A 72,089-nucleotide genomic window follows, 5' to 3' on the forward strand; every position below is an offset into this window, starting at 1 on the left:
GAACCAACCTAACACTCATTCGTAATCTCCACCCTACATTTGTACAAAAGAATACACGTGTCTGAAAGATCAATACTCTCTTATGCCTATAAATACCACCTATATGAACTACGTGAGACCTAATTCTTCTCTCCCCCCAGAATCAATAGAAGATACGTAGGCAGCTCGCTCCTTAGCGAACTCGGTCTTTCCCAAATCCAAACCCCTTCTTCTTCCTCCTGTATATACAACGAAAAAACACTCCTTTACATTGGCGCCGTCTGTGGTCTCGATTATTTGAGAAACCACTTTCACACAAATCAAAAACCAAAAAACCAAAATTCTCAAGCCCACGAAGCATGGCAAACCTCGAAGCTCAAGTTCAAAGCCTCGCAAACCAGCTAGATTTAACCAATGAGAGCATTTCCTTGCTCCGGCAGGAAAATACTGCTCTTTGTGCATAAGTAGACACACAACAACAACCAGCTGGGAACGTCGCTGAGAACGACATCAATGAAGTTAATCAGCAGATTAACGAACTATCGCAAAGAATCGATCAAAGTGCAGTGAGAAAAGACGCAATCCAGATCGTCTAGAAAATGCTCAAGACGTACCACGCATCGCCATTCACTACGGATGTACTAAATAAACCTTCTCCTCAGGATTTCGTTCAGCCACGTTTTTCGATGTATGACGGAAGCACATGCCCTGGGCAACATGTGGCTCGTTATATTCAAAGCTTGGCATTATATAGTGCACCAGAGTTCGATCATCTCCACTGTCGCTTGTTCCTTGCCAGTCTCAAAGATGGCGCACTCGATTGGTTTTTCTCACTCGAGCCAGACTCGATAAAGACTTTCGAGCAACTTACCAATTCATTTCCTAGCCAGTATGTGCATAATAGACGTAAGAAAGCTGATCTGGATTCGCTGTTCCAGCTCTCACTTGGCGAAGATGAAACAATTCGTGAATTTCTAGGTCGGTTCAAAGCTGAACTATTGTGTATGGAAGTAGGGCTGAAAGAGTCTTTCGCCACCTTGGCATTCTATAATGCTTGCCGTGTGCGCAACACGGCACTCGTCAGATCGCTGATGAAAGAACGCCCTGAGACTTTATCCGAGCGAGTCAACAAGTATATAAAGATACAGGAAGGCCTAAAACGTCAAGACCTACCAGAAGAAGAAGAGGTCGTAGCAATATTAGATGACCCCCCAGCCTCCAAAAAGCGCCCCCGACAGCAAGAGCGGAAGCTGGGAAATAGAATGAACAATGACCGAGAGTTAAGCCTCTTGACACGCTTCTCCCAGTTACATTTTAGAAAAGATCAAGCGAGCTTCATATTTCCGACCTGATGTGCGGCAACCAGTGGACCGACCTGACAAACCGTACTGCGCATTTCACCGAGCCAAGTGTCATGAGACCGATGCATGCTGGGGGATAAAGCACTACCTCCAAGATCTCATCGAAGCAGGGCATATCAAACAGTATACCAACATTGCCGACGGCGACTTACTCCATAAGCTTATGGCTCGCTGAGTGCGCAGTAGATCCCCACCTCGCCATGACCATCACAAGATTCAAGCTCACTCCCGTAGCAGAGGACGCCCCAGAGACCGTGACCGTTCTCGCCATGAACGTCGACAACACTCATCAGATCGTGACAACGCCAGAACTATTCATATGATCATTTTTCCAGACGATTCCGTGACATCTTCCAGAGAGAAACGAAGGCGTGTCGGCGCCCTTCAAGAAGTTTATCATTTTTCTTCACAAGCGGCACACGCTCCGCGAAGTTCAGGACGCAACGCAGGGGATATTACTTTCACAGAGGCCGACCTCAACAAGGTTTGCCTCCCTCACAATGATGCACTTGTTGTCCATGTCAAGATCAACGACTGGACAGTCAAACGCGTCTTGATAGACCCTGACAGTTTGTGCGACATCCTGTTCTATCATACAATTCAAGAAATGAACTTACCTAAGTTAGTCTTTACAGATCCGACTGCTCCTCTTTACGGGTTTAATGGCTCCAGGGCCGACCCAATCGGCGATATCATACTCCCAGTTTCAGTGGGATCTAGAGAAGACAAAGTCAGCTTCAACACACGCTTCAGCGTTCTAGACATCAAGTCATCCTATAATGCTATTCTAGGATGGCATTGGATTCATCAAATGCAAGCTATACCATCCACATTGCATCAAGTTCTTCACTTCCCAGGCCCAAGAGGAATGATGGAACTTCGAAGCAATCAACTCGAGGCTTATCATTGTAATCAAATCCTCTCAGCAAACAAGACCATTGACCTGCATACCCATCCAAGAAACGAGCCCACCAGTTATACAATGGCCAAAGACCTAGTCGCCGAAGTTAGTGCCAAAGTATCAAAACAACACGCTGGGGGATCCAGCAAGAAAGTCCAGTCGTCTGTTTCAACCCCATAAGTCAATTTAGCTATTGTTGCTCCACCAAGCAAGACCCCAAAGGTCGCACCAGTTGTTGTCAGTCCAGCAATTAGGACCCCAGCGGTCGTTTCCGTTGTTATTCCACCAATTAGCGCCCTAGAAGTCGCACCATCATGTTTTGCGCAACCAGTACCAATTCCAAAGGTCACTCTAAACTCTGTTGTCATGACCACAGAGGCTACTCCAGCCCCTGTTGTTGTCGCCACAGATATCGCTCCAGCTCATGCTGCCAGTTCCACTCTCCCTCAGAACGACAAAGTATCACCAACTGAGGAAACAGTAGCGTCAAAGACAACATCTCAACATGCAGACAGAGAGCGAGTGAACCTAGGAACTGAAGACGATCCCAAGTTCATATATGTAGGGGCTAATCTTGTCCCTACACTCAAGGCCTAACTTGTAAATTTTTTGGCCATGAATAAAGATGTTTTCGTTTGGTCGTATGTCGATGTGCCCGGAATAGATCCTAATGTTGCGTGTCATAGACTGAATGTGAACCCTAATGCTAGACTAGTTCGTCAATGACCTCGCCGACTATCCCTGCGATTCCAGAAAGCCATCAACGATGAAGTCGACAAACTTAAGCAGATCAGTTTCATTAGAAAAGTAGATTATCTAGACTGGATCGCTAACATCGTCGTAGTTCCAAAAAAGAACGACACAGTTTGTCTTTGCGTCGACTTCACGAACGTTAATCAGGAAACGCCAAAGGATAGTTTCCCTCTACCCCGCATAGACCGACTCGTAGATTAGACATGTGGTCATGAGCTCCTCTCTTTCATGGATCCGTATAGCAGATACAACCAAATTCCACTCGCTGAAGAAGATCAAGAGAAAACATCATTCATCACAGAACAAGGAATCTATTGTTACAACGTTCTCCCCTTCGGACTTAAGAACGCGGGCGCAACGTATCAGCGTCTCGTCACTGACATGTTAGGTGACACCATGGAGGTCTACATTGACGACATGGTTGTTAAAAGCAAAAAAGCGGAAGACCACCTCACTCATCTCGAGAAAGCGTTCTCCAGGTTGCGCCGAACTCGAATGAAGCTTAATCCTGAGAAGTGTCTCTTCGGAGCGTCCTCCGAGAAGTTCCTTGGGTATCAAGTATCACAAAGAGGGATCGAAGCCAATCCAGACCAAATCCGAGCGTTCTTGGACATGCCCGATCTCCAGACAAAAAAGCAAATTCAGAAGTTGTCAGGAATGGTCGCGGCACTCAACCGATTCATATCGAGGGCATCAGACAAATGCCGACCTTTCTTGCAACTTCTCAAAAAGGGTGAGCAATTTTTGTGGAACGATCAATGCCACCAAGCGTTCTTCACCCTCAAAGAGTATCTGACTACACCACCCGTCTTGGCAAAGCCTAAGGATGGCGAAACGCTGGGGCTATATTTAGCGATATCAGACTTTGCCATTAGCTCGGTTATTTTCAAAGAGGAAAACAACTTAGAGAAACCGATATATTTTACAAGTAAGACGCTCACTCCAGCCGAAAAGAATTATTCATACATTGAAAAAGCAGTACTCGCATTGTTATACTCGACAAGAAAATTTAGGCCCTACTTTCAAGCGCATCCAATCAAGATTCTCACCGACCTTCCTTTGAAGAAAATTCTTCACAAAGAAAACAAGACAACTCGCATAGTAGTGTGGGCTGAAGAGCTCGGGGAGCACCACATGGAGTTCGTCCCTCGCACTTTACAGAAAGGGCAGGTCGTGGTAGATTTCCTAGCAGATTTTCCTGTCGATGACCCAAATTGGGAACCACAAAGGAAGCTACCAAGTCAATATGGTCTCTCTTTGTTGATGATTCTAGTAACCCTGGAGAAAGTGGGGTCGGAGTTGTCTTAGCTTCCCCAGATGGAGCCATAGTCGAGAAATCAGTTCGCATCGACTTCGCGACTTCTAACAATGAAGCGGGGGTATGAAGCGTTAATTATGGGGCTTCGCATGGCGCTGCGCTGCAACTCGGTGTAAATGAGCTTCAGGTCTTTAGTGACTCGCAACTGGTTGTTCGCCAGATTGCAAAAGAGTACACTACCCACGAAGGTAACCTCTCTAAGTACCTTTGGGTCGTTAATCAGTTACTTCCTTCTTTAAAAAAAGTCACAATACACCACTTCTTGCGTGATGAAAACCGTCACGCAGATAGTTTAACTTATTTGGCCACTCAAACACCGAACTGCGCCTATAGACAATTACTTATTGAAATAGTTGACCGACCTGCTTATCAAGTAGACAATTTATTAGAAATCAGCGACCTATACCCGCTCTCTGCCAATCAGATGAGCCAAACATGGATGCAGCCCATCATTGAATACATCCAACACGCGACGCGACTCCCGCATCGAACGATTAAAGCCGAGCAAAATCCCATATCGGTAGCGCCGACATCGCATACTCAATAACAAGTTGTTCAGGAAGTCCACTGGCGGCCCTCACTTGAGGTGCATAAGCCTAGAACAAGGCCACCTGATTTTTGCTGAGATTCATGAAGGAGAGTGTGGAAACCATGCGGGAAATCGCTCCTCGGCTCATAAAGCGATCTCCCAGGGATACTTTTGGCCTCGCATGCAGATCGACGCCAAAGCATATGTATTCAAGTGTGTCAAATACCAGACCTTTGGCCATAACATCATACAACCAGCTCGTGAGTTGATTAGCATTGCGAGCCCTTGGCCATTTCACATGTGGGGCATGGACATCATGGGACCATTCATCCCACAAAAAAGCACCGGCTTCCGCTTCGTCTTAGTTGCAACCGATTATTTCACTAAATGGGTCGAAGCTATTCCACTAGCAAATGTCAAAGAGTCACATGTCAGAAACTTCATCTAGACTCATATCATCACCAGATTTGGATTGCCGCACACACTAGTGATGGACAATGGCTCCCAGTTCAAAGGCAAAACGGTCAAAGAATTTCTGGCAAAGTGGAAGATCGTTCATGCATTTTCCACCCCCAGTACACCCAGAGTAATGGTCAAGCTGAAGCCAGCAACAAAGCAATCTTAGAAAATTTAAAGAAAAAGATTGAGAAGAACAAAAGCCAATGGCCAAATCAGTTAGAGAACATTTTGTGGGCTCATCGCACCACAGCTCGCTCAAGTACAAGCGAATCTCCATTCTCCTTGTGTTATGGCACAGAAGCCGTTATCCCTACCGAACTGACTGTCACTACTACTCGGTCAGAACTTGTAGAGTCAGGAGGCAACGACTCCATCTTAGCACGAGAGGTTGATCTGCTGGAAGAACGGCGCGACCTAGCTGCCATCAGAATAGCGTCCTATTAGCAAATTCTGAAGAAGTCCTACAACAAGCGAGTGCATCCTCGAGCCTTTCAACACGGTGATCTAGTTCTGAAAAAGACTCAAGATGACTCCAAACTGGCACCAACATGGGAAGGCCCATACATAGTGGAACGAGTTGTAGGCAATGGAGCGTACTGGATAAAGACCCAAGAAGGGAAATTATTACCACGACCTTGGAACACTTACTTGTTGAAGAAGTGCTATCAATAAAATTACATTGTTGTATATCCCATGTTTTCTTTTGCTGTCAATGCAAAGTTACTTTACTTATGTTTGTTATTACAATTTACTCCATTTACTCGCAATGGCAAGTCATGCAATTCGCACCACAAGCACAACCAGTCCACTTGCACTATCGATGCTCTCCGTGAGCAGAACGCTCTCTTGAGCTTATTGGCTCTACAGTCTCTCCGAGTCTCGCTAATCGAGGACCTATACTTCTAGGATCGACTTAGTGAGAACGCTCTCAGTGAGCAATACGCTTTCATAAGCTAACACGCTCTCCGTGAGCAGAACGCTCTCTTGAGTTTACAGGCTCTACAGCCTCTCCGAGTCTCGCTAATCGAGGACCTATACTTCTAGGATCGACTTAGTGAGAACTCTCTCAGTGAGCAATACGCTTTCATAAGCTAACACGCTCTCTGTGAGCAGAACGCTCTCTTGAGCTTATAGGCTCTACAGCCTCTCCGAGTCTCGCTAATCAAGGACCTATACTTCTAGGATCGACTTAGTGAGAACGCTCTCAGTAAGCAATACGCTTTCATAAGCTAACACGCTCTCTTTGAGCAAAACGTTCTCTTGAGCTTACAGGCTCTACAGCCTCTCCGAGTCTCGCTAATCGAGGACCTATACTTCTAAGATCGACTTAGCGAGATTGCTCTCAGTGAGCAATATACTTTCATAAGCTAACACGCTCTCCGTGAGCAGAATGCTCTCTTGAGCTTACATGCTCTACAGCCTCTCCGAGTCTCGCTAGTCGAAGACCTACACTTCTAGGATCGACTCAGCGAGAACGCTCTCAGTAAGCAATACGCCTTCATAAGCCAACACGCTCTCCGTGAGCAGAATGCTCTCTTGAGCTTACAGGCTCCAGCGCCTTCCCAACCAACCTAATGGCAAACTATTAATGATAAGCTCAGATTGACGAGAATGCTCTCAACGAGCCTTACATCCTAACGTAATAACCACAAAGGAAAGCAATAACTATGAGCGCAACACTTCTTTATGCTAAACCTCAGGCTCTTTCGCCATCTCATACCATAAGCATTATAAACAGGGTACTAACTATAAACATTCAAGTAGAAACAGGCATTCCATACACGTCCAAATAGAAATACTCGGCCAACGCCAAGAAGTCACTTCCACCGATCTGCTGGGTCTACCCAGGAAATCCAGATCGGTATGTCTTACAATTTAACAAAACATCAAACTGCCACTTTCGTGGAAACCAGTTCTCAGTTTCAAAATGGCAAACTGCTCAGGCAAGCCTGAAGACACAACTCTATTGTTAACTCTCATATAAGAGAGGAGAACTTACAAAATATTCATAAATTTTCAACAACTGACAATGACAAGAGGAGACTTCACAATCAAGAATCAGTCACAACATGCTTATCTTTCGGCAAATATAGTTAGAAGGGTGTGCTGGCGGATCTCAAAGACCACACGATACACGACCCTCAGACCCGGCTGTCACTCACCTTTTTCAGCTGGTGATATTTCTCGTCCAGCTCAGCATATTGGACACAAGCCATGGTATACGCATCTTGCGCCTTGCGCGCCACCCTCTGGCATTGTTTGGCATACTCAGTCACTTTAGCCAGCTCCCCTTGCAGGTCAGTCATAGCGGTAACTAACACAGCGTTCTCATCAGCAGCATCACAACATTTCTTGGTCATCACCTCCAGTTTCTTCTTGTCAACTCCCCACGCAGCTCGCATATATCCCAACTCGACGTGCGGGTTAGCGTCAGTATCGGAGTGCTGCACAACGTTCTTCAATTTGTCATACCCTGCAAAAAACTACAGGTCCAATACTAAAGTTACAATTGCCCAAGTAACAAAAACAAAAACATAGCGCATGAAGAGCTCACCAAACAAGCAGCCATGTCCATGGTCCCCAACAGCATCTCCATATCTTCATCCTCCACCTCAGCCTTATCACCATCCAACACGATCTCCTTCAGAAGACTGGTCGCTATGGGTGCCGAGTGGAAGCTGCAGTCAGAGCTTTTCACCGCACGTTTCTTCCCCGTCTTCCCCATGTAGTAGAATTCGCTCCCCACGTCTCCGAGACGCGGAGACGAACTCTCACCAGTGACGTGATGACCTTGCCCCAGGTCGCTACGTTCCTCAACATGCTGATCGGTATCATCCACTCATCGGGCCGACCTGAATACGACACCACCAGTCGAACGACTTGATTTCCTAGGTCGCTTGTTGCCTTTGGTCTCTACAGCAACAACCTTTCTTTTACCACGGTCACCATGCACATGGGGATGAAATTCCATTTCTTCCATTATCAGAGGAGAGGTCTCCCTCAAACTTCCTTCTCCCCTCGTATATTTGCGGCACCTGGCCATAGCGTAATCTACGAATGAGAATGACATTACGCGAGTTAACAACCAAAACACCAATTTTTGTTCAAAAGGTGTAGCTAAAAAAGGAAGACATACGTACCTGAATATGTAGCGAAGAAGATGAAGCAGCACAATTTGAAGAAGAGGAAATGCAGCAACATGAAGAGCAAATGGGAACAAATGCCTTTGCTTTTCTACGAATGGTGTTACTTATTGTGTAATAGCGTATCTTCCCTAGGTACATCATAATTACATTGAGACGCCAAACGTCAGGCCACCTGGTAGCCATCATTGCACATATCTAACCGCTCACTTGCCTACACGTATCACGCACGTGCAAAACTGTTTCAACTCTCCAGAATGAAGAACTCGACCTACGACCTACTATCTTCGCAACTCCTCTTGAGTCGCCAACACGCGTTACATGCGACTTACAACGCTAAAAGACCTATTACGGACAGGACACTCATTCAAAGATCGCAGGTTAATTCAAGGCAACTACTATCACAAGAAGTTGTCTACGCAGCTACACAGATATAGGACTATCTACATTCATACATTCAACCATACAAGAGTCATACAAAGCAAAGAAATAAGTACTAAGCATAGCATATAAACAAAAAGCGAGCTACTAAGGCCGGCCCAAACACAGTTCACATTTCAGCCGAGCTGCTGAGTCTACTCAAGAAATCCAGCTCGGCTAACCAACATTCATCATCATATGTTCATCCAGTTTTAACAAATAGAAAAAAGAAAAGCGAACTGTGACACCAGTTCTATTGTATCACAGTTGACAACCATTCAAATCAACAGCCCTATATCACAACTTGCTAGTTCCAGGCATGGCAACCAAACTTTCGGCCACCAGCGAGTCTTCAACTTTAGCTTCTTTCCCCTCGACCACTATTGATACACCATCCAAATCTAAGCTCATAAGTACATCAGCCACAGCAGTTTTAGTGCGAGGCACAGCGACCTCCGGAGCAACGATGGAAAAAATAGGTACACCACTAGTATCTCCCTGAACCTGTACCACTGAGGTGCGAGGAGTCCCGCATTCATGCGCCTCTTTCAAAGCTTTATAATCAGCCTCTAGCTCAACAAAGTCAGCGTCCAGCTCGTCATAAGCTTTAGTAGCGTCTTGAGCAACTCCCTTTGCGGTCGCGTACTCATTCAAACCTACCAATTTCCCATACCACAAGATTAACATTTTCTTCAAAGACCTTGTTTTTCATTTCCGGATCTTCCGCCAAGATCCTTGACATCTTCGCCAAGCTAAGAGCTTGGTGTGTTTTATTCAGGTCCTCAAGCTCCTCACGTTCCATCTTAGCAGCGTCCTGAACATTCTTTAGCTCCTCGGTCAGCTTCACCACCGTTTTCCTATCGGTCTCAGCGAACTGAGCAATCTCCTTCAGCTTCTGAAATCCACTCACAAGCTGCAGTCGCACACATATACTGATAATCACTTCACAACAAGTTTCATAAACGAACAAATAAGTTCAAGCAAGACAATCCCACGTACCAGAGCGATTTCCATCCGCTTTAGGTTATCCGCCAACCCCCTCTCATCCAGCTCCTTACGGTTGCCATCCAGAGCTATATGTTCAAGCAAACAAGCCGATACCTTACTCGACCTGAAGCTGCAATCAGTCCGCTTCACAGTGCGCTGCACCCCATTGTCGTCCTGGTACACAAGTTAGGCCTCCACGTCATCAGGAGGCATAGTTGACTTCCCACTCGCCTTGTGGGAACCCTTCGCCAGCGGACTAGGCTCTAGCACCACAGGAGACGAGCTCGGCCTAGCTCCAAAAGTAGCCAGATCCAAAACTTGCTCGGGTCTCGCCCGAGTCTTGCGAGTGGCAGTACCACCAATTCGACCACCACCCGAACCACCCCCCATGCTGGAACTCTCCCCCAGAGCATGCCTCACAGCTTTGGCAACCCTTATAGTGTCTTGCTCCGACGTGTCGGCCTTCCTCTTCGACGACCTACTCCTTACATGAGGGTTGAAGACCACCGTCTCCAACTCTATAGGAGCATCAATCGACCCACCCTCAGGTCGCCAGCTTGACCCACCCTTTGCCCACGAGGCACCAAAGACCTCCTCGTAGGGTCGCCCGGAACTACCACGACCCCGGTTTCTATCCTCCCTGGTTACCAAGTCACTTGCGCGCTTCTCCATCACTTCCTTCCTCGCTTGACCTCGAGCTCGATCCTTCTGAACCCTTCTTTTCTCCCGGATCGCCGGACTGCCCTTTTCTACAAAGAAGTTAGCTACTTCTGGCAGCTTCGCTTGTTTCTGCGCTCGAGTCAACCGCGCGAACCTCTCTATCTCCCCCCGATCAGTTCGTGTTTTGACAGAAAAATCTACAAACAGAGCAAAGACACAAGTAAGTTAAGGTAATAGTAACTCACCTATTAAAACGACATGCACAAGACATTCCTACCCACAGGAGATATTGCAAATTCTAGTTTGCAACCTACATCCGCTAGCACAGTAGTTGCCAACTAGCAGCAACGACCTCTTTGTCCAAGCCTCGTTGCTTACACCGTCAATCACACCAGAACGCGTCGTCATAGTTTGCAAGCTAAAGTTGAAATTACCGGATAAGCCTTTAACAAGTGTTCAAGAATATCAGATACCCCTATGTGGTATTCGCCACTTGCATTTAGCAGGTCGAACACCTTGAACAGCCGCCAGGTGTTACCAACAAATTGACAAGGGAACTTCCAACAATGAGCTAGAAAGTCGCAAACCAGCTTCGAGAACGGTATTTGCATATGCGCTCTTAGCTGGCCCTCACAGATTATTACCCCAACGTCCGGCGGGTTGTATTCTTCACTACGCACATTTTCACTCGACCTTGGTTCGTATATCTCTAGGTCTGGTATGTTTATCCCATAAGCTGCCCCCAGTTCGGGGAATGCACTCGCTGCAAGTCGATCCACCGTCCTAGGGGGCAACCCACTTGAAGATGACCCCTCACTACGACCTGACGTGCTAGCCACAACACCAACAGAGCCAGATCATACACTACCCTCATTTCCCCTAACTTCCTCACCATGATCAGATTGCATTGATTCCCAAGACTCATGGACTCTTCCTTATCGTCCTCATACTCACCACAACTTAAAGAGACCTCTCGAACCTCTTCAGAACTAGTATCGTCAGAGTCAGACATTTTTATGTTTTCTCCTTACCAAATACCCAGTGCTTAAACAATAAAACCTAACAGCGACCTATATACTAAACACACAACACTTGACTAAGATGAAAGAAAATGGAAAACGGAAAGGCAGCAGTAACAGAAACACTCACTTGAGAAACCCTAGTTTGCGATTTTGCTGAAGAAGAAAACAGAAAATAGTTTTTCAGTTGTCCCAAATTTGATTTTGTCCAATCGCTTGTTCAGTTACCAAGGAGTTATGATTACAACCTACGCCTTAGCCCACACACGTGGCTCGAGGACCTGTCTTTTCTCGATTCCGAAAAATGAGGCGACACGTTTCTCTACCAATCAAGATGATTCATCGCGTGCTAACCACGTGACAACTTTTGTTTTTCACCAAATCGTCATACAACACATTTCGCGACTTTATGATGGGCGGCCGCTCCACGCATTACCCGGCCACTCTTCCACTCATGCTCAACACGCGTGTTGTCGTTTTCTCGCCAGATCGCTTAATGGACGACCGACAATCCACCGAGAGGGGTAATAAGGGAGTAATATTCTCATTAAAGAATATTAAGCACACGTTAAACATGAGTAAAGATTGCAGCGTACTCAAGACATCGTCCTCCAAGATCGACTCGCGAGCAGCTCGCTTCATGTAGGTGGTACACTTTAGCTCGCTCAAGAACGTTCCAAAGAAGACCGAACGACCTAGAGCAGAACGATTCGAATAAAGATGTTTCCTTTAATCCAAGGGTAATCATTACCAAAGCCTTACCTGTAACTCCAATCACTGGGAATTATGAACTATTGCACCCACTCTCAATGATCACCGCTTTCCTATCAGAACCAATCTAACACTCATTCGTAATCTCCACCCTACATTTGTACAAGAGAATACACGTGTCTGAAAAATCAATACTCTCTTATGCCTATAAATACCACCTATATGAACTATGTGGACCTGATTCTTCTCTCCCCCCAGAATCAAGAGAAGATACGTAGGTAGCTCGCTCCTTGGCAAACTCGGTCTTTCCCAAATCCAAACCTCTTCTTCTTCCTCCTGTATATGTAAGGAAAAAACGCTCCTTTACCCATTGCTAATCTTAATCGGATTGCTCTTTACAGGTAGCAGTGTAGCGCACTAACTAGACTAAAAATTCACGCTACTCTGCGCCCAACTAATTGTAACTTGTGAGGTAACACATTTTCTACCGTCTAGCTAACTTCAAGTCCACGCCTACCAGTCAAGTCATTTTACAAGGGACCATTGAGTAATTACGAAAAAGTAGGTTACTAAAAACGCGGGATAATCTGAACCGTCCGTAGATATTTATCTTGAGCGTAGGATCTAGGGCACAAAAGTAGACACACTACAAAAGCTAACACATCTCTATCATAAAACCCTCTTTCCACAAAGCCAAAAAAAAAGAGTAGAAACCTCAAAGTGAAGAGGAGGAGGAAGAAGAAATGGTGCAACGTCTCACTTACCGAAAGCGGCATAGCTATGCCACGAAATCGAACCAGAACCGGGTCGTCAAAACCCCCGGTATTTATATTATCTGCTTAAAACTAGATCTACATATTTGGGTATTAATGATTGAAATGTTTTGATTTGTATAGGTGGAAAGTTGGTTTATCAGACAACAAAGAAGAGAGCTAGTGGTCCAAAATGCCCTGTTACTGGAAAGAGAATCCAAGGGGTATGTATGTTTGTTGCATTTCTCTTGAATGATTTCTAGTTTATAAATTTAGGAATCGCTTTTGATAGGCGTTGCGTTCTTCTGGAATTTCAATCATGATGGACGTGTCAACGAAAGCGTAAATAAACAAAGTTTTTACTTTGAGCATTAGCATACTATGAAATACGAAACAACTACACTCAATCTATGATTCTGTAGTTGTTAAGCGGTCCGCTATGCGACATTTTCAGTTGTTTATTTTAGTTTTGAGTGGAATTGTTGCTTCATAATGGTGATCTCCTAATAATTTACAATGAAGGATGATTCAAGTTTCCGGGGCATAGATTGATATACTTATTACCAGTACTAAACAGCATTGTGTATATATGTTGCACCTTGTTACCTGTCTTCTGGTATATTCTCTTTTTTCCCCTTTGTGCACAATTGCGGCTTCAAAATTTGACACCACACCTAGGGAGAGATGTGAGAGTTTTTCTCTTGTGGAGTTAGTCTCTAGGTGTTTCTAATGAAGTCCTGGATTGCTTGGTTAGTAGTTTCCTTAAACTGATAAAAACCTTTCTGTTTATAAAACTAAATCTTTTCTGCTCAAATATTTTTTTGACTCAATGTTGTCAATTACATTGAACAGCTTGTCTTATCAAATATCTTGTATGAAAATGTAGCAACTTTAGATTGTGTATAGGTTATAAATAGGCTACTGAAGCATCTAGTCCGATTTTCGTTTGGATTCTTTACAAATTGATCACTGAGATATTTTATTGTTTAAATCATTAGAGTACAGGAGTATTTGGGGCCAAATATTTGATTATTTATTTCCCCGGCTTCAGTAAGGATTTCTGTACACTAGTTTAGACAGTCAACAGTTGTCCAAGTCAGGTTACTTTTTGAGACAAAGGTCTATTCATACATACTTTTAAATGTGAAGTTTATCTCTTTGGATTTAATAACTTTAAGAGATACTGAATGGGTGATTAGCGGTCAAGGCAAAGAAATGTGTATTTTGCTTCTGTGGACTTAAACTATTACTCGAGTAAAAAAGGAAGGTCTATTAGATGTTGATGTTCATATAAAACTAATTGATTAGACACGCATTAGAGATTCATCATCACTGATTTCATTGTATTTTGCATTCTTTCGGGTTTTCAATAGTAGCCTCAGACTGACTAGAAATCTTTAATTTTTAGTTTGATGAGAAAGCGGGAGAAAGAAATGGTTGAATACGTAAAAATATAATAGTAGCCCTCATTCTATCTTCTAATTTGTTTCCGTTTTCATGAGTTATATCCACTTTCCTTAGATTAAGATTCCTGAATATAAACACAGCATTCAAAGTTCAAATTGGATCTTAAAGATTTATGCAGGTAAATAGTGTGGTCTTATATAAAGCCAAAAAGATACTAGTGTTTTATGCGCAAATGATATTTTCTTTTTTGACCGAAACAGTGCTGTTTCTATTGTCAATGAATTTCTATTGTCAATATGTTCAAGGTCAAAAGTAGCAACACTGGATTGCTTGGTTTTCTCTTCTTTTAGAAACAAAGAAGCTCAAAAGATGTTCTTGTGCACACAATTAGATACTTAGATGTATGGTAATGACTTTTGTCAATCTTATGTGATTACTAATTAGTAATGGACAGAGTTCCTTTTGTCCATCTCATAGTATCCCTTTCTAATCCATTTCAAAGCTTTGGCAAGGTGCCACAGGTCTGTTACTGCCTCGTAATACTGTTGTTACAAGTGCCACTTTTATTTTATTTTATTTTATTTTTTTTCTGGGGAGTATGCAAATTATTAAATAGGTTCCAATGTCTTGTAATCACTGTGTTAATTATTAGGTAACTTCTTTTTTAAAAGATGCACTAACCAGTTTACTGCTCTTATTAATTGGTTCCTTTGTGTTTGCAGTGTTAATTCTGATTCAAATCTTTATTTTTATGTCAGATTCCTCACTTGAGACCTGCTGAATATAAGAGGTCTAGATTATCTAGGAATCGGAGGACTGTGAACCGTGCTTATGGCGGGGTATTGTCTGGGAGTGCAGTCCGGGAGAGGTGGGTGCATCTTATACCATAGTTCATTTAGCTTTCTTATTTCCTGTTGTATGTTGTGGGTGATAGCTAATAGTGAATTCACTTTGTAAAATGGTGTTGTAGAATCATTAGAGCTTTCTTGGTGGAAGAGCAAAAGATTGTGAAGAAGGTTTTGAAGATCCAGAAAGCCAAAGAAAAGACAGCATCAAAGAGCTAGAAGGAGAAAGAAGCTTGAGTTTTGTTCTGCCCAGAAGTTTTGACGTCAGGAGGATAGTGATTTATGGAAAAACTTGTGGCAGTATTGTCAAGTGTGTTTTAGTATTAAAATGTTGTCTTTAATTTGTTTTTTAAGACTTGCAAGATTACTTTGGTTTCTTAGATCTTCACTTCGACGACAATGCATTGCTGGTGTTCTGTTAGTAGTATCTTATTTTAATGAGTTAAATTGTTATGAATTTAGGATTGTGGGTATATGGACTGACCGAGTTCTCCAAATATGGCTTGTTACTATACTGTGGATGTGGGCTCAGTTGAGTGTTACACAATGTGCACTTCACTTTTGATATTGCACACGAATGCTAATAAGGTTCTTTTTTTTCGGTACTTGCTACGGGCACCTTTCATTTTGATTTTTTTTTTTTCCATTTTGGGTTAGGCGGACTTAGGGGTGCACCTTCCAGTTTGATTTTTTTTATCCATTTTGTGTTAGGCGGACTTAGGGGTGCAAACGGGTAGGTCTGAATCTAATGGATATAAAAAAATTTATCCAGATCCGAATCAAACGGATATTAAAAAATTTATCTGAATCTGATTTCGGATATTCGAAACAGATATTGGATAATATTCGATCCGAAAATTAAAATTAAATAAAATTTTATTTGTTTTGAATAATTCATTTTACTACTATAAAAACTAATATAAATATATATATTTGTCATTTATTATTATTATTTTGTTATTATAGTTTTATATTATTAGTTTATGATTTTATATAATATTTTATATAATAAAAAATGAATAAATTAATTATATATAATAACTATTAATTTTTTAAATCAGATCGGATATTATCAGATATAGATATAGTATCTGAATCCGTATCCGAAATTAGTTCAGACATAAAAAAAATATCCGAATTCGAAATTTTCAGATAATATCCGATTTTTCGAATACGAATTCGAATTCGAATCGGATTCGAATATTTGGATATCCACTTGCACTCCTAGGCAGACTCCAAAAAAAAAAAAATTTATCACAAAATTACTATTAACCTAAAAAACATATTTTCCAGTTATCACTGTACTCGTTGAAGGAGAAGAAGATGGGTGGTTTTCCAGTTTAACTACCTTTTCCAGTTTAACTTTCCCAACACAATTGCAGACTCCAAATTGAACTGGGTCTGCCCAACACAAAATAGGGTCCGTCAATAACATGATTTTTTTTTTTTTGGTAATAATTTGCAATATTATTAATATGAACAAGAGGTTACATTATCATGTCATTGCTCCAGGATTTGTTGCATCCATATTGGAGTTATATCAGTTGGTAGTATATCCATAGTTCGTGATTCCGAACGAAACTCCGGAATTCCGCTCGGAATTTCGGTTTTTCAAAAAATCGAAATTTTAAATATAGTGTCGAAATCATCGAAATTCCAAAGGGATTCAAAATTCCGAATGCTATAAGGTCGAAATTTATTGGATTTACCGGAATTCGAATTCCGAAATCCCGAACTATGAGTATATCACTATTACTATAAATAGCCTGCCATCTTAAAAGTAATCAGCCTTTTCAGTACCGCATAATGCCCTTACCAAGTGTTGAGAAAAAAATAGATGAGTGGGCGAACAAATGGACAACATAGTAATTTGCTTTTTTCCTTTCCATTTATAGCCTGTAGTTTAATAAGAGTAAAGTGCATATACAGAGGTTTTTTTTTTGTCCTTTTGAAGATGTTATTAAATGTACGCACATTTTCTTTATGTCGCCGCCATACAGTGTTTAACGCATATGCACAATCCACATTAAACATGATGCCCTTACTAAGTGTTGAGAAAAAAATAGATGAGTGGGCGAACAAATAGACAACATAGTAATTTGCTTTTTTCCTTTCCATTTATAGCCTGTAGTTTAATAAGAGTAAAGTGCATATACAGAGGTTTTTTTTTGTCTTTTTGAAGATGTTATTAAATATACGTACCTTTTCTTTATGTCGCCGCCATACAGTGTTTAACGCATATGCACAATCCACATTAAACATGATTATGTATCCCATCTACTTTACTTTTTTAGTCGACCCACAGTGTTTAACGCATCTGCAATGTCAACATTAAGCATTCCTATGCACCCTAACTACTCTAACTTTTCATTCTATTTTTTTGTTCCCATAAGTATCTGCTAAATTTTCAAAACAGTTGTGTGGTACCCCGTTAGAACGCATTGGTGTTACCAACGCTTTTGTAGAGGAAAGAAAGAGTTTTACTATCAGCCATATTTTCTCATCACATTATTTGGTCCTTTCTATACATATAGAGCCAGTAGTACATCATATTGCCCATTATCTCCCCAGATTTGATGCCCGTGAGTCATTACAATATGTTTAACCCCTCCATAACTAAAAAACAAACCTGCTTTACATTTTATTTTTTTTTAAAATATCCCCAACATTATTTTCTTTCCTCTTCAAATACTTGCCTCGGGCGCACTTCAGTGCAGTCGGCACACAATGTTGAACGCATTTGCAATGTCCACAATAAGCATGACTATGCATCCTACCTACTCTACCTTTTCAGTTTATTTTTTTGTTCCCATAAGTATCTGCTAACTTTTAAAAACAACTGTGTGGGACCCCGTTAGAACGCATCGGTGTTGCCAACGCTTCTGTAGAGAGAAGAGAGAGTTTTACTACTAGCCAGATTTTCTCATCACATTATTTGGCCCTTTCTATGCATATAGAGCCAGCATACTGCCCATTATCTCCCCAAAGTTGACGCCCGTGAGTCATTACAATGTGTTTAACCCCACCATAACTAAAAAACAAACCTGCTTTACATTTTAATTTTTTTTTAAATATCTCCAACATTATTTTCTTACCTCTTCAAATATTTGCCTCGGGCGCACTTCAGTTTAGCATGCGTAGCTAGAGTTTAATAGGAAAGGTTTTAACCTGCTTTATGCAGACAAAAAAAAAAAAAAAGAATGATGCTATACAATGTTTATTTGTCACTGACTTCAAAAACCTTCAAGAAAGATCTAAACGGAAAACTCTTTTATCAGGTTATATATTAAAACTTTCGACTTAAATATTTCTTCTAATTTATAATTTCACATTAGATTAATCAGTCTTTTCACTTGAAAAGCTAAATGACAGAAGTTCTAATGTTTTGTTTATGTCAACACGTAGATGTTATTGGTGTCTTGAAAAGAGTTGGCAACCGTAAAGAAAAATTAGGATTAAATTTACAAGAGATCGTAATCATGGATAAGAAGTGAGTTAAACATTGATATCTTTAGTTAACAAATCAAACATATTGTTGTAACTCAATGAAGTCTACCCAACTTTTAGCGGCGCGGAAATGACAATTGCTTTGTGGGGTGATATCGACAAATCAATTCTAGAAGACATTATAACAAAACATAATGTTATCATTATAGCCACTTCGCTGAATGCAAAAGATTATCAAGGTACATATACATTTATATCATTGACAATTTATGTTGGTATCAAATATCAATTAATATCAAATTTATATTCCACCTGAAATTCTATCCATTAAAAAAAGGTTTTAATATAGTTTTTATTGTAGGCAAAATTACACTTTCATCTCTTAGCGGGACAAAAATCTATGTCAACCTGAAAATTGATGTTGTTGCTGAATACAAGCACAGGTGAATTATATATATATAATTTTTTTTTTAGTAAAAAAAAATTAACATCGACTATATTCGTTAACACTATAAATATATTTGTTACATTGGGTTCAATTTTCTTTTACTAAATTGCTATGCGTATTTATGTAACTGCAATTCATTAACATTTTTCCTATTCTCATTATGATCCACGTTTTTATTTCTTGGGTACATACTAGCTTCCGAGATACATACATTTCCGTAGAGATTGAGGGTTCTCCTGAAAATTTATCTGAAGAAGAACTACTTAGAAATAGAAGAATTACCATAGCTAAATTAAAGGAGCTTGGAACAGATAAAGGACAACACGGATCAAGCTATACTTGCTCTGCCATAGTAGACAAGGTATACAGTGTTAATTGGTTCTACAATTGCTGCAGACATTGTAAGATAACTATCCCACAAATTGACTCTGAGAAACCCTGTACCAAGTGTAAGATGGACACAGAAAAAAGGTTGGTAAAATTAAACTAACGTATTTAACATGTTTTTCCTTAAAGTATTCAACTCCCTCATTTACCACATTCTAATTTCAAAGTAGGTATAAACTTCGAATGTGTGTGAATGATTTCTCCGATATCACCACTTTTGTCGCTTTCAACAAGCATGCCGAAGCCTTGCTTATGAAGTCGGTCGAAGAATTAGACATAATCCAAAAGGTAAGTTACTTCACAATTCATTAATACATCTTTTGAATATAAGTTGAAATATTTCTTATACAAAATACAGAAAAATGGTCCGGATGCAGTTTCCAAAGAACTCCAAAAAATTGAAGGAAGATCTTTCATCTTCCAAGTTCAAATCAACGGCTTTAGTGCCAAGGAAACTTTTGAATCATTTACCATCGACAAAGTTTACCTGAAGAAAACAGACTTAGATAGTCAAGTGGTTGGCAAGGTGAACTTATGCTTTTATTTATTTATTTTTATTTTTCCATTCCAAAAAATTTATGTAAATGCTTTAACAATTATACATTTTAACTAACATAGGGTAATGAGCTCGCAACTGGTGAAATGGTTCGCAAAGATGTTTCATCCAAGGAAAACAACGTTGAAATACAACCATCCAAAAAAAAAAAAAAATCAAAAGAACATAATACTAGGTAAATGAACAACGCACACATTTGTGTGGCATTATTTAAATATTCATTTCCTTTATTTGCTACCTAGGAAATATAACAACGTTAATTGTTTTTGTTCTACAATGCAGAAGACATCCATGTATGAAGAGTTAACTGTGTTATATCTCTATTTTTAATTTTTCAAAAGTCAACTGCAAAATGGAAAACGAGATGCTACTACGCCTACTCCATCCAACATTAGGTCCATATAATAAATGTTGTTGATTTGACTCTGTTCAAGTCATGTGGCTCGGAGTGTTATAATAATATTTATGTACATATGTTTATTTTTAAATAATTTGCTACTTTAAGCAAATCTAGCAACCTTTCCACTTGAGCTTTCTATCAATAAAATATTCTTATCTAAATATTATAAAAAATATAAATTATCTATATTATGCCTCCATCTGATCCTTTTTTTGTTCCATTTCAAATTCTTACTTGCAACCATATTCCAATATTTCAAAATCTTCGTGATTCTACGGATTTTAAAAAACAAAATTACGAAACTTATTCCATTATATTACAAGAACATTCTGAAATTTAGATTTATTCGACACACTATCTGTAATTACGAATTTCACAAAGCTCGAAATATTAGGTGGCATTTCAAACAGTTTCTCAAAATAACCAACTACGCTTACGCCGACCAAAATGAATGGTAACTATACTGTAATAGTATTACACTTTGTGGGTGTACATATTATGCAATATCATCTTCATGTCTGCTTGCTTCTCCTGATTATAACACTATATACTATTTTATTTTCTCAACAAAAACATATATATAGTTATTCTGTACTGATACACCTGTTTAAAAGTTGGCTTATGACAAATCATGTTTTGAGAATTAACATGTATTTTTTTTTTTTTCAATATTTTTTAATAGAGATGTTTTTAAATTCCTCCCAAGCATCCCTTCGACTTTCTCGCAATCATCCCTTCGACTTTAAAAGTTGACTTTCCCGCTTGATTAAGTTAAAGAAAACTACTTGGATGGTAATTCCTATCTTATTATTGCAAACTTTAATTTTTTTTTAAATTTAAAAGGATGCAAAATTTTAACCAATAAAAAAAAAAAAATTTATAGTTTAGTCTTGACTTAGCATACAATGAGGTCCATTTGTTGGTGAGAAAAAACCACGCATTAAAAAAAGTAATTTTGATTATTTAACAAGTGTAATTCATAATATAGAAAATATCAATTGAAAAAAAAATGTCCATTTATCAACAAGTTGAAAAAAACAGAATTGGTAACTTATCGATTAAGCATATAAAAAAAAAGTCAGAAACAACTCGAATTATGCCTACCATACTTCAATATTATAAAATAACACAATATATATATATCAAGCAAAAAAAACATATATATCAATATATGTATACCAACTACGAACATAATTTTAAACAATATTTTCCATTTGCAATCAGTGGGGCCAAGCCTTAAGGAGCCTCCCACATATCCTCCCTGTTCAACTGCAATCGTACTATTTTCTCTTCTAAACTACATATCGTTCTCTCCAACATGTCAATCTGTTCTTCATTTCGCTGGCGATTTCCATCGGACCATCGAAGATCAAACTCTTGGGCCTCTATCGGATCCTTCGTGAGTCATCTCGATCTTCCTCTAGCTCCTCAACACGCCAAATGATAATTGAGCAAAGCTCTTTCTATCCGAACTATATGTTGCTTTGTCTCTTCCAAACCGGTGATTGCACCCTTCGTGTTCTTTGCTCCCTCGGTTTCTTTCTTAACACTCACGACAACATGGGTTCCAATATCCACCTTTCGGTTGTCGACTACTAAACTAACAATCCGACCACTCTCAGACGTCCTAAATATTCTTGATAATCGACGTGCTACATTATCAAGAAGTAATTGAACCTATATAAAACATTTGACTTTATAAATCTAACAAAAAAACTAAATAAAATAAAAAAAAAAAAAAAAAAGCACAGAAGTTAATCCATTTTGAACATTTGTAAGTCGAAAATGACATAATCATTGTTTCCTTCCCGAACACGCCCATCTCTAGAACTAAGTGGACGGCCATTCCCGACTTCGCTTGGTTCTGAGACACTTGTATTGCTTAGACAATCCCGCCGGTAGCATGGACACGCCTAACGTGTGTTAAAGACTCTTCCATAGCCTTGCGCTTCATATGCTCCTCAGCAGCTTCACCCCTTGCCTTCTCCCATAACAAAAAAAAAAAAGTCATCAAAACAATTATATAGCAATTTAATGTCTCTTTCTCCCTTTGTCTCTTCCGACTTTTTTTTTTTTAAACGTTTTTCCTACCTCTTGGGGTTATTTTAAACATATTTTAAAAATCTTATGTATAAAAGTCCTGGCATAACTCTTAAACTTGACAATTAACATGCCTAACATAAAATAGCCCAACATAGCCTATTTAAAGAAGAAGCAATAAAAAAAAAAACACTTTGAACTATAGTTTTTTTCCATATCTCCTGCTCCTAACCTCTTACATATCCTTCAACTCAGGCCCTTTATTTCTTTCTCATATTATAATCGCTTAAAGAACTCTTTAACAGTTTATTTTTCGTATATACCCTTCCATTACCTTAACGTAACCATCGGCCCCATTATATGTTTTTCTTTTGCCCTTCTTATTTGGCTCCTTCTTAGTCATCTTTTTTGAAACAGTATTTCATCATATATAGCAATAAGAAATGTCTAAACAAAATATATATATATATATATATATATATATATATATATATATATATATATATATATATATATATATATATATATAAAAAAAAAAAAAAAAAAAAAAAAAAAAAAAAAAAAAAAAAAAAAAAAACAATCACCAGCTGTTAAAGACCAAGAAGAGAATATATGTATGTCTAAGGAAACTTGCAAGTTTCTTAAAGAATCTGTGTGTTTTTAAAATAAAAGCAAAAGGCAGAGAAAAACATAATTTTTAAAATAAATTAAATGAAAAATCTACAAAACCACTATATATACTCCATCACATATCATTAAGTTGAGCAGTTCTCTTTTACAAACCAATTGACCCAATAGAATGGGTACAACAAAGGAACTACAATTACTTAGAATATTGAATAACACCCAACTCCCAAAACATTTAATGAGATAAGGCCCACCTCTGTTACATATAATATCTGCTGACACATTTTCAAACTCGAGTTCCAATGTTGTCTGCCACATTAAAAAAAAAAAAAAAAAACATATAGAAATCATTGCGATGGGCTTGAGGATTACATCATTGTCAGAGTGAACCCTATTCGCAAAATAGTCAAAAATGATCCTACATTAATTATTAATAAAAAAATTACGCATAGGTCCCATCAATTACAATTCCTTTTAACATACATCCTACTATACTGTAATTTTAAAAAATATAAAACATGTATTAAGACATACAAGTATGGACATGTGATTACTTTTAAAAGACAATACAAGCTCCACTATAAAATTTACCAAACATCATTTCATCATCATAAGAGCTATTCATTGTACTCAAAAAAGTATTTTTTTTCTTTATAAAAGATGCATGAAGTATTTGATAACTTTAGAGTCCTTCTATTTATGCAAACAAAAATAAATTGTCTATAAATCAAAAGCAAACTGCTGTGAGTTATAAAGAGTGTATGAAAATTAATGCTACTTCAATTCGTAAATATGCTAATGATGTTTGTTGCCTATATATACATATGATTTCACTTAGTACAACTGTTCTAAATGAAAAGGTACTAATTTGTTTATATATATCACCAACTGTTAAAGACAAAGAAGGGAATATTTATATGTTTAAAGAAACTTGCAAGGTTCTTAAAGAATCTTTGTGGTTTTTAAAGTAAAAGAAAAGAAAAAAAAACACAATTTTTTAAATAAATAAAATGAAACTCTAGAAAACAACTATATATACTCCATCACATATGATTAGGTTGAGCAGTTCACCTTTGCAAACTAATTGGCCCAATTAAATGGGTTCAATAATGGCATTACAGTTACTATGACCACTTTGTAAGGCCCAACTTCCAAAACATTGATGAGATAAGGCCCACTTTTGTTACCCATAATATCTTCTGACACTTTTTCAAACCCGAGTTCCAATGTTGTCTGCCACATTAAAAAAAAAAAAAAACATACAGAAGTCGTTGCAATGGGCTCGAGGATTACATCATTGTTAAAGTTAACCCCATTGGCAAAATAGTTTAAAAAATCACTACATTTATCATTAAATAAAAACATTATGCATGGGTCCACTTAATGACAATTACTTTTTATGCATATACTACAGTGTATTATTTTTTAAAACATAAAACCTATATTGAAACATACAAGTATGTACATGTCTTTACTTTGAAAATACTATACAAGCTCCACTATAGAATTTGTAAATATCATTGCATCATCATAAGAGCTTTTCATTGTCCTAAAAAAAAGTTTTTTTTCTTTAGAAAAGATGCAGGAAGCATTTGAAAACATAAGAGTTCTTTCATTTATTCAAACAAAAATAAATCGTACATAAATCCAAAGCAAACTGGTGTGAGTTATAGAGAGTGCATGAAAAATCATGCTGCTTCAATTGGTGGATATGCTAATGATGGTTGTTGCCAATATATGCATATGACTTCACTTAGTGCAACTGTTGTGAATAAACATTTATCAGTTAAATGTGCAGCCTGTGGGTGTCATCTGAATTTTCATCAGCAGAAGTTTTTTGGTCCGAGTAAAGTTAATCAAAATCGATTGTCAGATGTACCTGGTAATCATATGGGAAAAGAAATTTGTATCAGTGGTGGTTCTAAGAGTGTCAAGAGTAAGAGATTTAGAAGCAAATTTACAGAAGCTCAGCAGAAGCAGATGACAGAGTTTGCTAACAGATTAGGTTGGAAAACAAAGAAAAGTGATGTTGTTGCCATTAGGCAGTTTTGTTTGAAGAATGCAGTTGAGATAAATGTTTTTAAAGTGTGGATATATAATAACAAAAGCAAAAGGTGAAGCATAACCAACGACTAACCCTACACCCCTTATTGCAGTTGCAGCATCAATATTAAACCTACTATGTTGATCTCTTCTACTTAAAAAAAAAAAAAAAAAAAAAACTAAAACTGTTTGATTTTTCCAATTTGTTTTATATTTTTTTTGTAAACTTTTTCATATTAAATATTGCAACTCCAACTAAAAGTTATTTAATATCTAATTTCACACCAGAGAAAAATCCCCACCATAACCGTTGACTCCACAAGTTTCTATTTTCTTAAGTTTACCAATTAAGAAAACATTTATGATTAAGTTATTGGATAATCATATATGATTGGATTTTAACAGCCTTATTAATTTTAATTATCTTGATGTAAGCACTTAATACTTAATTGTTTTCTTAGTATTGTCAAACTTATCATGATTTAATTCCTTTTTTCTATGTTTTATTGTTATAATTTTTTAAATCCATTTTCTTGCTTATTCAATCACAGTTAACAACTTCACTTTTATTTTGGGGGTTTTTTTTTTTGTTTTATTTTTAACAATTTTTAAAATTTTATATCATGTCATAGACTATAGTTAAAGTTAGTTTACTCTGATGATGTATTGTATACTACTTAATACTAATTTAATCTTTGTATAACGTGCCAATAACTTATAATGCGTTATGTTTGTTTTAATGCAGAAGTGATAACAAAGAAATCAACCTCAATGAGACTATTGCAAGCGTTTCTTCTACAACAATACCTTGCTTTACTGAAAAGGTTAGTCGATAGACCCTTTCCTGTGTTTTTTTACCGCTTCGGACATGTAACTCATTGTGCTCTCAAATTGATTGCTACATATTAGATTCATGATATTTTTATAGCACGAAGAATACACTTACAGTTAGTTATGAATTTGTTGAACTGTCTTTTGTTTTACTTTTTGTTATTAACTTGCTGCCAAGAACTGCTCCACAATATATAATTCCTACGTTACTGATGACAAATGCTTAGTGAGATTTCCTTTCTGTCTTTATAACTGTGATGGTCGTTGATGTCTTCCACAGCATAGATTATCATTACCTTAATGTATCGTTTGAAGAGTCAGTTCTATCTACTATTCGAATTTATGCCATTGACAGCTAATTACTCAAATCGATAGTGGTCAAACTGTTCTGGCCATTTGTAGATTTGTTTTGTAATTTAAGAAAAATAGTTGAGCTCATTGTCTGAGGTTTTTAAAGTTTTCTATAAATTTTTTTTCTTTCTATGCAGAAATGTATATATTATTCCCTCGATCTGGTACATACAAAAACGTACATTAGAATGAAATAATAAAGAATTTGCAAATTGCTTGATTGAGATAACTTACAGCTACTGAATAAATTAGCGTCTGTTACACCCATATCACGTGGTTTAAAACTAGATTATGGAAGTAACCTCCTCTATCTACTTGACAAACCAAATTTTCCTTTAGACCCACCTATGCTTCTAAATATCAATTAAAAAAAATTACAGAGCCCCCACCATTTTAATTATGTTTTCATATTTTAATATTTCTTTGCCACTATAAAAAAAAACGACCCTTTTATTTTTCTACATACAATAATTATATTCATCATCCAAGTCTCATTAGTCTTCCTCAGTAGCAAACCTTAGTTCTCAATGGCTCCAAACAGGCAGATAAGCCCTATCTCACCCCTGGTCCAAATAGATTACTTCAATAAGATGTCCCGCAAGAATACGCTTGATCCCATGGAAGGGATCCATATTTTTCACAAGTGTATCAAAGCAATGTATGCCCGGCAAGGATTTATGCATGAACAGTTAATAGATTTACAACAACGTATCATAGTGTTTGATGAAGAACAAGAACACTTTTTGGAGAACTACTCGCAGTTCTTAGAGAACCACTCACAAATTTTGGAGAGCCAAAGACAAATTTTTGAGCACCAAGGAGCCCTTCAGCAACAAATTCTCCAACATATAGAATAACTTCACACTATTGTTACAACTTTTCTTCCACATCCTCCCCGTTATAATCGTCCCTACCGCCCTTCATAATCTAATCATACCTCAGAGTAAAAGTTCCCAGTTGTTTTCTCTAAGATTCTTATTGTATGTGTAATATTGAAGTTATGCCACATTTTCATAGTGTGCATTTATGTTTTTGAATATTGTCTGTAATATATATAAATATGTCAGAACCAAATAAAAACTTTTATTTAACACTTACATAGTCCTTCAAAAAATACATATAGCACTGACATTACATCTTACATGAAAAAAACCTCACATAGGATAATCAATATGACAACAACACTCATTACCACAAACATCACAACTGACAACATGGGTGATGCTCTTTTCATTTGGCAACATTGGTTGGTTACAAGCAGTAAATTGCATCTCTTTACTAAAACATCCAATCCAATCACATTTAAGCCACCTTTCAACAACTTTTCCTGACTGATCCCAACATTTAACCAAATACATAACACCTCTGGCGTTTTCCTCCCTACATCTTCGATTAAGGTAAGGGCAAATTTGAGTTGTGTGACCTGTTTCGACCCCCACCTACGTGGCAAACGTCCATTAGTAGGGGTCTCTATTTTATTCATTTAATCAACAGGGCTAAAGCCCAATTCGCAATATCATGGATCAATGTACAGGCCCATTAACTCATGTGTCTAAGGCTGAACCTTAGCCACATGGCTTGCCACTAATATACATTGATTTATGTCCAGATTCATTTCTTATCAAAAAGATAATTATCAGTTGACAGTTATATTCTATCACAATAGCTCAAGCAACAAGACTACTTGAGCTACAAGGACTCTCTACTCTACCTCTATAAATATCAAACTATTTTTTATAAGGAACTACGTTGAAACTTGATCCCTAGAGAATAGATCTTGGGTACGTAGGCAGCCATTATTTGGTTCAGTTTCTTAGTGCGTTCTTTACCATTGCTCATTGTTGTGTTGTTGAAGCGGTTTATCAAAACATAATTGGCGCCCTCTGTGGGGATTTTAGAATTCATTATCACGAAACAATCAAGATGGTAAGCACGAAGAAGTAGACCAAATAGTCAACATATTCCTCCTACTAGCAAGAATCGCAACCCTCGAAATTCAAATCGGCCGATGCATGAACCGTTGAACAATCAAGTTGCTCCTAGTAGTAGGATCAATTCTCAACATCCGATCAGAAGCGCAGAACCGCCACCGCCTCCGCCCAAAAAGGCGATAAGTGCCGCCACCCTTAACAGCCTTTGCAACAAGAAAATCGACAAGTCGGTAATCCTCCATGCGGTCCGGCCGCCCGGTCCATGTCGATCCTTCAGTTGACATGGATATGGACGTGGACATTACTCTCACGCCAACTAGCGGAAAAGGTGATAGTAATGTACCAATTCACCCCTAATACGGTTGAGCGAAGTTACGACGAGTCAAAAAATTTGAATAGGAATTTGAGAAGGAAGCCGCAAAGAGGCAAAGGCCGATTGGACGATGTTGCAAATTCAACAACATCAAGGCGACCAATGGCGGGGCGCAGCCCATTCCAGTGTATGGGACCGTCTTTGACGATCCACTTCGTCGTCCTCAGCAACGTGCTATTTCTCAAGCACAATCAACCAGCGCACGCTCTAGGAGTAATGACCCTATTACCCGTGCTTATGGGGAGAATCGGATTGGCAGGGATAACTACTATCCTAGACATGTCCGATCTCAAAGGGAAGATTTACCTCCGAGAAGCAATTTCAGGGAAGACCGCCGTCCTCCGAGATATGTCCGACATGACTGGGAAGGCGGGCATCCCAGACAAGAGCTACAAAACATGGAGAAGGGATATAATTATTCCGACCACCCGGCCAAGGGTGACTACCGGCCTATACAGGCTGGTTACAGGGATAGACAAAGGCAATCACCGGTCGGAGCTAATCGTGGGTACCGCCAAAGATCTCTAACTCCAATAAGAGATAATGGAAGGTATCCGTCTCCACATGGGCACGACCGGGGGCGTCCAGTTGTTCGAGCCAATACTTTAACTCTAACAGAACAACAGCTGAAAGAGTTGATTGCAAAAGAACTTAATGATAGAGAGTCAAGGGATGTAAGAATGAAAAACTTGACAGTCAATGATGGTGTACTTGATAAGTTTTCGGTCGACATTCAAGAAGCTTACCACCATCCCGACTTCAAACAACCCGATTTTGAACTTTATGATGAGTCGGAAGGAGATCCTGGCTTGCATGTTCTATCATTCAAAAATAAGTTGGTGTTATGGGGTGGAGATGATCCGCTTATATGTAAGCTCTTTCCATCGACTCTAAAGGGAGAAGCATTACGCTGGTTTAGTGAGTTGCCTTCAAGATCAATTCACCAATTCAATGAACTAGAAAATCAGTTTGTTAATCGTTTCCGCCACAATTGCAAGACGCCAAAGGATGTCGACTCACTTCTGAACATCAAGCAACAACGTGACGAGAAGTTACGTACTTTTGTTACTAGGTTCCGAAAGGCAGCAGCAGATGTTCCAGAAGTTTCTGATGGGATGCTTCTTTTCGCCTTTAAAGAAGCATTATATTATGAAAGAGACAGAAGTTCGAACTTCATTGTAAGGGATCTTTACCACTCTCTAATTAAAGATGTCCCTAAAACTCGATACGATTTGTATGTTAGGGCTGAACAACACATCCGTATCGAGGAGAACCTATCGGCGAAAGCAGCAAGGGACAAAGATATTCGGAGTAAAGATTTTTCTGAAAGCAAAAATTTTAAGCCGGCAAAGATGTATCGGATCAACAACATAACGATGGAAAGAATGACAATCGGAAGCAAGTCAATTTCAATCGTGGATGGAAAAACTTTACCCGAGCTAAAAACGACCCCGCCAATGCCAAGTACTCACTATATATGAGAAGTTGAAAAGTGGGAATCTTCTTTCCCCGCCTTTATCCACTTCGTAAAGGTACCAAAGCGACAAGGGACAAAGCCTTGTGGTGTAAATTTCATAATGACTATGGCCATGAGATTTAACTTTGTCGCCTTCTCCCGGTCGGATTTAGAAATTAGTGGAGAAAGGACTTTTGAACGAATATCTTACTTAAAACTCTCAACAAAGCTTGCTTTTAACTTATGAGCATGTCATTAATGTCTCCCATTCTCATGTTGAGTCTCTTTCCAAAAGTCGAGTAAGAATCAAAAGCGCTTGAAAGTTAGTTATGTTGGTGAATTTAACCGTATCAACAAAGTCGATTTTGTCAAAGGAATCCGCACGAGACTTCAAGAAGAGCCCTCCAATTCACTGATGATGCTCTCCGTGGTGTATATCACCCTCACTATGACGCAGTTATAATTTCTGTGTCTATAGGTGCTTCTCGTGTTCAATGGGTAATGATCGACACAGGGGCCACTTCTAGCGTCATTTTCAGTGGATGTTATTCTCAGATGCAACTTCGCGAGGGTATGATCATCGCCGAAGACAATCTTATCATCGGTTTTGATGGGACAACATCTTCAGCGGTTGGAAGAATTACCTTACCAATCAAATTAATGAACAAAGAAGTTGAGCTCAATTTCTTATTGATGGACTGTCGATCCCACTATAACGCAATTTTGGGCAGAGATTGGATACATTCCATGGGGGCTGTAGTCTCCACATTTCATCAGTGTGTCAAGTTCCCATTCTCCGGGCATATTTGCAAGGTTCAGTAGTGACTGGTATCTGCCCATTCCCCGTCATGACAAAGCAATGGATGACTATAAAAATCTGAAGTTCGAGGTAATACGATCCTTGCAAGTGCCCCCCGCCTAAGTTACAGTTACCAAGCGGCGTGCCCTCCATCTATAATATTGAGGCTCATGTGCAAGGGCACGACGAAGGATCGACTTTTGGAAGTACAAGTAGGAGATTCAGCAGAAGAAACCACTTTTATTTCCGCTGAACTTTCGAGCATAGAACAACAAGAGTTGGTTTCCCTTTTACAGCAAAATAAGCGTATCTTCGCTTGGAAAATTGAGGAAATGCCGGGAATCGACCCTTCTGTTGCCTGTCATAAACTTGACATTGATCCAAGTTTCAGCCAGTTAAAAAAACCTAGGAGAATGGCACCTGATCGAAGCTCAAAGTTAAAGAGGAGATTGATAAGCTACTTGCGGTTAACTTTATCCGGCGAAGTTACTTACCCAAAATGGCTTGCTAATGTCGCCGCGCGTTGCCAAAAAGAACGGACAAATCAGAATTTGTATTGACTTTACAAACCTTAACGCAGCTTTGTCCGATTCATCCGTATCCATTGCCACGAATTTCGAACTAGTGGATGCCACTTCGATTCCAACGCCTATCTTTCATGGATGCTTCTTCGTGGTACTACCGGATCTCTTTGAATGTTGATGACCAAGAGTTCACCGCTTTCATTACCGACCAAGGCATTTTCTTCTACTAATCGCTATGCCTTTTGGTTTGAAAAATGCCGGTGCAACCTACCAAAAGCTTATCAATACAATTTTTCCGATCCGTTGGGAATAATAATGGAGGCTTATATTGATGATATAGTCGTTAAATCGAAGCTTACGGGTGATCATCTTTCCGATCTTCAACTTGTTTTGATAGGCTTAACAAGTATAACATGAGACTCAATCCCGCCAAATATTCTTTTGGCCTCTCTTCCGAAAATTTCTGGGATACCTCATGACTCGTAGAGGTATTGAGGCTAATCCCCGATCGATACGCCGCTATTGATATGCCATCACCAAAAATAAGAAGGAAATTCAACGGCTTATCGGTCGGCTTGCCGCTTCTTCATAGATTTATTTCTAAATATTCCGATCGTTGTCATCCCTTCTTCCGTGACTTTAAAGGGGGCGCAGCTTGGAACATTGATTGTGAGATGGCATTGCAAATAAATGAAGAAATACTTGGTCATCCTCCTATATTGACAAGTCCTTCAACGGTCAACCGATTGGCATGTACCTAGCAGCTACAACTCAATTTGTTAGTGCTGTTCTTTTCGTCGATGACGGTAGACCCGTCTTTTTATCAATAAGACGTTAACCGGAGCTGAAGTCTCGTTATTCAAAGATGGAAAAAATGGCACTTGCATTGGTTCATGCCGCCGTCGGTTAAAACCGTACTTCCGTGGAGGTTGGTCGAGTTTATACCGAGTATCCCTTTACGCAAGATCTTTAAGTAAATGCACAAGAATCAAGCAGATTAGCCGAATGGGAAAGTTATCTTAGTGCCTATAGCATTGTCTTTGAAAGTCGCATCACTGAAAAGGACATGCTCTAGCTTCTTTGATAGCTGATTTTCCGATTGATGATTCTCCTATTGACGATTTCTTTCGCCAAGAAGAATCTATGGAAGACATTCTCGCCACCAATAATTGGGGCTTAAGAAACCAACTTGCAAACGCAATTCCTAATCCAATTGACTTATGGATTGTTTATTCGGATGGCTCCCATAATAAATCTGGTCCGAATTGATGCGTTTTGTTAAACCCGGGGAGAGAAGATTGAGAAATCAGGCGGCGACTTGGCTTCGCCGCTTCAAATAACGAAGCTGAGTATGAGGCTGCCGTTTGTGCCTTGAGAACAGCTTTGAAACTGGGGGTGCGAAAGCTCCAGTTATACACGGATTCTCGCCTTGTAGCCAATCAGTTTGGCGGGTCTTTTGAAGCAAAAGATGACCGTATGGCGGCTTATCTTGGTTTGATACATAGCCTTGCTCGACAATTTGATAACATCTCTATCACTCAAAGACCCCGAAATGACATACGTCATGCTGATTCACTGGCTTATCTATCCGCCGTTAGAAGCGAAGAGTCAAGACACATCACCGTGGAGTTCCGTGAAAAGAGCCAAGCATTGACTTTACCGAAAAAAGAATTGCATGACTTGTATGTACACGAAAAGCAATTACTTGTTTTGCTTTTAATGCAACAAATAAATACGACCTCCACGATAATCGCACCAATCATGACTTCGAAGCGGAAAAGGGAGATGGAAAATCCACAACATGACCATACTTTGGATCTTCCATTAGAATCTGTAGATCCATTTGTTCCTCCCCGAATTCGCCTCCCAAACAGATAGTGAGTTGGTACATGAAGCGATGATAGTCCCGGTTCCCGATATGATACTATCAGAGATAGTGATAATCTCCGATGCGCAAGATTGGCGTCTACCTTATATAGACTACTTGCAAGTTTTTTCGCTTCCGCCAGAACCAAAACTCGCTGAAAGAATCAAACGCGATGCATGGAAGTTTTTGGTGATATCTGTTACTGACGGAAGTTTGCACTTATATCGCAAAGGCTCGGACTTAAACCCTATGTTGCGATGCCTCTCAAAACAGGAAGGACTTCAAGTTTTGGAAGAGATTCACTCCGGCTTATGCGGAAGCCACTCCAAGGGGCGAAGTTTAGCTCATAAGGCTATGACACAGGGCTATTGGTGGCCAGAGATGCAAAAGGATGCAAAACACCTATCTGAGAGGTGTGAGCCATGCCAAAAGCACGATAATATGAGTAAACTACCGTTACCGAAGTTGCATCCCATGCTAAGCCCGTGGCCATTTGCCAAATGGGGCTTAGACATTGTTGGTCCTTTACCTAAAGCTCCAGGTAGTATAAGATTCCTTCTTGTGGCAACCGACATTTTTACCAAATGGGTAGAAGCAAAGCCTTTGGTCCAAATCCATGCTTCCAACGCCAAAATGATTTTATGGAGAAATATTGTTTGTCGCTTTGGCATCCCTCGCGGCACTTGTATCGATAATGGTAAACAATTTGATGTTGAAGAAATTACCGCCGCTTCGCGGCTAATTTGAAGATACGCATAACTTCTCCGCACCTTATCATCCGCGAAGTTAACGGGCAGCCGGGCCCACCAATAAGGTGATTTTGGCCAACCTCGAAGAGGCATTTGATCGGGCGCCAAAGGAAATTGGGTCAAGGAGTTACCACCGCCTTGTGGGCTTATAGGACAACGCCAAAGTATTCAACCGCATTATCACCTTTTAACCTTGCATATGGTGTCCGGGCGATCTTACCTACGAACTGATTTCCAAGACATCTCGGTCGATTCTTTGTTGAAACAGTTCTAATGACGCTTTGCTTTGGCTCACCAAAAGCTCTTATTGATGAGGTTCGCTTCGAGGGACTACAACAGCTTTATTAAGTATCAAGTCGACATGAAACGGAACTACGACAAGAAGATCCGTCCTAAGTCTTTTGCTCTCAAGACCGGGTTCTTTGTAGAAACCCAAAGCTTGTAGAATCGTGAAAGTTTGGGGAAAATTGGCAAGGACCCTACATCATAGATCGCCCAGGATCTAAGGGGTCATATTTCCTCCGTGACTATTTCTGGAAGAATAATAGAGAAGCCATGGAATGCTTACCACCTTCGCAAGTTTTTTTACGTTAGGAAATTTTTGCAATTTTACATTACTCCATCAATAACAAATCTATCCATCTATGTAGTTCGCTCTATGTTATCCATCAATAAAGGCATTCAACTTCCATTCTCTTAGTTTGGTTGTCATTTTACATTTCTTCGTCGTCTGTACTTTTACTTTAAACAATGTCATTCATTAACGCTCATTCTACGGAGGTCATTCATATTATGCCTTTTTCGGTCAAAGTAAGTCGATTCATGCCTACTTGACGGAAATCCGAAATCAATAAGATGGTTATTCTTGCTCGAACAATTATTGCGATACTCCCACAATACAATATCCGCTAATTCCACTACTAAGGCAATGACGCTGTGTTTTAGTTTGGTCCAGTTAACGGTGTGACGACTTTGAACCCGTGGACAACTCCAACAGTTGTCGCCGTGCTTCACGCTTCGGTACAAATATTTTAACACCTGAATAGCTAGGTTCGTGGAGGGACGATCATGTCCCCTTTACCTTCGATAACTTTCTCCAATGGTTCTATATTGGGAGGTTTTTCTCTCTACGGGGCGCCTCGTTCTTTCACATTCATAAATCAGCAACACTAAGTTTTATACAGGTATGTTATCTGACATCACAATGATATTCAATTGACAACACATACTTTATTTTTATTTTCATAAAAAGAATTTTTAGTTCTAATGATATTACATACTCGCAATCACATGATCGTTGGTTTGGGAAAATCTAATGGTTTCTTCCCAACTTTTCGCATATACAACTCGTACAAATCCTTGTAATTCATCTTCTCACGTTCTAGTTCATCTCCCGTTTCTATTAAAGTCTCTGTCAATTCTCTTACGGACGATTCACAGTGTGCCATTTGCACGTGATCTTGGCCAAGCCGCTCGTTTAAATCTGTCATTCGCTTGTTATTTTTCTCTACCTCTTTTTGCGCACGTTTAAGTTCCTGATCTTTGGTCGCCATGAGTGACTTCAATTCTATCACGTCTTCTTTTAAGTGTTTGTGTTCCTCCATTATCTCACAGGCTTTCCCAAATTCTTCGTACGATCTCTCCTCTGCTTCTTCCGTCCGCCCGGTTAAGTTTTGTTTTCGCCTCCTAACTCTTTTGATGGTTCCGCTTCAACGCTTTGTTTGCCTCTTCCAATTTTTGATTGAGTATCTTCACTTTCTCTATCTCTTCTAAGGCATTGACTTCATTCGAACGATATTTTTTTTCGCGACTTTTTCATGAATTTCTTTTGGTCTGCATTACTACGCCCGTTTTAACTCAAGGCAAAAATATCGATGTCATCATTTTTCGACTTAAACACAAGTTTGCAATAATTGATAAAAAAATACTATCCTACCTGTTTTATACTATCGAAAATCATTGACACTTTGCTCATCATATTCTCCGATGTTCTCCGTATTCTGGTTACATTTTTGATATTTTTCGAGCCCTTCCATTGGCGTAATCCCGGGCGATCCCTTCACTTCGTCTTCCAAACTTGAACATCTCTGCTTCATCTACCAATTTCATCGAATTAGTGTTGTACACAAATTTCTTTACCGTCCTAACGCAATAGTAAAAATCAACGATCAACTTACCATTAACAGATTCTGTGGTTTTCCTCCATGAGTAGTATTACCCCTGACGCCACTTGCCAGTGGTTGTTGGATTCCTTGCTCCTGCATTTTGCTTTGCCGTTTATTTTCTTTCACCGACTTTGTGTTCATTGCACTATCTTTTGTACGTATCACTGTTTCATTCTTTTCCTGTATATACCAAACCAGAACTAGATATTACATTTCACCACACTTTTACATATCTATGTTTTCTACGGTACATACCTTTTCCTCTTGATGTTGCGCGTGATGTATTATATTTTCGTCCGGATGTTTGGTGCATTGTAGTCTCGTCCCTCGAGGCATCATACATTGTAACGCTGGTTGTCTCTCTTGGTTTCCGTTACCCGCTTTCTTGTAGGCGATCTTCTTTTGTACAATTCACTTTTTTGCTTGGCAAACTCAAAGACTAGTTCTCATTGTTTAACTCCGTTCCATCTTCTTTTTCACTATCGTTGTCGCTGCCGAATATTGCATTTTTGAGACTCTTACTCTTCTTCGCCATTTCACTATGTGTCTCCTTGGACCTATCGGGCCGTTGTTCGATACCCCCATAATGTCGGAAATCAACGATATCATCAAAGTAGCTCAGATCTACCAATCTTTCGTCAGAGCATTCATGAAAGAAGAAACGAAGGTTGTTCTCTACTTCTTTGTCCAATTCAATATCTGGTAGTGTACTCGCGTTTTCTGTTAGACACAAAAATAACTCGTGTTAGTCAACAGTTTACTCATAGTACTATTTTCAATACTTACGTTTTGGCTTACCTCGAAATTTGTTCGGCACTTTAAACTCTGTCGGATTCCACTTCCCTCGCAAGCGGTACAGAAATCTATCCCATCCGGTGTATACTTTTGGAAACCCTTTAAAACTTCTGTTTGAATCCTTGAATTCAACTTCAAATTTTATGTACTCTTTCGTCAGTATGGCTTTCGGTCGTATCAACGCGAAGATTTCTTGAGCCCCGAACCTTCTGTTAAATTCATTTTGTAAACGGTGTGCTCTTGTAAAGATTAACCAGAACGATATTGGCAGTTGTCCCGGTGCAATTTGCCACCACTCCAAATAATTGCGCTTATTTCTTTTGCTCAACGGAATTGTTCTCCCGCAATTTAATTGTGTGTAAGCCATTACTACTTCATCTTCTTCGACTTTCGTTTCAAATTCGTACACTTCCTCCATCTCAAATTTCTCGAGTCCTAGTATTTTCTGTATTTCCTTCAAATGACCATCGGCCATAGCGGTTCCGTGTAGTCGCCAGATCACACCTTCTTTCCACCTCACCAAGTCTGCGATCGTCATCGAGTTTTCTTCTCGAGTGTTTTTTCGCCCGTATAGTACGGTAGTTTCTACCTGAAAAACAAAAAGAAAATAAAATCGGGTCAGAATGCTCAAAAATCGGGTTCACCAGGCCAAATCGGTTCAACACAGGTACAGTGCCCTTCCTTTACGGGTGCTGCACCATATCACGAGTATTCTTTTAAGTTCCGCCCATGTTAAAGCAAAAGTGGTACGGTGCCCTTCCTTTGTGGGAGATGCACCGTATCATGTTTTAGTTCAAAACATAAAACAGTTTTGCAACTTTTGTACTGGCGCCTTCATCTTCTTCGTTCTTCACCATTTTTTCAACAGCATGAAGTTCGCGCACAACACCAACAAGTTTGCTTTTTTGGCTCGTCTCGACATGTTCGGAACAGAGAGTTCCTAAGGACATAGTTCAACAGTTCAACGCTATGCAAACAAAGAAAAAAAAAAAAAAAAAAAAAACCAACAGCATGCTATCTTTTGGCAGAACCCCCAACTCCTCTTTTTGCTTCTAGCATGCTATCACCCCTACCAGCGCTATCTTTTGGTACAATATAAAGTTCATGAGACCCACCATCGACGTCCGAACAAACCGAGATGGCATTTGCCGTAGGGCTGTAAGACAGAGTTCTAGGACCTTGGTTTAAGCTTGTGGAACCAGGCCGTCGAATTGGGATCACTTGAGTTTCCTTCTGGGTTGAGAACTCATACAAACGCAGAAAACGATCCTTTACATAGTACATGGAATCACCACTCACGGAGAAAGCAGGGCGTTCTCGATTCGTGAACAGAGAAGAAGATCAAGAGAGACGTACCTGGAGAAGAAGACGGTGCGGCGAGGGGTTACCTGGACGTAGAGGCGACAGCAGACGAGGGTGAGTATCGGATATAAGACCGCCGCTTTTCTTCGTCTTCCCGCAGCTTTTCTTAGTTGAACCTACTGGTTTGGATGAGTCTCTCCGTTATCTGGTTATTTATACTTTCCTTGCGCTGGTCCGGTCTTTCTGTCTGTGTATAAGTCTTCCATCCAAACTGACTTCAGATGGGAGGCTCGCTGATAAGCCTTATCCAATACGGATAGAAACAATGAGTCCTAGTTTCGGTGGTATTTTCACGTGCACCTCTTCTCGGTATTTCGGACATATATCGAATTCCACTTATTTCGTTCCACTTATTTCGGACATATATTATTCGCCGCTTTATGTCCGTTCTGGCCGGATAATTCGCCGGATTTTTTTCCTACGTTTAATTTTCAACGGTATAATCCAAATATCGCTATTCCGCTGGCACGCTTCATCGAATTCGATTTCGCGTTATCACGTCACGCGTTCGTACAGTTTTCGCCAAAGCTCAATTTCTTTTGCAATTTTATTTATGTGCATATTTTATTCTATCTATGCGTTTTCGGCCGTTTTTTATTTCACTACGTCATTGCGTCCAATACACGTTAATTTAACATTTTTTCATTTCCGCTAATTCCCGAATTTTTTTCCGATTGTCCATTTTCTTATCGTTTACGTTCACACGACACTTTGTTATACACTCCGCTTACTCTTCTTTGCCATGTGAACTTTGTTCGCCTCGACAAAGAGGGGGGTGTTTCACCCCCACCTACGCGGCAAACGCCCATTAGTAGGGTCTCTATTTTATTCATTTAATCAACAGGGCTAAAGCCCAATTCGCAATATCATGGATCAATGTATGGTTAACTCATGTGTCTAAGGTCAACCTTAGCCACATGGCTTGCCACTAATATACATTGATTTATGTCCGATTCATTTCTTATCAAAAAGATAATTATCACCGACAGCTTATATTCTATCACAATAGCTCAAGCAACAAGACTACTTGAGCTACAAGGACTCTCTACTCTACCTCTATAAATATCAAACTATTTTTCATAAGGAACTACGTTGAAACTTGATCCCTAGAGAATAGATCTTGGGTACGTAGGCAGCCATTATTTGGTTCAGTTTCTTAGTGCGTTCTTTACCATTGCTCTCGTTGTGTTGAAGCAGTTTACTGCCGAAACATGACCTTCTTGCTCACACAGTTGGCAAATCTAGATAAAAAATAACCAAAAAAACAAAGATCAGAATTTAATCCATATCATGATGTCGTCTTTAATGATTGACTCCATTCAGTTGTTAGGTCAATTAAGATTTGTACCTAATTTAATAACAAAAGAGTTATAAAAATGAAGTTTTAAATGAAGTGTCTAAAATACCTTCGGTGCTACAAATATTTGAATAGAAGCTCCACCAATTTCTGTTAAACTTATCAACCTAAGAGAAAGCGTCTGCCACACAAAAAAAATATAAAGAAATAACTGCTAAGAAAAGTTGTGGTTACCCTTTTATAATGCATTTAAAAGAAATGAAAAGTTATTTATTTTTGCTCCTTGGATGAATATGTAGCTATTTGACACGTCTCATGAAATATAGTTGAATCTAAACCGTCCAATTATATTATTATACTATGTGGAAATATAACATACATTAGGTCAGCTTTACGTAAGTAGATTTAATCTAAAGCGTTTCCTTCAAAAATTTTATATTAAGTTTTCGCACGATATATTAAACAGTCCACACGCACTTAGACAAAAAAGAACGGGTCCCTTTGTCTCCAACTGACGGACTAACTTTTTCATATTAACCTTATCTCTTTCTTTTCTGATTTCTTAAGAAAGCGACTCAACAACAATATTCATCTCTCTCGCATCTCCTGGATTCCAACCACCAACCCCCCTAAGGTAATTCTTCTCTTAAAACTTTTACTCTTATTTTAATCATTTTTTTCCTTAAATGTATTATCCTTCTGTTCCGTTGTCTTCTTCACACATTTTCCATTTCAGGTCATCATGACCTTTGATTTTTTTTTTACTTAATAGTGACCTGATTTAAAGGATAAAGCTACAAAAAAAAAAAAAAAAAAAAAAACATTGTAATTTAGAAAATAATAATTTTCATAATAACCATAATAATACTAATTATTATAACAATAACAAATCAAATGACTTATTTGTTCCAGTCGTTTAATGTAATATCTTTTATGACATTCTGAAATCATCGTAATTAATATATTGAAACACGATGTAACCAATATAGATATCTGTGGTATATCTTTGCCATGTTGAGCCATTTTAACAACACAACATATATTATTTTTTAATATATATTTAAATAAATTTGATTTTCTATACATTCTTTCCAATACTATTTCGTTTTTTTAAAAGATAACCATATATAGTTGAAATATGTACAACGTCTTCTAATATATATCATGACAAAGTTATATATATTTGTACTGGTTAAGAAAAAAAATAGTCAATCTTTGATTAAAAAAACAATTTTAAAGTTTTTAAAAAAAAAACCAAAACCTTCAATATATCTACCAAGTTATTATCACTCGCGGGACTCAAATTTACGTGCCAATGGGAAATATGTTGAATTTGTTCCAACCACTTAATATAATTCATTTTCTTACAATTCAAATTAACTACTTATTATATAATGTTATTTGCTGATTCTTTTATTTGTTATACTTCATAATTGTTCGTATTGTCATCAGACTAATATATGATTAATTTATTTAACTGTTGGTAAATTATTTTTATCTTCAACAACAGTTACAACCATGAGCAACACATTTGATATTGATAAAAGCGAGCTTGGAGATGCAGTCAAAGTTTTAATGTTAACAGTAATTATTTGTGGTTTACTACTACTATGGAAAGCGGCTTTAGGGGTCTAGCCCTAAACAAATATATGTTAATTGTTTAACGTATAAATGTTTTAAATTCAATAAAAACATTTAACCATGTTATTATATTTTTTAGTCAATATGTTTTGTTATTGAAATAACTGTTTCTTTCATAAGACCCCTTTTTACAATTTCCATATTAAATGCATTAATGGGACACATGTATGTAATAATTACTGCTATCAGGGAATCCATTGCATTTGTTATCACATTTCCTTTAGAAAGTCTTTTTTAACATCCACGTGCAGGGCACGTGCACTAATGCTAGTACTGATAATCCCCCTCCAGCGCCTTTATAAGCCAAGGTGGAGAGTCATTTGTCCACTTATCGGACTGTGGGTTACATGAAGCATAAGCTACTAGCTTATGTGCCACAATATTACCACTTCTTTGAACATAAATTATTTTAACAGAGTTAAAAAGTACAAAAAGACTAGCTGCATCCGAGAGCATTAGTTGTGTTGGCCATGCTATATTGCAGGGCTTGTTTTCCAAGTAATCTATTGCAGCCTTTGCATCCATTTCCACTAGTAGACTGTCGGAGTGATAGTTTGAGCACCATCTGAGGGCTCTGAGTAGTCCACGACATTATGATTCCTCTGCACTTGTTGACCAGCTGGTGGCTGTACCTGCAGCCACAATTTTCCCTTGGTGATCTCTCAATATATAACCATAGCTTGCTGAATTTTGTTTATCATTAAAACTGGCATCCACATTTAATTAAAGGAACTCAAGTGGGGGCAGTTTCCATTGGGCAGGAAGAGTTAAGTTGATCTGACAAGTCATTTCCTGATGTTGGTTGTTCTGACTGTCAAAGAACAAGGAGATGAGCTTACAGATTCTAGTAAGAGATGGTTTATTCTTATGATGCAGGATGTTGCACCTCTCCAACCATATATTGGAATAAAGCAATAAACATAACTTAGTCCACATTTCAATCTCTATAGGCCAATCTTTTGGAGTTTTAAACCAAAGATTAATCCAACTCTTGGTGGTGTAGTGCTGATAGGCTTCCAATTTAAATAACCATGGTGTATGAAACCATAAAGCTCTTGTGAAAGAGCATATAAGAAGAAGATGATGAACACTTTCTTTTACATTTCCACACAGTAAACATGACTTATCCTTTATATACATGATGGATGCCAAATGGTCCCTAGTTGGTGTAATGTCATTATAAAACTTCCATGCTAGAAGAGCTTGTCTTGGTAAATTTGAATTTTTCCAGAAAGATAGGTTGGTAGTTGGGTTACCAGTATGACCTATTTGCATGCTAAGTTTATGATACATGGATTTTACACTATAGATACCTTTTTTTGTGAGATTCCGGTGAACAGAATCCACTAAATTTCTACGGGAAAGATACACATTATTTACATGCATGGCAGTGTTTATATCAAAGATAGAATGAACAACATTTAAGTTCCATGTTCTAAGAACAGGATTTATCAATTGTGACACAGAAGTAAAATTTATATCTACTGGGTGTGTGTAAGAGATTTTACCATGTGGTAACCCAGGTACCCAAGAGTCATTCCAAATATTTATATTGTCACCTGTACCAACATGCCATGTAGAATTATCCTTAATGAGGGGTAGAATGTGCAGCATACCTTGCCAGAATCATGAAGTGCCTTGTCTTTTATTGACCTGTAGCACATTATTATAAGGGAAATGCTTACTTTTGAGCTGCGAAGCCAGCAAAGAATTTGGGTTAGTCAAGATTTGCCAAAAAATTCTAGTGAGATGAGCTAAATTATTTAGTTTAGAGTCTCTTATACCAAGAGCACCAACTCTCTTAGATTGACATATGGAAGACCAAGTTTTGAGATAGCAGGAGCGCTTTTTATCATGTTGTTTTCCCCACCAGAAATCTCTCTGGATAGAATTCATCTTTTCAGAAATAGCCATAGGTAAGAGGAAAGTACTCATGTTATAAACAGGAATGGCTATGGCTATGGACTTAATGAGGACAGTCCTAGCTGCTTGAGAGAGTAACTTGCTCTTCCAACCAGCAATTCTCCTATTCACTTTATTGATAAGATCATTGAAAATTTCAGACTTAGGTTGCCCTAAGATGAGTTTGGATCCCAAGTATTTTCCCCCTATCTCAATTTTTTTCATGTTCAAGATCTTTTGAATGTCCACCACAAGAGAGCTGTATATATTCTTGCTAAAATGAATACCAGATTTGTCAAAATATATTTCTTGTCCAGTTATATTACAGAATTCATTAAGAAGAGCAAGAACTGACTTTGCTTCTCCAATATTAGCTCTATAAAAGATGAAAGCATCATCTGTAAAGAGCAGATGTGCAATGGGTTCACTAGTCTTAGCAATCTTTATTCCATGAATGTTGTTTTCAGCAATATGTTTGTTTATGAGTCTAGAAAGAACTTCCATACATAAGATAAAAAGGAAAGGAGACAAGGGATTCCCCTGTCTTAGTCCTCTCTTAGATTTGAAGAATAGAAAATTGAGGTGAGGATATACACTTATATACAAGAGAACTCAAATGTGGATCAATACCCAAAGAGTTCAAAATATCAATCAAAATGTTTCAGTTGACTCTATCAAAAGCTTTTGACATGTCAGCTTTGATCGCCATAAGGCCAAAAATGTCTTTTTTTCTTTTTCATAGTATGAAAGATTTCATGAGCAAGAATAATGTTATCCGAGATCTGTCTGCCAGTGGCAAAAGCACTCTGGTAAGGTGAAATGCAAGGAAAGAGGACAGGCTTGAGCCTATTAGCTAAAGTTTTATAAATGATTTTGTAAGAGATGTTACATAAGCTAATAGGCCTAAAGTCTTTACTCTTTGTTGGATTTTGAATTTTTGGTATTAAGGCAATGTTTGTGTGGTTGAAGTTTTCAAGGCTGTGAGCAGAGCTGAAAAAGTTTGAAACCATATCAAAAATATCATTTTGTAAGAGTTCCCAAGAGTTTTGGTAGAACAAGGCTGGAAATCCATCAGGCCCGGGGGCCTTTAGGGTTCCCATCCCAAAAAGGACAGATTTGATCTCATATTTTGTAACAGGTTGGAGAAGAACTTCATTTTCTATTTGTTTGACTATCTCTGGGAACAAGGAGGTGATAGAGGTAGAATTTACAGCAGTGTCATCATTTAGGAAATTTTTGAAATGAGAAACCAGATTATTTCCAATGAGTTTAGGAGAGGAAATCCAAGGACCATCATCACAACATAACCACTCAATCCTATTGTATTTCCTGTGTCTTAAGGTCTTTATGTGGAAGTAGTGTGTATTCCTATCACCTTCTTTTATATCAACATCCCTTGATTTTTGTTTCCAAAGATTTTCCTCATATTCAAGAAGGGTGGTTTCAAGATGATTTAAAGAAATTTTTTCATGAGAGATATTTTCAGCAGTAGGAGGCAAATTTTGGTAAAAACAATTTTTAGACGCAAGTCTTTTATTTCTTAAAAAATATTTTCAAAAGATGTTTTATTCCATTCCCAAAGACTTTTTTTTTTTTTTTTTTTTTTTTTTTTTTAGAATTAAGCTGTTTTGAGAAGAAAAGATGATTTTGGTGATGGAAATCTTTATATATGTTGTTCCAAGAAGAGGCAACCACATTTTTGTAATCCACATGTTTTATCCACATAGACTAAAATTTGAAAGGTTTGGGAGATGAGCTTGGATGGGGATTGGTATCTAGAAGGATGGGGAAGTGGTCAGACCCTATAGCAGCTTTATGTACGAGGGTTATTTTAAGGAAGAGAGTGTACCATGTTGTATTAACAAGGGCTCTATCTAGCCTTTTTTGGATGTTATCAATGTTAGATATTTTATTTGACCAGGTGAAAGGATATCCTTTAAAACCAATGTCAATAAGACCCTGTTCATTTATGATTGTGTGTGCTGGTTCTCCATCATTGTATTCATAAGATTTACCACCTTTTGTATCATCAGAGGAGAGTGCTACATTTAGATCTCCTATAATTAACAGAGATAACGAAAAAAGAGAGAGAGCTCTAATCGAATCCCAGCTTCTATATCTAAGAGGTTTATAAGGACTTTCATAGAAAAAACAAGCAATCCAAGGGTGTTGGGATCCTTCATTTATTTCAGTAGTGATGGAATATATTGTATTGGAAAGCACTGTGAGATGTATGCCTGCTTTCCAAAGAAGAGCAAGTCCTCCTGAAGTACAAATGGAAGGCACAAGGAATTGGTGGGGGTAGTTGAACTGGTGGAAGGTGGAGTTTATGGATTAGAACTGGATTTTTGTTTCAGACAGGAAGAGAATATCAGGATTTTCTAATTTGATAAATTCTTTTAGATGTCTAGTGGTGGATGGATTACCACAACCTCTACAATTCCAGCTTATGATTTTCATGTGATTATTGCTACGAATAAAAAGATAACTAAAGGTGTAATACTGTATGAACCACAAGAAAGAGCAGATTGGTATTGCTTGGAAAATTTTCTACAATACTTGTCTACAGATGTATTTTAAGAGGATGAGCATCAATGGAAATTTTATTCCAGCCTCCCATAACAATTTTGATTGGAATACTGAAATAGGTAAAGTCAGAAAGTGAGAGTTACGGTGTATTTTTTTTAAAAAAATGTTTGTAATAGAGAAAAAACCTCAATGCCCAAAGATTACTTTGCATTGTACGTCCAAAGAAAATGCAAGTCAGACTGCATTTTATCTGCCATTGTTAAAATGTCTTGCATTAGGAGAAGATTATATCTACAAAATATTAGCTTAACATAAAACTTCTATCTACGCTAAGGGTGTGTTTGGCAATTAGGATTTTAGGGTGGAATTCAGAATATATTTCTGAAAATTAAGAATTATTCTGTTTGGCAACTTTTTATGTACTAGAATGGAAATTTCAAATCTCCAAAATAAAAAAATTATAAATTTCTGTAGGGGGCATAAACTTTAGATTTCTATACATTTAGGAATTTTAACTACTTGAAATTGTAAGTCTTAAAATTATATTTTTAATTCCAATTTCTTAAGAAAAATTCCAAACAGACCCTAAGGTTCATGCGAATTTGTTGCACACGGTCAATCCGTGTGCTTGTTAACACTCTAGCTTATTCCTCCACCTGTCAAATAAAAAATAAAGTAAATAATCTTCTCTTTCCTTTCTTTCTCTTCTCTATTTTATTCTCTCTAAACACTTTTCCTACTTCTTTCATAAAATCACCAAGTTAATAACGCATTATCACTACCCACCTCAACCTCAGCAGATTTTCTAAAACCATTAGTTTAAGATCCATCAAGAATGAATTTGGTCTTTGGAACACATCATCTTGTGTTAGTGTTGTAGTTTGTGAATTTTTCATGGAGTTTCTAGGTGGAAAACATATTCCGGTCTAGTTCAGCGGAATTTCATTGGATTTCAATGGATTTTTGGCTGGAAAATGGTCTTTAAGATCAAAATAAGAAATAAAATGAGAATAACTCAAAAGATTTTAATGAGAACTTGGATTGTTGCTTAAAATTTTAAAATTAAATAAGTTAATTTTCTAATAATATCAATTAATTGTGTCCCTAGCGCTGGTGGGCGTGTGGCATAGTGGTTGAGCATGAGAGAAGAAAGAAGAAAGTGTTATGAGAAAAAAGAAAATAAAGAAGAGAGAAGGGAAATAATAATTTAAATTTATTGTTTTTCATTTGAGTTTGTTAACTCTCACTTCTTTGAAGCTGGACACAGGACACGTGGAGAGATATGCTCGAGTGTTAACAAACACAAGGATATAGCCGTGTGCAACAAATTCGCACTCATATGGAGTCAACTATATATACTCGGAGCCATTCTAATAAGAGAAAACAAAGAATAGCAATGCTAGAGTACGCGCTATGTATGAGTGCGCTGCCATCTCATACCTTAGTTATAGACTTTGTAGAGCAGTACACGCGCGCCCCTTGGTTATTGGAGGGCCCAGATACTGGAGCATTTTGCAAACAAAGAAATAACTCAGTACAACTTACACTGTTCATTGAATTTTTAAACGATGAAGTGGAATGTGCGTTCTCTTTTGTAAAGGCGCTGAGGCAGATAACGTGTCCACATAGTAGGAGTGTACCATATGTTGTCCGATTGCAAAACACTATCTAAAATGTGCAAATTTCCCAAGTGAAGTCCCTAAACAGGTTGCTACGTGTCAGCATCTGCCAAACTTCTTACAATAGACAAAATGTCTGTATCCTCGTTCCATAGTACAAAATAATGCTGTGATATATCGCGATCTATTTTGGTTTTTGGATGAAACGACATAGATTTATGCCAAATTAATACCTGGTAGGAGGAACTCATCTTGTTGAGATATAATTGTGAGGGAGTAGTATTCACATCCAATGAATACCACACACGTGTCCAGCACAATTATAAATATCGCACCGACCTTATGTCCGCAGCTCGCTTCATAGCGACTCACATCATCAGCTCGCACACCCGATCTAAGGTATTCGTTCCGAGCTCGCTCCAGAGTAGCTCAACTCGCACACCCTCACGCTGAACGTTCCACCTAGAGACATCATCCATTATCCAGATGTAATCATTACCAGAACCGTACTTACACAACCTAACCACTCCCTATCATTGCGGACTTCCTACCACCACCAATCCTACACGCATCCCTGATCTTGACCACATATCCACGTATTTCGTCAAGACATCGCGTAGCGCAGATCTCCACGCCAACGACTATAAATACCCCTACTGAACTACGCCGGACTGATTCTTCTTTCCCCCCAGAATCAAGAGAAGATACGTAGGCAGTTTGCTCAACAACGAACTCAGTCTAAACCCTTTCCCAAATCCAATTCCAACTCCATTCTCCTTCCTCACTTGTATGTGAATGAAACTAAAACGCTCCTTTACATTGGCGCCGTCTGTGGTCTCGATTTCTTGAGAAACCACTTCGCAAATCCTAAAACTAAAAGAAAAATCCTCAAGCCCACGAAGCATGGCAAGCCTAGAAGCTCAAAGCCAGAGCTTAGCAAGTCAGCTAGGTACCATGAACGAGCACATCACCCTGCTAAGGCAGGAGAATGTTGTATTACGAGCACAAGTAGACGTGCAAAATCCTACTGGCGCAATAGCAAAGGACGGTATCCATGAAGTCAACCAGCAGATCAACAAGCTATCGCAAAGAATTGATCAGAGTGCAGTCAATCAAGCTCCAGAATTACTACTCTCGCATTTTGTACATGTTCTTCAAACTCCAAACTAGGGGCTAGCCACAGCCATCTCCGAACTGGGGCTAGTCATTGCCATCTCAATAGGCTCAATTCAGTTATTATGCTCTATGCATCTCCAGAATTACTACTGTTAGTTCGTACTAACTTTTTGGTGTTAGCTCACATTTGGTACATGTCAATTAAGACTTCAAAAGTAAATCTGGGGCTAGCTATTGACGACGATCTCCAAATCAGGATGCCCACATACTCACTCGGGTCATGGCACCTAGCTGAGTATAACACTCACTCGAGCTCAAACGCTACATAGCGTCACCACTTTTCTCCTATTGTCAAGACCCCAAAGGTCGCCTCCGCTCTTGTTGACAAGACCCCAGAGGTCACCTCCGCTCCTATTGTCAAGACCCCAGAGGTCACCTCCGCTCCTGTTATCAAGGCCCCAGAGGTTGCTCCGCTCCTGTTGACAAGACCCTAGAGGTCGCCTCCACTCCTATTGTCAAGACCCCAGAGGTCGCCTCAGCTCCTGTTGTCCAAGCTAACTATCAACTGCGATATCCAAATCAGGACGCTCACTAGCGCAGACAGACTCACTTGGGTCCTGACGCCCACCTAAGCAGCACGCTCTCTTGAGCTAACAGGCTCCAGAGCCTCTCAAATTCTCACTAGTTGAGGACCTATACTTCTAGGATCAACTCAGTGAGAACGCTCTTCATGAGCCATACACTTTCTTAAGCTAATACGCTCTCCGCGAGCAGCACGCTCTCTTGAGCTCATAGGCTCCATAGCCTCTCCAATTCTCACTAGTTGAGGACCTATACTTCTAGGATCAACTCAGTGAGAACGCTCTCCGTGAGCCATACACTTTCTTAAGCTAACACACTCTCCGTGAGCAATACGCTTTCTTTAGCTAACAGGTCCCTTGACCTACGCTCTCTTGAGCTACCAGACTCCATAGCCTCTCCAGTTCTTGCTAGTTAATGACCTACACCTCTAGGATCAACTCAGCGAGAACGCTCTCTGCGAGCAGCATACTTTCTTACACTAACAAGTCCTTTGACCTACCCTCTCTTGGGGCCTACCACACGATCATTCGGTTTACAGAAACGCCACCCAACCTACCAAACGGTCACTCTATCTAAACCAAGGAGCAACTCAATGTTGGAGCGACCACTCAGTCTACTGAAGCACCACCCGACCTACCACACGATCATTCGGCTTACAGAAACGCCACCCGACCTACCAAACGGTCACTCTATCTAAACCAAGGAGCAACTCAACGTTGGAGCGACCACTCAATCTACTGAAACGTCACCCGACCTACCAAACGGTCCCTCAGAGAACATCTCCCCGACGAGCTCAAGACAGCTCACTTCATAGTGACCCAACAGTCTCTCCGTGAGATCACCTAGCCGTTCTGAGCAGGTCGCCCGAATACTTATTCACGAATTGCCACCATCAGAGAAGGCAAACGATAACCAAGAAGACTAGAAAAGCAGACTCTATTCTCCATCTGCTGGGGCTGGATTGACTCCCTCCGCGAGATTCCCAGATCTACTCTATCTTCCTCCAAGCTCTACAGAAGAGACCACTCTATCTGCCTTAGGCTCTACGTCTCGCACGCTATCTTCTCCACTCTCCCCAACCACACCAAATCATCCCTACATGAACTAGGTTTGACTTGATTTAGGTTCCCCCAGAGAGAGCTTGATAGGTAGGCAGTTTGTCCGAAACGAACTCAGTCGAAATCCATCACAAACTCTGTAAAACGAGACAGTTACTATTTCCGTTCACAATTACTCGCTTCCTCACATGTGTTAAACATGTGCTATCATTCTCTCTCAGCAGATCGCTCCGCTATACAAAACGACCTACTGAGAAGGGGTTGTGTGAGGTAGTAGTATTCACATCCAATGAATACCACACACGTGTCCAACACAATTATAAATATCGCACCGACCTTATGTCCGCAGCTCGCTTCATAGCGACTTACATCATCAGCTCGCATACCCGATCTAAGGTATTCGTCCTCCGAGCTCGCTCCAGAGTAGCTCAACTTGCACACCCTCATGCAGAACGTTCCACCTAGAGACATCATCCATTATCCAGATGCAATCATTACCAGAGCCGTACTGACACAACCTAACCACTCCCCTCATTGCGGACTTCCTACCACCACCAATCCTACGCACATCCCTGATCTCGACCACATATCTGTACTCGTCAGTACACGTGTAGCGCAGATCTCCACGCTTAACAGCTATAAATACCCCCCGCTGGAACTACGTCAGACCTGATTCTTCTCCTTCCCCATAATCAAGAGAAGATACGTAGGCAGTTCGCTCAACAACGAACTCGGTCTAAACCCTTTCCCAAATCCAATTCCAACTCCATTCTCCTTCCTCCCTTGTATGTGAAGGAAACTAAAACGCTCCTTTACAATAATCACGATAAATTGTGACATTTCAAATACTTACGAAATATTAAATAAAATCCACTATTAGTTTACGCATATTGAAATATCAATTTAAGAAAAAGATTGTTTTTAATTCTATTTCCTAAACTCTTTCCCTTTTGAAATATTTCTAAATTTTTGTATTGGCTGGCTTTTAATTTACATATAACGTAGATATTATATGGTAGGATTCTTGAATTGCTCTGAAATTTCGAATTCATTTGAAATGTTAATATTGTTTGTATCAGATATTGGAAATCTTATATGGTAGGATATTGTTTTTAATTAAAAAGATTGTTTACATATAAGGTATTCGAATTAAAAAGATTCTTTTTAATTCTATTTCCTAAACTCTTTCCCTTTTGAAATATTTCTAAATTTTTGTATTGGCTGGCTTTTAATTTACACTTGCTTGTACGCCCGTGTATACGCACCGATTCTTTTGAAAACATTTAGATTTTTTTTAGAAAATTGGGACTACCGTTTTAGTCGCTAACCCGTTTTAATTTTCTAACAAATTGTTTTAAATTAAAATTTAAAACCCCATTTTTTCAATTGGAAGAGAGATCCTGTTTTAATTAGATATGCTAGATTTTCTCTTTTCAATAGGGGAGGAATTCCCATTTTAATAGGAGAATAATTCCCGCTTTAATTAGAAGTGTTAGAATTTGTTTTAATAAGAGAGTAATTCCCGTTATAATAGGAGATGAATTTTCGTTGTAAAAAAAAAAAATATTCTCGTTTTTCAAATATGAGAAAAATTCCCGTTTTAATAGGAGATGACGTGGAATTTTAATAGAGCTCAAAAAATACCTATTGTGGGAGCTTTAATATTAAGACTAGCTTGTAGGCCCTTGCATACGCACCGGCTCTTTTGAAAACATTTAGATTTTTTTTCTAATCCGTTGACTACCGTTTTAGTCGCTAACCCGTTTTAATTTTTTAACAAATTGTTTTAAATGAAGTTTTAATTAAATTTTAAAAACCCGTTTTTTCAATTGGAAAATAGATTTTGTTTTAATAGGAGAAGAACTCCCGCTTTAATTAAAAGTGTTATAATTTGTTTTAATAGGATAAGAATTCTCGTTATAATAGTAGAGGAATTCCCGTTTTTCAAATAGGAGATAAATTCCGGTTTTAATAGGAGATGATGTGGAATTTTGTGGGAGCTCGAAAAATATCCCTTGTGAGAGCTTTAATATTAAGATATAAGGTAGATATTATATGGTAGGATTCTTGAATTGCTCTAAAATTTCGGGTTCATTTGAAATGTTAATATTGTTTGTATCAGGTATTGGAAATCTTATATGGTAGGATTCTTGGATTATCCTATGAGTTGGTTGATTAATTTGCAAAATAGGCATGAATTTTATTTAATTTCCTTATTGTACTATTTAGTTTCCAATATTTTTATTTAATTTTTGAAATGTTTTTTTTTAAATCGTTTTCTTTTGGAATATTTTTAATTTTAACTTTAAATATTGCACAATCGCATAGTTTTGATATAATGCATTTGTTTCCTTTTAATATTTTTTCTTGGAATTGTTTCTAAGTTTTTATTTTGGGTTTAGCATTTAAAGTAGAATTATATGAAACATACATGGTAGAAATTTCTTCAAATGGTAATGGTAGCATATATATTGTGATTTCAATTTGTTCGAATTGTAACTACTGTTTCTCTGAAATTAGGAAAAAAAATAAAGGACACATTGTCTAATTTATTGGATCTTCTTCTTTTATCAAAGATATTTTCAAAATCTTGCAATGTTTATGTTAATTTGCCAATATTTCGAATGTTTCCTATCTCATCTTACTGTTTCTAATAGTGTGGTACCTACCAAAAACATCGGAAAATGGCCAAGCCGGAATGGCCTGGCACAAAATTTTGTACTATGCCTCCGTCACAATGTCATGCCAACCTTAAAAGGAAATACACCACAAAGACATAAATCAAACTTAAATGTGAACAAAGTTATTCCAAAAAAAAAAAAAAAAAAAAAAATTTAAACTTTTTTTTTTTTTTTGAAAAGATAAATTTAAACTTAAGTTTAACAGTTTCACCCTTTCGGAGTTTTGGTTGAGGATTGGAGTCGGATGTCGAGTATTTTGAAGCTTAACAGTTGAAACAGAGCTTTGCCTGGTCTAAGAGTTTTACTATTTTTTTTTTCATAATTACAAAATTAAATCTTGTTAAGAAAATCTTCTCATGCGATTCTTTCTTAATTCATTTCATTAATGTAATATTGCAATTCTTTCTTAATTAATTGAATGTCCAATACAAGTATTTTACCCAGGCCCAGCCCTGAGCAGGTGCCATGTGGGCGACCGCACAGTCCCCCAATATATAAGGCCCAAAAAAGTAGTTTTAGTGGAAAAGACTTATTTCACAAATCAAAAGCCCAAACCGATGAAAAACCCAAAAAACCAAAAATTTTACCATAAACAGTCAATTCTCTCATATTCTCTTTTTTCATTAATTATATTCATAAAAAAAGAAAATAACAATAAATATAATAGATGAGGAGACCTTCTCAATGACTAGATCTCTCTCTTCCTAATTAATAATGTTTTCTTTTGGAAAATCATTCTAATTAATTGCTTGAGTTGTCCTCAATTACTCAAATACAAAAAGAAGTAGTAAAAAAAAACCCCTCATTCACCTTATGACCATTTAGTATCCTCTCATTCTCAATAATTTATTTATTTACAATTGTGGATTTGTATTAATTTTCATTTCGATCAATCTCAATTACTTATTCACCTAAATTTTGATTATTTTTCAAGTAAGTTAGAGATTAAAATCAATTTTTTCTTTTCTTAAATATTATTTCAATAACTCAATTTAATTCAAAAGTAATCTAGTCTAATATTATTCACCTAACTTGATTTCTTGAAACAACATGATTGTTTTCCTAATGCATTCATAGCTTATAGAATTTTGTTGATTGTTCCCATTACTGACGCGTATGCAGAAAGAAGTTTTTTAAAATTAAAATTATTGAAATCATACCTTAGATCGACTATGTCATAAGAAAGTCTAAATGGGCTAGCGTTAATATCTATTGAAAATGAATTTTTAAATAAAATTAACTTTGAAAGCTTCATTGATAATTTTGCAGCCAAAAATGCGAGAAGAGAAATATTTCGATGATCCAATTTGTGTTGATGGAAGACGGAAAGAGGGCCACATTTCGCCGTTTCCACAGGGCCATTAAAAACTCAGGGACGGCCCTGATTTTTACCTTATACAGATAAAGAGTCAACTATCCCAAGTTCTTTCTTAATTAATTCATTTCATTAATGTAATACAAAAAATCTTAATAATGGCTCCATATCTCATGTGGCATCCAAATTATATTTCTCTTTCCAAAAATAAAAAAACAAAAATAGAAATAAATAACAAAAAACTTAATTATATTTCCACAAAAAAAAAAAAAAAAAAAAAAAAAAAAAAAAAAGTTGGGCGTCCCAAAAAATTCACTTTCCGCATTCTCAATCCTCTATCTTTTTTTTATTTTCACAAAATTTCACTTTTTATCACTTTACTTTAGTTTATATTAATTTAGAATGGTTTTCTATCTATTGACTTGAACAAATGGTTCACATGTATGGTGTATATAAATGTAAAAAAAGATGATGATTTGTTTCGCACTTGGGCACCGATTCAATTTTTTTTGGATGTTAAAGTTTATTCTTTTTTTATTTGTTTGTGGAAATATAGGTAAGTTTTTATTTATTTATTTATGTGGTACTATTTTTGGTATTAGATATATAATTAGGTAAGTTATTTATAACTAATTTGTTTCTATATTTGCATTTTGAATTTTGGAAAGAGAGAATGATTTGATGCCACTTAGGAAATGGAGTCCCAAAGGACTTATAGAGGGAGTTTGAGTAGAACTACTATTTTATAAATAAGGTTGTTCCTCATTGCTATGAATATCAGAAATCAAATATAATATCCACGTATAAAGATACTATGGAAGAGGCTTCTATAAAGTTGAATCTCTTAATTGTTATTTTACTTGTTGCACTAGGTTTTCATTCTATTTTATTATCGTTGTTTTTTTCCCCTCTTACTTGTGATGAAAGTTGTATTGCTTTGTTGAATTTTTGTAGTTCAAAGCAAAGATCGAGATGGGGATTTATGTACTTCAGTTTTCATTTATATTTTGTGTTTGCTAAAGCATAATGAATTAGATATCTACATCAACTAAATGAAAATCGTGTTTCTAACCAAAAAATATATATATAACATTTGAGTTCATCTGTGAAAAGATAGTTTGAATGCTAATTTGATAAACGTAAAAACACCTCTAACAATTTTTGTTTTACTATTATTTTTAACATAATCATAATCAAATTGTGGTGTTATTTTTATTTTTATTATTGTCATTAATAATATTGTTATATATAATTATCGATCATGATTGTATAGTTGTTGTTGCTATTGTTGCTATTGTAATAGACAAAACTAATGTTATTTTCTAAACTTTTGTATGTAGGTTTGCCATCTATGGTGGTCTCCGTAAGGGTTGGAAAGATGAATCTTCAGCCTTCGAGCCCAACTTCTCAACCACAAAGTGTTCAACTTCCTAGGCCAAATTCTCAATCAGAAAAGGCGCATGTTAATCTTCAACCACCTAGTCCAACTTCTCAGTCACAAAGTGTTCAACCTCCTAGGCCAGATACTCAATCACAAAGTGTTCAACCTCCTAGGTCAGATTCTCAGTCACAAAAGGCGCATGTTAATCTTCAACCTCCTAGCCCAACTTCTCAGTCACAAAGTGTTCAACCTCTTAGGCCAGATTCTCAGTCACAAAGTGTTCAAGCTCCTAGGCCGAATTCTCAGTCACAAAAGGTGCATGTTAATCTTCAACCTCTTAGCCCAACTTCTCAGTCACAAAGTGTTCAACCTCCTAGGCCAGATTCTCAGTCACAAAGTATTCAACCTCCCAGTCCAACTTCAAACCTTCAACCTCCTAGCCCAACTTCTCATACACAAAGGGTGCATTTGAATCTTCAACCTCCTAGTCCAACTTCTCAGACACAAAGGGTGCGTGTTAACCTCCCAGGGCCTCCTTGTCACACTGCTGTTGATTGCAAGCACCATTGTTTCGGTCCGGGTCCTGCAAAATGTGCTTTTGATCATTGTTATTGTTAACTTTTATCAACTAGTCCAACTTTATTTATCTTATCATGAGTTTTGTTTGAGGCATTGATTAATAAAAGCTGGTAGTTTCATCTTTTTAAGTAACTTCATATTTTAAGGATATTACTTGGAGAATATAAACTTTTTCATGATAGTGATTTTCATGGTATATATATTTATCTACTCTCTTGTGGACTTGTGGTACATGATTATAGTAAATGTACAACAAAAAAGAAAAGAAAATCAGTACTTACGAACTTTGAAATTCTTCGGCAGGGAATCTCTCATAAAGCAATAGCATAGGATTGATGGATTCCAAATTAAACAAGAACTATATAGGTGGTAGACAGTATGGATTCCAAATTTCAATATGGGGTTGGTATTTCTGGTGGAGCAGAGGCGATTTTGCATGTTGTCAATTATTTATGTATGCTAATAGTGACAATAACTCTCTTTTTATGGTGCTTGTAGATTTTCAAAATACTTTTAAAATGGTTGATCGAACCACCATGTTGAGAAAGGTTCCTATCCGATGCCCAACTATTGCCCCTTGGGTCGAGTACTTGTATTGTTAACTTGCGAGGTTATACTTGGGGGGTGATTATATATGGTCTGCTACTAGGGTCCAGCTTGGGTCCCCCTTCTCTTTGCGTTGGTGTTGCATCCTTTGATTCTACAAATCCAATTTAGTTGTCAATTATCGTTATAGGCTTGGTACTTAGACGATGGGACTCTGATTGGGGATACATAACAGGTGGCAACAACTTTGCGTATGATTCAGGATCGGAAGAAGGACATTTTTATGGGTTGGTTCTTAATGTAGCTAAAACTGAACTATTTTGGCCATATTTGGATCCACGTCGCTCCACTATGGATTTCTTCCCTTCAGATTTGTCCCATCCTCAGCAAAGGGTCAGGTTACTTGGAGGGGTAGTCAACACTGATTAATCTTTTGTCATGGGCCTTGCTCGCAAGCGTATTGAAAATGCTATGACTTTAATGGACCGTTTAGCTATTTTGGAGGATCCACAGTGTGAGTTAATGCTCTTACGAGCTTGTGTTGGGCTCTCTGAGTTGGTATTTTCGATTCGTATTTGTCTACCATCATTTTTTAAAGAGGCAGCTAAGACTTTTGATCAGCATCTTTGCAATGTTTTTCAGGGTATTGTAGTTTCTGATGGTCCTGGCTTCGGTGATTTACAGTGGCATTTAACGATACTCCCATTACGTCTTGCTGGGTTACGTATTTATCGCGCCACTGATGCCTCTACATTTGCTTTTGTGGCCTCCCATTTTCAGACTTCTGAGCTTCAAAACCACATTCTTAGGAGTTGTGATCCAATGCTTGTGAATGAGATCCTTGATGATGCTAGCTACCAGGGCATTGAGTCTTTGTCTACCCGATTTTGACATTAATTCTCCACCTGTGAATGCTACCGTGTCCCCTCGAAACCACAAAAATGTTTTGGTAGAAGCGTTCTACAGTAAGATTGTTGTTGGTGTTGAGAGGGAGTTTGAGTTATTTGCTCGACAAAAGGCAGTCATCGGATGCTTGCAGTCGGAACATGCAAAAGATTTTCTACTTGCTATTCCGATGGAGGGACTTGGACAACATATATAGCTGGTAGAGTATTATACTATTCTTCGGTACCGTCTCATGATCCCTTTGTACTTTGATGGCGATCTTTGCCCTGTATGTAAAAAAAGTAGACTCGATACTTTTGAGGACCATGCAAAACATTGTAGATATTTTTCAGGTTTCAAATACCGACATGATCAAGTTAGAGGCATCTTATGTGATGCATTTTGGAGGGCTGGGGTACAAGTGAGAAGGAGGCTCCTGCCAATTTTCTCACTGATCCGAATGAGGGCAGATCGACACTTCAGCCTGTAGATGTCTTGATCTACAGTTGGTCTAAGGGGAAACATGCATGTGTTGATGCAACTGGAGCCTCTCCGTTGGTAGGGCTTGGGAATGGAGTCTTTGAGGTAGGAGAAACAACAAATAGAGCAACGACAAGAAAGATAGAGAAACACGAGGATGCTTGTGTGGCTAACCAGCATTGTTTTATTTCGTTCATTTTCGACACTTTCGGTTTCTTGGCACAACAGTCTGTTGCAGCTCCTTAAGAGATTACAAAAAGTTATGAACAATAATGTAATGATGACTGGTTGTAATGAGTTTGTTTTTAGAATAATAAGATTTGCTATTCAGAAAGGATTTGCGACGCAGCTTGTTGCACGTTTGTCATAATTAATGTAAATCTCGTTTATCAATAAAATTTCCACTTGTTAAAAAAAAAAGTCATCCACGGCAGGGAGTTGTTGTGAAAAAGTAATGCCCACAACAAGGAGTTGCTGCGAGATGGCAAACCCATGGAAGGTTGTTATCGTAGGTCTTTTTTTGTTTTGAAATTATTTTAGTAGCTATTGCAAAAAACGTCAATTGCTGCGAGATGGTTGTGTTCACCAAACTAGAGTTTTTACTTGTATTAATTACCAAAATTTCTTCTTCATCAACTTGATCACAAATTTTTCTTAGAGTGTATGAAAAAAGTTGTCACGAGATAGCAAGAGTACTATGCCTCGATTGTACATTTTTTTCATAGTTTTGGTGTTGTTCTTAGAGCGTATGAAGAAGTTCTAAAGAAGAAGATAGGGTATTTGTATGCCATGGGTGTTCAAAATTTGAAGTGGAAAAAAAAAAAAAAAAAAAAAAAAAAAAAATGAAGAAATCCTTCACGGCAACTCACTATCATGGAATGTGGGATCTCACGTTAACCCGATGTCGTGGATTGTGGGATCTCGATGCCATAGAATGTTGAAATCTCAGGACAACTCATTGTCGTGGAAGTGTGGAACTATTGGGCATGTGGGGTGTAAAAAGACAGAGAGAGTAACCATTATTTTTCTACCATTTTGCCAAAAGAATACCAAACCTATAAAGTGGGAAGTAAATACTATGCATTATTTTTTTTATTTTTTTATTTTTTTATTTTTTTATTTTTTGTGTACTCAGTGACTCGCCATCCAACCAATAAAAGAAAATTATAGCAAAGAAAGTTGCTTATTTACTATTAACAAAATTTACCCGAGTAAGGATGTTGTAAAAGAGAGTGGACAGTAATCCCAAATCTCTGAATAGGAGTTCAGTGCTACTCAATTTAACCCAATGTTTCTTCTTTAATTAAAATTCTAGTGTACAAGCACAAAGCAGACCGTGAAAATTGAACTTCACTAATGTAGAACAAAGACCTACTTTCTACTGTATGATACATCTTTTTCTTTCTTTTTTGTTGTTTCCACGCTTGCTTGTTCTAGTTTTAAGTTTAGGAAATAATTTCATGGTTTTTATGCACTAAAAAGGTAAAAATGGTGCATTTCCATATGCAACTACAGCACTTTTGAGAAATGGATGGTTCATTGATTACTAGAGAAACATATTCCATGTCCATGCTTTTGCATACAAAAAAATATGACTGCTGAAGGACACCAGTCTACTTATGATATTTGATAGTAGTGATCAAGCTTTGGTATTTAATAACTCAAGGGTCCTTTGTTTATACTTGAGAACATGATTGAGCAACCCTTCATGAGGTGGTAAGGTCTCCTTCACAACAGGATGGTTTTTCATTGCAGTCACCCAGGCAAAGAACAATGGGTGTATTTCCGGCATAATTAGCTTGGCCCCAACAATCTCTTCAATGGCTCTGTGAGAGCAGGCACTCGAACCCAAGACGAGGTCCAGATACCCTGGACTTTCACCATTTAAGAAAGGACTCTTTCCTGAAAAATCCCTCTTAATTCCTTCTTCAAGTACGCATATGTTCTCTATGTATTCTTTAATAAGTTTAGCTTTCTCTTCACCTTCAGACATTACAAGGGCCCTGGAACGTAACTAAGACAAAAAAAAAGGTCCAAAAAGAAATGACCATTTAGAATTAACTGTTAGGCGTTAATTCAATATCAAGGAATTCACAAGACAAGTTTAAGGCGGGAGCAAACTTAAGCGATACAAGAAGCTTAACTAACCATAGCGTTATAATTCACGTTCGTATATCGATTCAACATTTGATCAAATTTTTATTGCTTTGGCAAGTTTGTACCACGCATAGCGTTGCGAAAGGACTATACTATACGGCGAATTTCCAAACATACCGTAAAACTTTTCAATTTATTACTTTGCACCAAGTTACTACATCCTGATATTAAGATATATATTCATGTCATTCAATGATGTTTGCTACTGTTCAATAACAAAAGTAGTTGGAACCAAGTGTAGTAACCTTTTCATCGATAAAATTGGCCCAGAATCGGACCATGGCTCGTTCATAAGGATCCTCCGGGAGTAACTTGGGAGCATATTTCCAATGTTCGTCGATATATTCGAGGATAATAGCTGATTCAGCAATCGGTTTACCGTTGTGTACGAGTACAGGAACCTTCTTATGAACTGGATTGTATTGAAGGAGCGACTCACTCTTGTTGCCCAGATCCTCTTGTATGAACTCATAAGGTATGCCCTTTAGTTTAAGGGCAATTTCTACTCTCTTCGTTGGACTTGGCGACCCAGACCACGTACCGAACAACTTCACTTCACTTACATCTCCCATGTTCTCTTTCTCGAATTGAATTAACAAAGATCAGATCTATAAATCTGATGAGATTCTATTTATTGAGTGAGAGACATAATTATTGTATTGGTCAAGTCAAATACATATGTTAGTCAATGTGCACATGTTCCATTGAACATTGCCTATAGGACTAACTGACTAAGTATAAATGGATATATATCCCAGCTCACGAAGGTCCAAGTGGAGCCGGGAGGCGCTGATTTGCCTGCTGTCTGTTGCTGCTTGAAATGTGGTGTAATTACCGTGATAGGAATAAGGCAAATTTATAACGGAGATGACGAAGGAGATTATACTTCAAAGAACAAGATTCACATCCAAACAAGCTAAGTGATGCAACCCATTCAAGATATCCAAGATTCTCATAACTCAAAAGCCACTAATAAGATCGAAGCAACTTACAACTATTCCTAGTCCCACGGCAATGCTTACCTTTGATGCTAGCGAAAAACAAATGGTTTTTTAGAGCATTTTTAGGAGAGAAACAAAAAAAACATCAAATTTTTTAACCAAACTAAACACTAAACCAAAAAAACACCAACTATCTTTAAGGGAAACATCAAATTTTCAATATCAAATGAGGCAGTTTTTTTCCAAAACCGCGCCACTGAAGCCCATCTGACAGGCCCAAGCCCATGCGGTTTTCCAAAAACCGCAAGATGTCTCGCACATTAATTTTATTCTTTATTTTCTTTCCCAATTTCTCGCGCACTTTTTGCAAGACCGCCTGATTGAAGCCACTGTGTAGTCCAAGCCTACGCTGTGTTAGAAAAACCGTGCAGTTTTTTCAAAACCGCGAGAGAGATTTGATATAGCACAAAACGGTTTTTCCAAAACAGTGAGAGAGATTTGATACAACACCAAAGCTGAAACCAAATTTTGACCGATTTGGTATTTGGTTTGACGTTTTTTTGGTATTCGATGCTAGTAAAATATCTCTCCTAAAGATGCTCTTAGACCTCCCACTAGGAAATTAGACTTGCCCAGACTAACTCACCCTCATCTCGTCATAGTTAACTGTCATTGACCGTCATCTTGTGGTCCAGACACTTGAAATGTCTTGAATACCATTTTCGTTGCAAAATTACAAAAGAATATATTGGTTTTGTAATACCCAATTTAAACTAAAGAATGTATAGGACACATGTCAATATCTAATTACTCACATTCAACCGCCCACACCACCAATTGGTAATGGTGGGCAGCCTAAAAATTATGTTGAACCCAAAAACAAATTATGTTGAATTCAGTATTTGACAAAATTAACTTATATTGCAACGTGACGGTATCCTCCCAACGGTATTGTAAAATGTCGCACTCAAATGACTCAATGCACATTCATGTTGCACACGGATTTTCAGAGCAAGTATATGCATTTCAGCATTTGCTGGCCACTTGAACCCATGACGATATCTAAATGCCCTGGATTTCCCATGCCAATTTGTTCGTTCATGTAGTAGAAGAAATAATACATAGGACCAATGGTAGTCTGTGACTCTCTGATCATTTACATCCCTTACCTTAAGTATAAGAACTGTTGAAATTATAGAGTTAATTTTCTTGAATATCTACTGACTTCAAAAACTTCGCCATCAAGTGTTTATGGATCACAAGCACTTCAATATTTTCGTTAGAATCCACTATAAGGTGCTAGAATTGATGTTTAGTCCCACTGCACTCTTCAAATTAATGACTCTGGTATGAAGTTAATTTCCGCCGTTCTCCCACCCCAGTATCCCACCAAGAAATAGAAAATATGCTGAACAATCAATAATGAAGTCTATGATTTGGCAAATAGCGAAGAAGTTACAGCAAAGAAAATTACTTAATTATGAAAAATTAAAAATAATGTTATAAAAGAGAGTGGACAGTAGTCCCAAATCTCTGAGTAGAAGTTCAGTGCTAATCACTTTGAGTTTTTGACCAAGGTGATGTTAGGGATCTACCCCAACAGACACGACGAATTTAGAATCTAGAAAACTCAGAAGAAAAAAACAAATAAGAAGAACACACAAATATACATGGTTAGGCAATTGCCTTAATCCACAAACGCACCACAATTCACTATTATCAAGAAGTAGTTACAAACACTAATATATTTGTCTCAATCAATCTCACACAATGCACTCACAAAATAGCTCACCTAATTTGTAATTTATGCTCTCAAGTTTCTCTCTAATGTGTGATAATAAAACTCTAAAGATGGGGTCCTATTTATAGACTCTCATCGAATACAAGTCCTAAAGCAAAAGGGAAACTAAAACTGAGTGAGATAAGGATCATGTATAGTAATTGGTTATGATAACCAACTCCACTTATAGAGTCCTAGTACATAACCAACTCTATGAACTATGTGCTGGCGGTTGCAATCAGACTCTAATAACATAACAGGTGGTTCAAGAATGTGTTAGAAAAATAGATTTGTACAAATCCATTGAGATATGAATGAGTAATTTGTCTCCCAAGTTATCCCACATTGAGATGAAATGGGTTTCTCTTGAAACAATACGTAAAGTGAGAAAAACATTTTCGAAATGACACACTATTTCAGTATAAAGCACTGTTTCGAACCAGTGCCTATTTCGAAAGGTCACACATTTTCAGCATAATGCACTATTTCAAACCAATGCACATTTCGAAAGGTCGCACCTTTTCGGCATAATGTACTGTTTCGAACTAATGCATCATTTTGAAAAGGTTTTTCTCACTTTATGTACTGTTTCAAGATAAACTCATTTCATCTCAATGTGGGATAACTTGGGAGACAAATTACTCATTCATATTTCAATGGATTTGTACAAATCTATTTTTCTAACAATCCCCCACATGAATGAAAATTTGGCTTCTTCTATCATAAATATCGGATTTCTGTTCTTTTACAAATGAAAAGATACCGCATCAGGTCAAGTAGCATGGGAGGCCTTGAACTTGCCATAGTAAAAGACGATCGGATTTAATTAGACGATCAGTAGACTTCAATTAATGTCAATGTACTGTTTCGAACTAGTGCATCCTTTTGAAAAGGTTTTTCTCACTTTATGTACTGTTTCAAGATAAACTCATTTCATCTCAATGTGGGATAACTTGGGAGACAAATTACTCATTCATATTTCAATGGATTTGTACAAATCTATTTTTCTAACAATCCCCCACATGAATGAAAATTTGGCTTCTTCTATCATAAATATCAGATTTCTGTTCTTTTACAAATGAAAAGATACCGCATCAGGTCAAGTAGCATGGGAGGCCTTGAACTTGCTATAGTAAAAGACGATCGGATTTAATTGGACGATCAGTAGACTTCAATTAATGTCCTTGAATTGTCAGCCGTTTGTATAAACCTAGACAATTAACCTTCAAGCACCGTGAGGGGGAAAATCTGTCTTAAGGACATAGTGAATCTTCACTAGGCTCGGATATAATCATTGGTAAATTAAGCTCATTAGTTGAACTAAAAGGTTTGTTTGCTTGTTGAACTAAAGGTTTGTTCATAATATATTTGTTATATCAATTTGATTTTCTTGTTTACTTAACAATAACTTAACAATAAGTATATTTTTGAAATAAATTTTCTACAAACTTAAGACAGATTCGCTGTCATAGTGTATACACACTGCTGACACAGGTTTAGCCCAGTTTGGAATATCCTCTAAGAAATTTCGAAGCCGATCTGCTATTGGTAGAGCACAGAGTAGCATGTATAACGGGAAGTCTCGACACATACGTCGTAGACATAACACCGTTAGATAATGGGTTTCTCTTGAAACAGTACGTAAAGTGAGAAAAATCTTTTCAAAAGGATGCACTAGTTCGAAACAGTGCATTATGCCGAAAAGGTGCGACCTTTCGAAATGTGCATTGGTTCGAAACAGTGCATCATGCCGAAAAGGTGTGACCTTTCGAAATAGGCACTGGTTCGAAACAATGCTTTATGCCGAAATGGTTGTCCTTTCGAAACATATGACTTTTCAAAGAGTTGCTTACTTTTTCCCAAGAGTCACTGTGTTGTTTCGAAGAAGCACCACTCACCTATAAATAGTGGATGAATTTGGAGAGAAAGACACACCAGATCACACAAAGTTCTGATCTTTCTTTTCTCCCTCTGTTCTTAGTCAAATACTATGTTGTGTTCGCTGATTCTATAGAATTGAAGTGCTAGCTTTCTATAGAAGGAAATTCGTTCTATCTTGGGAGACAGTTTCCCATCAACCTTCAAGCACCGTGAGGGGAAATATGTCTTAAGGACATAGTGAATCTTCACTAGGCTCGGATTTAATAATTGGTAAATTAAGTTCATTAGTTGAACTAAAAAGTTTGTTTGTTTGTTGAACTAAATGTTTGCTCATAACATATTTGTTATATCAATTTGATTTTCTTGTTTACTTAACAATAAGTATATTTTTGGAAGGTTAAGCCAATGTGTCTTCTTAAGAGTTTAATTAGTGTAAAAGCACAAAGATCATGTAAATTGAACTCCACTAATGTAGCAATTCAAATTGGTCCCCTGCTTTCTACTGCATGACCATAGTTCCATTTTTTTTCCCTCGCTTGTACTAGTCTTAAGTTTTGGAAATAAATTCATGGTTTTGATGCCCTTTAATGGTGCATTCAATTCCTTATGCACTACAGCTACTGCTCTTGAGAAATGGATGGTTTATTAATTACTAGAGAAACATAATCCATGGTCCATATATAGTTTTATATACAACAAATTGAACTGCTGAAGTACACTAGTCAGTTAATGATATTTGAAAGTAGTGATCAAGCTTTGGTATTTGATAACTCAAGAGCCCTTTGCTGCTTATACTGGAGAACACGATTGACCAACCCTTCATGAAATGGTATGGTCTCCTTCACCACAGGATGAGTTTTCATTGCAGTCACCCAGGCAAAGAACAATGGGTGTATTTCCGGGATAATTAGCTTGGCCCCAGTAATCTCTTCAATGGCTCTGTAAGAGCAGGCACTCGAACCGAAGACGAGGTCCAGATACCCTGGAGTTTCACCATTGAAGAAAGGACTCTTTCCTGAGAAATCCCTCTTAATTCCTTCTTCAAGCACGCTTACGTTCTCTATGTATTCTTTAATGACTTTAGCTTTCTCTTCACCTTCAGATACAAGGGGCCTGGAAAGTATCTACGATAAAAAAAAAAAGTTCAAAAAGAAATGACCATTCAGAATAAATTGTTTGATGTTAAATAAATATCAAGGAATTCACTAGCCAAGTTTATGCTACGTTATGGACCGTTGAGCTTTACTCTGGTGTCCGACCATGTTGTCAATCTTCAACATGTTTTCATTATGAGAAGAGGGCGCGCCCGTGCTTCTCTACAGCCAGACCCAAGGGGCGCACGCGCTCATGTTACTGGAAGTTGGAAACGAAGAAGGCGCGCACGCGCTTTTCTTTGCCTTGCGCAAGGCGTGCCCACACTCCACCTTTTCGGAATTTTGACAGTTTATCGATATTTCAGCCCAAAACCCATTTTCTCACCCTTTTCTATGTGTACCTATATAAAGGAAATAAATTAGTGTTTTGAGACAACTTTTGAGAGATTCATTTCATGCGAATTGTGGGAGCTTTATTGAGCTAGGGTTTGAGTGAGGCCTCTTGTTCTTGATTCTAGTTACCTCTTGTAAACTCTCCAATCTTTACTATAAAGGAAACTCGGCTCTTGTGTGGACGTAGGTAACATTTACCGAACCACCTTAAATCTTTGTGTCTCGTTGTATTTACTTCCATATTTATTGTTTGTTATGAATTGTGATGATAAATTAGTGGTTTTGCTTTGTTGAGTTTGTTGTAATAACTACCAAAGTCTTGGGTGGGTGACTTTCTTGGTGTGATCTCCAAGTTGAAGTCATTTGGGATTGAAAGTAACTAGGTTGAGGTGTGACTTCCTAGTGAAATCTCCCAACAAGTGGTATTAGAGCTTAGTTTTTGAATCATTGTATACAAGGTGTGTGAGGAAAAGACTACACCTTTAGCATTGAAAGCTAGGTGTTTGTAGAAATTTCTTTGAGAGGTTCTCCACCGTTGTTTTGGTTCATTGAAAGTTATGACGACCGATAAAGAAAACTACAAGATAGAGAAGTTTGATGGTACAAACTTCGGCTATTGGAAGATGCAAATTGAGGACGTACTCTATCAAAAGAATTTGATGGAAACTTTGATAAGTAAGAAGCCCGATGAGATTTTGCAAGGCATATGAGATTTGCAAGATAGAAAGGCATTGGCCATAATCCGATTGACGCTCTCGAAGTCGGTAGGCTTCAATATTAAAACTGAGAAGACGGCGAAGTCTTTCATGGAGGCACTTACTACTATGTATGAACAACTCTCGGCCGTGAACAAAGTCTATTTGATCACTAAGCTCTTTTGCATAAAAATGTCGGAAGAGACCTCTTTCAAAAATCACCTAAATAAATTCAACTAAACTAAAGGCCAATTGGAGTTGGTTGAGATTACATTTAGTGATGAGGTACTAGCCTTTGCGATACTTGGACAATTGCCTCCAAATTGGAAGGCGACTATAGCGGCTATTAGTGGCTCTGCGAGAATGACCAAGTTGAAGTTTGAACACGTTGTTAGTATAGTACTAACCGAGAAAATCCGGAGACAAAATATTCCTTCAACTTCGAGGTCGGTCCAAGTCAGCTTACTTTTTGAGACAAAAGTCTATTCATACATACTTTTAAATGTGAAATTTATCTCTTTGGATTTAATAACTTTACGAGATACTGAATGGGTGATTAGCGGTCAAGGCAAAGGAATGTGTATTTTGCTTCTGTGGACTTAAACTATTACTCGAGTAAAAAAGGAAGGTCTATTAGATGTTCATATAAAACTAATTGATTAGACACGCATTAGAGATTCATCATCACTGATTTCATTGTATTTTGCATTCTTTAGGGTTTTCAATAGTAGCCTTAGACTGACTAGAAATCTTTAATTTTTAGTTTGATGTGAAAGCGGGAGAAAGAAATGGTTGAATACGTAAAAATATAATTTGGTCTGTGTTTGAGTCATGGATTCTTGCTTCAGGGAAAGTGGGGATGAAATTGGAGATAAAATGGGAGGCAATATAATTTTTTTACATCTTTATACCCTCTCCCATCCCCTCCGGCCCTCATTCTATCTTCTAATTTGTTTCCATTTTCATGAGTTACTAGCCATGCAGCCCGACCTGTGGCCGGGCCTGTTATTCTTAAAACCATCATGTCTGGGCCTATATTTAAGGAAAGCACTTGGAAGTTTAACATATCCATATCCATATCTATTAACTAATACATATCCATATATAATAACTAATACATATCCATATCCATATCCAATAACTAATACATATCAATTAACTAATCCATTGTTTTTTAGAATTTGTTTTTTTTTATCCCATGCGTACATTTGAAATAATGAAATAATGCCGTAGCTTTGTTTTTTGGTTTAGCGTAACACATGAAAGGACAATTTTAATCAAAGACCATTAATACTGAGTAGTTGAGAATGCTCCCAGGCACCCACGTCAGCCCCCCTTTTTTCTCTCAGACTGACACATCAGATTTTGCGATAATTCGGCAGAAAAAAGGGAATTCTACGCCCTTTTTTGCCGAACTCAGTTGTTCCTAACTCAAAATAGATAAAAACCTCTTTTCATACTCTCTTTTCCCAATCAAAACAAGAGTCAGAGAGAAGATCTTCGTTACCCACGTTCTCTTTCTCAAACAAATTTGTTCTTATCAAATCAAATCAATTAAATCAGTAGTTTTTGTCTTCTCAACAGAAAAAAATAAACCCCCCAATCAATTGCTTACCGTCTTTTTTTCATCCTACCAATTTCTCCTTTTTGAATCACTAAGAAGAAGAAGAAAGCAGTTAATAAGAGGTAAGAAGACTGCTTTTTTAATTATTTATTCTTATTTGATTGATTCTTTCATGTTTGTCAATTGGGAATGTCATTTTTTTATAGACACAGCTAATGTTCAAGAAGAGAGCAATCTGTTAGGTTTGGATTTCCCTCCAGAGAAGCAAATGACCAATTTAAATCATGGTTTTAAGGAAAAGTTTATGCTTCAACAGAAGTTACATAGAGCCTTGAAAGTAGTGCAGTGGAAGGAAAAGTATGATCCTGACTACTGGTTGTTCCACTTGATTGTGAATGGATTTGGCACTGCCACAGGCTCAACCCGGTACAATTTTTTTTTTGTCATTTTGTTTCAAGGTTGTCACTAAACTTTAATGTTGATTGGATTTTTTTTTTTATGTAGTTACGGTACAAGGCCGATTGCGAGGAATTTTATGGAAAGATTCTTGACAACAAGCATGTTGTATCCACTGTTCAAGGGGGTTCTAAGAAGGAGACTGAAGAAATTTGGAACAGGCTATACCCTGCAGAACCATATGAGCTTGACTTGAGCAGCCATTTGTCAGACACTATCTTGGAAAATCTTTCGGAATGTACCAGTTATGATTTTCTTTTGGCTGTTAAGAGTCAGAGCCTTTTCTTTTACCAGGCAAGGAGACCATTTACTATTCATCTACTGTCTTGAAATTGAAAATTTAGTTGTTGGTCTCATATTTGATCAATTTAACCCTCAACAACATCAGCTATTATTATTTATTTGCAGGTGTCCAAACCCATCATGAACGAGGATGTATTTCTTGAAGAGGCTGTGGCCAGATACAAAGGATCATATGAAGAAATAAATAAGGAAAGGTCCATTAAACGCTTTTGTGTTCCGACTTACGATATCGATGTTATCCGCACTCTCACCAGCTTCACCACATTTCTTCTTGCAAGGACCTGGTTGAGGTCTTGGGAGAGATATTGGAGCATGATGACACAGATTCTCGACAGAACAAAAGGATCAAGCCGATATCTTGGATTTTCTGGAACTACTATGCAGTGGGAAAACACATTTGGTTCTAGGTATTGGAGAGTCGGGGAATGTATAGGGTGTTGCTCCATCTCCCCGTGACAATCATTCCTCAATTGTCGAAAATTGAGAGCAAGACAGTAGTTTCATCCACCGTGTCTCAAAAACTACTTCAGCTTCCCAAGATGAAAGTTGTAGAGGTATCTCTTAAATAACTCATAGAACCATTTTTTTCTTATGTTTGTGTGTTCCAAGTGTTTGGTACGTGCCTTATTTATCTGCCAGTCAGTGTTCCCAACTTCATCCCACGCATGATCTATGCGTAAGGAACCAACGTCTTTCCCTGGACGACCTTGGTTTTGTAGAAAATGTGAATATTTCTATGGTCTCTTAAGGTAAAAAAAAATAAAGTGCAATGTACTAAGTTTCACCTTCCAGGAACATTTGTAACTGTTGAAACTTGGGCAGATGAGTCTGCGACTCTGCAGAGTCTTCTTCGGAGGTGTTTGAATAATTTATTCCTGCAGTTGATTCACTGTTATTGAAAGAAACTTTAGGTTCACTTTATTCTCTGTTTGGAGCTGAAGTTGGAACTCAACATGTTCTGCGGAATTATTAAAAGATGTAACAGTGACAATCTTTCAGGACATCAAGTTCTTCATGACAATTCTGTGCACAGTTCAGGCAAATATGAAATCAAGTATTAAAATGTCATTTTGATGAGGTCAATGAGTCAACTGATTTTATCTAACCAATTACTCTTTATTCGACCACATTATTTGTTAGAGTTAGATCAATGGAACAAGGAGGATTCCCTCAAAGATTTGGTTCACAAAGTCGTTTTACAGGCATGCATTGATGAGAAAGTAGCTCCTATTATGCGTCCTTTGGGGGAGGAACAACTTTCAAATGGATATTGGAGGATAGAGTCTATAATAAGCTAAAAGCACATGGATAGAGCATACTACTGCAAGGAGGATTCAAGGCCAGATTCTAATGTAAACAGTTTAAGTACCTTTAATTTTTTTTTCGTTTTGCAGATTGCTCTGCTTGAGCAAGAAGGTGAGCATCAGCTATTCTGTCGGCACCAAAGACGGTTTGAAGCTTTGCTAATCCAGCTTCAAGAAGAGTTACAGCCACGTTAGTCTTTGGATCCCACATGGATCCCAAGTAGGTTCCAGTTCTATCAACAATTTCTACTTCAACCTGCTAATGTATGCGAAGAGTTGATGACGACGACGATGAGGGTGACTTTGAAGATGATAAGGATGCGGAGCTGCTTGAGAAGCTTAGTGCCATTGATAAGAACCTTGAAGATAAGCTGGCTCTACTGGATCACACGTTTGGAAGGAAGGGTAGGGCTCTAGAGGAAGAGATTAAGGATCTAAACGATCCAATCCTTTTTGCACTTCCAGGTAAAATTACCCTAAACCCCTTTAAAATCATTTCTGTAATTCAATTATTATTTTGTCTTTTTTTAGGATTGCCATGGCGTTGGGATGTGTGGAGTCTTTGATGCCACTGCATTGCTATTGTTATTCGCTAGGCTGAAATCTAGCATTACTGGCGATTCCAAATTACTTTGGAGTTGGCTTTCTCAAGGTAAAATTTTAATCTATAGTAGAATTTAAATGATTGGTTTGTGCTTCATATGAATTTACAAGTTTGTATTGTATCGCATTACACAATTCAATTGTTAGTAGTAGTCTATCCTAAGAGTATACTACTAGCCCAATGATCAAAGGATGATGGGTATAGGCCAAGTGGGAGAGGGAAGACATTTGGTTCAATGCTATCAAGTCTTTTACAATATCGCGGCAATATGGGTAGTATGGAATACTAAGAACCACAAGATGTTTTCGAAACACGGGCGTGGCTTAGTTCAAACACTTGTGTTGAAAGTTAAGGGCTTATTATGGTATTGGGCTGTCCAATTCGGAGGATAGGAGAAACTTTCACTTGAGAGATTTGATTTGATGTCGAAAAAAAAAAAAAAAAAAAAAAAAAAAAAAAAAACAAACAAACAAACTTCGGAGATTTGGTGTTAGATTGGACTAATGTCATTAGGTGAACCAGGGGAGGTGGACTCATGTGATTAGGGTGATATTTCTTCTTTGACAGAGGCAAAAACACGCCCACTTTACAGAAAAGTAAGTGTGCACGTCTTTGTGTTGTGGGTATTTTGTCTTCCATTTATTTATTTAGTTTTCTGGTATGCCTTTATTTCGTTTCTAATACATACTTATATTAAGTTGCGGTTGATGTTCTAGGTTGTAGTTATACTAATAAGAAAAAGGGTCCAAACGTCTAATGAATATTGACTTTAGATCCATCGACAAAGATAGTGAAAATCGTATGTTTATATTAAAAGTTAGTTCTCAAGACTCTTTGGTCCCACAAAATCTGGGTGTATTTGTCATTTAAGCATTTTGATTTGCGTGTTCATTGTGAATTAGTGTATTGAT

At 38.0% G+C, this 72,089-nt stretch overlaps 4 protein-coding genes, 3 long non-coding RNA genes, 1 other non-coding gene and 1 pseudogene across 9 annotated transcripts; 5 read left to right on the forward strand and 4 right to left on the reverse strand.

Moving 5' to 3' along the window:
- The first annotated feature begins 12,879 nt into the window (after window positions 1-12,879).
- On the forward strand, window positions 12,880-15,665 carry LOC147522541 (large ribosomal subunit protein eL34). The gene is made up of 4 exons (XM_086594101.1): window positions 12,880-13,062; window positions 13,137-13,216; window positions 15,158-15,267; window positions 15,370-15,665. Exons 1-4 carry the CDS (start codon window positions 12,984-12,986, stop codon window positions 15,461-15,463), a joined length of 363 nt encoding a protein of 120 aa, XP_086450227.1. The 5' UTR covers window positions 12,880-12,983; the 3' UTR covers window positions 15,464-15,665.
- LOC147522542 (small nucleolar RNA snoR137) lies at window positions 13,474-13,616 on the forward strand. The gene has a single exon (XR_015206363.1). It is a non-coding gene; the product is annotated as a small nucleolar RNA snoR137 (small nucleolar RNA).
- Window positions 15,666-18,491: 2,826 nt separating the features above from the next.
- Window positions 18,492-20,412, forward strand: LOC147522543 (uncharacterized). The gene is made up of 7 exons (XM_086567990.1): window positions 18,492-18,930; window positions 19,053-19,134; window positions 19,335-19,610; window positions 19,697-19,814; window positions 19,885-20,052; window positions 20,145-20,204; window positions 20,365-20,412. Exons 1-7 carry the CDS (start codon window positions 18,822-18,824, stop codon window positions 20,410-20,412), a joined length of 861 nt encoding a protein of 286 aa, XP_086424116.1. The 5' UTR covers window positions 18,492-18,821.
- A 7,025-nt stretch (window positions 20,413-27,437) lies between these two features.
- Window positions 27,438-39,878, reverse strand: LOC147522544 (uncharacterized). Its single transcript, XR_015195373.1, has 3 exons — window positions 39,802-39,878; window positions 39,612-39,636; window positions 27,438-27,797 (listed from the first exon to the last, which is right to left on the reverse strand). It is a non-coding gene; the product is annotated as an uncharacterized LOC147522544 (long non-coding RNA).
- On the reverse strand, window positions 36,639-37,327 carry LOC147522545 (uncharacterized). Its single transcript, XR_015195368.1, has 2 exons — window positions 37,037-37,327; window positions 36,639-36,958 (listed from the first exon to the last, which is right to left on the reverse strand). It is a non-coding gene; the product is annotated as an uncharacterized LOC147522545 (long non-coding RNA).
- A 19,646-nt stretch (window positions 39,879-59,524) lies between the features above and the next one.
- On the reverse strand, window positions 59,525-60,864 carry LOC147522546 (glutathione S-transferase U10-like). The gene is made up of 2 exons (XM_086594107.1): window positions 60,409-60,864; window positions 59,525-60,020 (listed from the first exon to the last, which is right to left on the reverse strand). The coding sequence occupies exons 1-2, from the start codon at window positions 60,733-60,735 to the stop codon at window positions 59,646-59,648; spliced, it is 702 nt and encodes a 233-aa protein (XP_086450233.1). The 5' UTR covers window positions 60,736-60,864; the 3' UTR covers window positions 59,525-59,645.
- A 4,650-nt stretch (window positions 60,865-65,514) lies between these two features.
- Window positions 65,515-66,045, reverse strand: LOC147522547 (glutathione S-transferase U9-like). The gene is made up of 2 exons (XM_086567995.1): window positions 66,025-66,045; window positions 65,515-65,889 (listed from the first exon to the last, which is right to left on the reverse strand). Exons 1-2 carry the CDS (start codon window positions 66,043-66,045, stop codon window positions 65,515-65,517), a joined length of 396 nt encoding a protein of 131 aa, XP_086424121.1.
- Window positions 66,046-68,880: 2,835 nt separating this feature from the next.
- Window positions 68,881-69,698, forward strand: LOC147522548 (glycine-rich domain-containing protein 2-like; annotated as a pseudogene). Its single transcript, XR_015199517.1, has 3 exons — window positions 68,881-68,937; window positions 69,016-69,261; window positions 69,376-69,698. The product of XR_015199517.1 is annotated as a glycine-rich domain-containing protein 2-like (transcript).
- A 21-nt stretch (window positions 69,699-69,719) lies between these two features.
- On the forward strand, window positions 69,720-71,150 carry LOC147522549 (uncharacterized). Its single transcript, XR_015213143.1, has 3 exons — window positions 69,720-69,824; window positions 70,665-71,039; window positions 71,106-71,150. It is a non-coding gene; the product is annotated as an uncharacterized LOC147522549 (long non-coding RNA).
- Window positions 71,151-72,089: the final 939 nt, after the last annotated feature.

The sequence above is a fragment of the Coptis chinensis genome, chromosome 1, assembly GCF_015680905.1.
Source record: "Coptis chinensis isolate HL-2020 chromosome 1, ASM1568090v1, whole genome shotgun sequence".
In the NCBI taxonomy this organism is placed as follows: domain Eukaryota; kingdom Viridiplantae; phylum Streptophyta; class Magnoliopsida; order Ranunculales; family Ranunculaceae; genus Coptis; species Coptis chinensis.

Coding starts and splice junctions, on each gene's coding strand:
- LOC147522541 (XM_086594101.1), top strand. CDS start 12,984: ATGGTGCAACGTCTCACTTACCGAAAGCGGCATAGCTATGCCACGAAA. Junction 13,063..13,136: donor CCGGGTCGTCAAAACCCCCG/GTATTTATATTA, acceptor TGATTTGTATAG/GTGGAAAGTTGGTTTATCAG. Junction 13,217..15,157: donor CTGGAAAGAGAATCCAAGGG/GTATGTATGTTT, acceptor TTTTTATGTCAG/ATTCCTCACTTGAGACCTGC.
- LOC147522543 (XM_086567990.1), top strand. CDS start 18,822: ATGACAATTGCTTTGTGGGGTGATATCGACAAATCAATTCTAGAAGAC. Junction 19,611..19,696: donor AAGATGGACACAGAAAAAAG/GTTGGTAAAATT, acceptor ATTTCAAAGTAG/GTATAAACTTCGAATGTGTG. Junction 20,053..20,144: donor ATAGTCAAGTGGTTGGCAAG/GTGAACTTATGC, acceptor TAACTAACATAG/GGTAATGAGCTCGCAACTGG.
- LOC147522546 (XM_086594107.1), bottom strand. CDS start 60,735: ATGGGAGATGTAAGTGAAGTGAAGTTGTTCGGTACGTGGTCTGGGTCG. Junction 60,021..60,408: donor CCAATTTTATCGATGAAAAG/GTTACTACACTT, acceptor TTTTTGTCTTAG/TTACGTTCCAGGGCCCTTGT.
- LOC147522547 (XM_086567995.1), bottom strand. CDS start 66,045: ATGTTGAAGATTGACAACATG. Junction 65,890..66,024: donor TGTTGAAGATTGACAACATG/GTCGGACACCAG, acceptor TTTTTATCGTAG/ATACTTTCCAGGCCCCTTGT.